The sequence below is a fragment of the Wyeomyia smithii genome, chromosome 1, assembly GCF_029784165.1.
Source record: "Wyeomyia smithii strain HCP4-BCI-WySm-NY-G18 chromosome 1, ASM2978416v1, whole genome shotgun sequence".
Taxonomy (NCBI): Eukaryota; Metazoa; Arthropoda; class Insecta; order Diptera; family Culicidae; genus Wyeomyia; species Wyeomyia smithii.
The window spans coordinates 154,613,759-154,685,847 of record NC_073694.1 but is presented as its reverse complement, the minus strand read 5'-3'; the positions used below and the strand labels follow the sequence as shown (position 1 = coordinate 154,685,847).

Genomic DNA, 72,089 nt, shown 5'->3' with positions numbered 1-72,089 from the left:
AGATTATGTTGATCCCAATTGGCCCTTCTTTCTAGCACCTTCCAAGTATAACTTTCGGCAAGTAATGCTGATTGAACATTTGAAGGTGCTTTTGAACTCGGATTTGGAGTCATAACTCCATTCTCCTGATAGCGTTGAATCCAGCTGCGGATAGTTGATAGCTGCGGATAGTGCTATGATGTTTTCCGTAATTTTCGCGTATTGTATTTTGGACATACCCAGAAAGTAGAAAGCATAACGCGTGGCATTTTGTATCAGAGAAGGGGAGGCATGCAGGTCCAACACTTCCTGCTTAGTTCGATGCATCTAGTATTAAATACTCAATTTACGAGTAGCTTGGTAGTGATTTCACTACATTTGTTTACACTCGGGAAGTATTCTGACGTTTATTCATCTTTCAACTATTGACGGGCGCACAACTAGGTGCATGACTCTGCTGCGCGCAACCTTTTTGATGGTCTGCGGAATTTATTAAAGAACCGCAATTACTCCACCTCCAGAATATTCTTAAACTGGTTGCGTATTCGCTATTATGGATTGGATTCTCAGCAGAAATATAAATGTTTATTTACTTAGAAAGCACATCTCAAATGGCTGGAATGTTATATATACCATCTTATCTATGTTTAGGACTACTTCAAAATTAATTATGATCAAGCCGGTTGTGCAGTCGGAGCTAGATTGAAGTACCTAAATTGACATGGTTGTTGGTAACCAGTTATCGACAAATCTGAAAATATACCGCTTATAAGACATATTTAGTTGGTAAGAGTGGAACCCCCTAGTCACGGGCGATAGTACATAGCCTTACACAGTCCACTAAGAGATCCCCAACGGAGTGAAATTAAAACGATATTCGAAGAAACAATGCGATAGACTATCATTCCGGAGGAGCTAATGCTGTCATTATTTTCATATGCCGCGGACAAAGTTTCGCACAGACAAGATTGATGTATATACAATGGCATATTGCTTTACCCATCACTGGGGCTAGCGCAAATAATTATGATTCGATAATGAGCCCTGGGGAAACCTTCAAACATAAATACCGTTCTTGAATATTTATTTGCCTTCTCGTCTCACAATTGTCGCTACTCACAAACAGAAAAAAAAAGTTTCCCGAAAATAAAAAAATGTCAAATATTATTCAAATTACGTCAAATAAGAACTTTTAGTCTCGCATTCTCGTTGATCGACCCTGCGAGAGCGGGTGCGGCTCATGTGTAGAACAAAAGTTAGAGGTTTGTCCTGGTAAGTTGGGCAAAAAATAAATTTCCAATTCCGAGAAAAGGACGGCAGCTCCCTGCGAGGATGAGCAGAATAAAAATTGCAAAAGTTTTCTATCCCCTCACCCCGGCATGTGCCCGCGCGACTGCATGTGGGAGCACGGCGCGGAAAACGAAAGCCGTTCCTGCATATTTATACTTGTTTAAATGTTGTGTAACCTTCACCATCGCGCACCCCACAAAGGCTCCAGTTGCCAGAGTGACGTGACGATCTAAAGGATCGGAAATGGGGTAGGAGCCGTTTCCACCCGACGGTTGCTAATTTCGGGTTTCTTGATTTTTTTTTCGCACAACCGTTGCTGGGAGTTTTTCACAGTTTTACGAACAGCAGCCTAGCGCTTCGCCTACCCGGAGGTTTTTTTTTCTGCAAACAAAATTCTTTTCGGATTTAATCTACTTAGAAAGTTCCCTTTCTTGGATAAGGAAGAGAAAGGAAAACTGGTTCGAAAATGATACTTTGAAAATGTTACAACGTGTAACGACGTTCGTTGAGGTTAATGAAAAAAATGATTATCCTTTACCGATGTATACCAACGAGAAGCGACGATAAGCTGCTTTATTTTTGAAACAAAAAAGAAGCTTAAATGTGCCTTTATGGGCTGGGTTGGGACGATACACAGGTAACACACTGGGGATGGTCGCCTCGTGTTTGCAAACCTTAACATTATAACAGGATCGATGAACAGAATGCCAACAACGATGATTATCTGTATTGTGTGATCCAAACAAGTGGCTCACGGGGAGTGTGGATAAGTCAATCAATTACACAAAAGTGATTCTGTTCAATGATGAATTAACATAGTTTGCTCATTTTATTAGATACGTGAGATTGGTTATGTAGCCGGATTCCTAATTGGTTAAAAAAGTGAGTGTAAAGTGAGCGATGCACAAAAATTGTTTTGACGTACGTCACCTTCAAACAAATTCTATCTCGCAAGAACATTCTCATATACATCAATCTACGTTCCACTATTTTACGAACAGTTGAGATCAGAACAAAACCTTGCCAAATATACCCAAAAGGTCAAGCTCAATCTACATCTCATGATGTTTCGGCCGGGAACAAATTACACAGACGATGCAGCTTGGAAGAAAATAAGAAAAAACAAGCATTGATAATTTTCTGCTCTCATGCCATTTCATCCGCTAAACTTCTCCGCCCTATTCAAATTATCCCGTGTTGCATTCATCCCGCCAAATGTGCGCGCCAGCTGATAGCGTTCATTATGAAACATTAAGCATTATCTAGTCGGGTGGCGAAATAGACACTTCGCTGAGGCTCGTGGTTCATCACTTCGCTCCCCTCGTACCGCTGGGTTGGTTGCTCGAACCGAATTTCGACAATCGACCGAGGGTAATGACTAGCATGGGCTATGGTCGTAAACACCGATTTCTTACCACTGATTCTGTCTGCTGCTGCTGCGGATGCTGCTAGTGATCTCGACAAAGAAACAAAGTGGAGAATGGTTTTCGGAGCTGGGCAGGAGTGGGAGGACAAAACAATTTCCTTTCAGTCTCGGAGCACCGGGGGAGACATTTTCGACTGGTTGGTGAAGCGAAACCTGTTGTGAGGGGAAAAATTAAATCAAATTCACCTACCAGATCAAATGGTACCGAAACCTGTACAGTAAGTCAGGGATGATATTTGCACTTAATTCTGAAATATTTTTAACCACTTTTAGTTTTGGAAAGAATAAAATAAGCCTTGGTGCTACATTCCGATTCGGAACTGGACCTTCTGTTTATTATACACAGACTTCGCAGCCAACTGTTTAGTGTACAGGACAACTGCGCTACGATCCTACTGACACCAACAGTCTATCCCGAGCCTAGACTCGAACCTACGACGACTGGCTTGTTAGGTCAGCATCGTACTTTGAGACCTGCTAGAAGGTCACTTTGATGAAAGAATATTGAACAAAATAAAACTGCTGCCTCAATCCTGGGAGATAATTTTCATTAGTTATTTTCAATCAATAAAAATTTTTATAGGAATTTACTGCACGAGCTACATCCAATAAATAAATAGTTCAAATTTCAACTACTTTCTCACGCATTCGTTCGTTTTCGCAAGCCGATTCTTATGAACGGCTCGTGAGCCTGTTACACTCCGTAGAACCGTCTGTAACCGAAATGGTCAAAGCGAAAAGCAGAACGTTTTAAGCAATTTTTCATTGTTATTGATTCAGTAATATTTTTATATGACCAGATTCATAAAAATAAATCGTTAAGGTAATATTTTCATTGATCTAGTCAGTATTCAAACGATTGGTATTGTTTGCTGAATATCAGTAGTGGGGGGCCCGGGGCAGATAATTTAGTGGGGCCCTCTTTCCTGAAAAATTTAGAGGTAGAAAAATACAAAATTTTGAAAGGTGACGAGCAAAAAAACGTCTCCGCTCTGTCGGATGGCGTGCTTGGTGATCGCCATTTAATGTCAAAGCTATTTCTCTCATGCCAAAGAACTAAAGCATGGGTTTATTTTTGGTTTCCGCCACTTACCCTTTTTTCACGCTGAATTCTCGACTACTTTGTGATAAGGCCGTATGTCTAAACGTAAATAAAACGAATGAGAGTTACATCCCTTGTACTCCACAAGCGTAAATCATCTCTCACTCGTTTTGTTCACGTTTAGATATACGACCTTATCACAAAGTAGTCGAGAATTCTACGATACATCGGTCTCGTGACAAAACAAGTCTCTCTTAAAATAAAACTGATCAGAGGGATACACAAATGAAACCTCTTTAGAGAATTATTATTGAAGATACAAAGCAGAAAGAACGATGCGAGCAGTAAGCATAGAAGAAAGAGTAAAAGCATTAACGTTTGCAGTAAAAAAATGGACTTTTTTCAGATGGTGATGAAAAAAAAACTAAGACAGATAATTGATTTGGATCAATTTCCCATTAATGGTAATTATGTTGTCTTATTTGCGAAAAAATTCTACGCCCTTGCGAGCAGCCTTCCGGCAGTTAACTGGAATATTCGCCATGGTGGACGAAAACATGCGTGTAGGCATGTTTTTAAGCTCTTTCTTCGTTTTTTTATTAATTCCTTCTCCGTTTTTGCGACAAAATTGTGGAATAGATCCTGCACTTATGGTATTTTTTGATGAACGACGCAACTTCTGGAAGGCAGTTCGTACTATAAATTTCCCTGTTCACGGCCAGCCCGCAGCGAAAGAAGAGCGGCTTTGACATCCCCTTCTCGCTGATAGTAAGCCACAGCAGCACCTCCTTGGGGAACTTGGTATGTGAAATAAATTTCACCTCGGAGCTCACGTCCTTCGTGGAGAAGGGAAATATGAAGTACCCTGCCAGTCGTTTCCATCCAGTGTGAGATAGGTCTCGTCGTCCATCAACACTGCCACGTCGCGATTCGCCGGGAAAATCGATTTGACCATCTTATTCAACTTCTGTCGCTGCGTCATTGCCTGCAGCTCCGAGACCAGTGGACGGGATTGCCACTTCCTGTCCATGTTCTCCAGATACTTTTTCACTGTTTTACCGCATGCACTAACCTCCAGGCCAAGTGCGCGCAGCGATGTAGCCACTTTTCCCTCGGTCTTTCTCTTCAGCATCCTTTGAAGCTTTTTGTCGCTCAGGATCGTTGGCCGTCCGGAACCGGGCTATCTTTCGGTGCTCTGATCGTTGTCCAATAGTGTCAAGATGTTGTAGATGTCGGAACGGGCATACCCGGCGTCCACAAAGTGCCGTACGATGTCCGTTTTTGACGCGGCTGGGTACCGTTCTGTGAACGCGCACACTTCTGAAGGGAGTAGCTTCACTTTTTTCGCCATCACAGTTAGAGTTGGACCGATAGAGCTGTCAATTTTTGAAGTCGAATCTTCTCTCAGGAAGTTCGGCTACATAGGGATGTGAAATGAAAATCTAAAACCGAAAAAAGTGAAAAATATGTCCAATTTCAAATGATTGTAAATCGGTTAGTATTCGATAGATTTCCTTCGTTCTTGCAGCAATAGATTGGAAAATCTTCTAAAACTCTTCCCAAAAGAAGATAATTGTAATTTTATTATTCACACTATTGTACTATTGAAAATAGTCAAGCCTTGTCAAAACGAAAAATTCGGCCTCTGATTGGTCGTTATATGATAGCTTCCCAAGCACGGTCGACAGAATCATGTACCTTGCAATTTAAAACATGCTATTTGGCCTATATAAGAGCCTGTTTCAGCCGAAGTCGCTCATAATAGTTCTTGACAGCGACAACAGCGATCGTCCTCCCTTAGCAGCAACACTAGCAGTGCAGTGAATACCAGCGATGGCGGAAAGCGGCCACAGCTGTGGCGTAGCAATGGATAGCGCACTAGATTTCAGCAACGATAGCAGCTCTGCCAGCTGATGCAGGGACAGTGGATACCAATGGCAGCGTATAGCGGCCACAACTGTGGCATGGCTATGGATAGCGAACTAGTTGCAGTGGATCTCCACATCGATAGCGGCTGATGCAGTGAGGCACTTTAGTGAAATGCAATCTCTGTGCGATAGTGGGCAGTAGTAAATGCATTCAATGAAAAGTTGACTCATGTTGACAACACGTGAGCCGTCTAGTTTTGAGTGTTATATCAGCGTTTCATAGTTTACTTTATCACAAGGAATACTTTATTCGCCCTGTCAGTGATAACGCAAAGATGTGATCGGCATCTTATCCGATACTAAAATGAACAACAAATTGTCCTTTTCAGGATGAAATGAAAACTTGATTGAAGAGTTAAGGTGAAACCTCATTGAATCCTCAAATGGCCGACTTCGAGTCACCACTTCGAATTTTCGAAAGCACAAGACTCGGAAATAGTTAATGCGTTCCCTGTCAAAATGCCATTTTATGTTTGCTGTGGTGAAGCAAACATAAAATAGAATTTCCATAGGGAACGCAATCGGAAATACTCACCGAGTCTTGTGCTCATGAAAATTCGAAGTGGTGACTCGAAGTCGGCCATTTTTGGACTCAATGAGGTTTCACCTTAATATTTTCTAATGTGTTAATTCACATTATTAAATTTGTAAAAGTTATAAATTTTACTTCATCTCCGTGTCTCATAACGTACTGAATTATCTTTTCTTTCAGTCACAACATCCGAAGAAAAATCATCTCAAAATTTAAAAACTGTCAAGCCCCAATCATGACAAACAAGTTACTATATTATTGAAAATGGTCAATCCTTGTTGAATCGCAAAATTCGATTGATCTGATTGGTCAACGTTTATTTACTAGAAAAAATGACTGACGCGCAAGCAGCCGGGTTATCTTTCTTGTAGAAGTATTCTACTTCAACCTTGCGGCCGTGGCTTTGCACACACCCTTCATGTTATTTTTTTTCTTGCTAACTCATGGGTTACTATGATTGATGATGCATGACTAGTTTCGTCAGTGCAATGGAAGGTAAACCCATGAAAAATCGGCAATTTTTGTTTATTTTTTTCACCGCAAACGTTTTAACGACAAGGATAGCAAATAAATAGTATATTCGAAAGCCAATACTTATGCGAACTGTTGATTTGGCCTGTGCTGTAGACAGCCTGCTGATCGTATGCGGCTGTCATCTATGATGTTGGACTCGCACTCCTTTTTTTCTGCTTTTTCTTAGGCCAATGCCATGATAAACATGAAGCATCGTTTTTTTCATATTTCCTATTGCTGATATTATTCCCCAATGAAAAAAACGTGTTTCGCGCTGCAAACGACTTTACTCTCGTGAATTATAATCATCTGATAGCCCGCTCGGATTTGTGCCAAAGGATAGCGTCTGTAAAGCGCGACAGCTTGGAGGAATCAACATTTATAAGGAGATGAAAAATAATAGCCCGTTTGGCGTTGCATCCAAATATTTCAACATGTGTGCTGTCGTCAACTGCTGTCGGACCGTGTACCGAACGTGTGGGGAGCACGGAGAGTTGTGCAATGAATGGAAGCCGGATTAGTTTGAACTTTGTTGCCACGAAAACACAGTCACTTTCAAAAGCCTGTACGGGACTAACGCCATTGGTAGTGACTGGCGACTTCAACGCTTGGCCTGTTGAGTGAGGAAGCTGCTGTACGAACCAGAAGGACCAGATATAGTTGGAAGCTTTGGCAAAGCTCAACTTGGATATGGCCAACGTTGGAACAAAATGTACGTAAAGGGTGTTACGGTCAAAAATTGGTTAACTTCAATTTCTCATATTATTTCTATAGCGTATAAAAAAACCTGAACACTTTTCATTTTAAAGATGCGCGTTTAGTATCGCGCCTTATTTTCGATTTTGACATTTGCTTTTTAGTTGTGAAAATGGCGTCGAAGCAAAACAATTCAAACTACTCGCACACCAAGCTGGTGAAATTTTTGAATATGGACAAATCAATCGCCACTAACGTAATAAGAGTGTTTGGAGGATGTTTGCCAGGAACACAGAATCGGGGGGATATCGAAATCTGACCGTCTCAAAAACGACGAAAAGAGTGGCCAGCAGTTTCAAGCGAAATCCCAATCTTTTCCTCCGAGATGTCGCAAGGAAGCTGAGAATGCCGTTTACAACTGTGAACGGAGATGAAAAAAATACCGGCCTGTCGATTTACAAAAAGGTGGTAACTCCAAATCGTGAGGATAAGTAAAACAAGTCCGCCAGACAACGATTGCGAAAGCTGTACATGAAGATGCAAAGCTTCATTACGAGATGATGTAACTTAGGTCAAGGCAGAACTTGAATAGCCCTCTGGACAGGAATATTATGAAGCAACTGAAAAATAAAGATGGGTGAGATTTTCAAACACATTGAGCTGTCGAATTTGCAAAAAAATCGTCTTGTGTTCCTGTGGTTTGAAGAGCAACATATTCATCGCGGAAGGGTCCGTCAACTAAAAAATTTATGTGCAGGAGTGGCTAAAAAAACGTCTGTTACCTTTTCTGAAGCAACACAGTTGTTCCGTTCTGCTTTGGCCGGATTTGGCACCTTACCAGTACGGCAAATGCCACGGAGTGGAATACCTCGAACAATGTCCAGGTGGTGACAAAGGACATGAACCCTCCCAGCGTATCAGAGCTCCGCCCTAGAGAAAAGTACTGGGCTATCATTAGGCGAATCCTCAAGAAGACACGAAAGCCAGTTGTCAGCGAAATGCAGTTCGAGGCTAACTGGCGTTCTGTGGCGAATAAAGTGAACAAGAATGCGACGCTCTTCGTCTTATGGTGCGCTAACTCCAATTTCCTGGAGTGCATCCAGTCTTCGATCTTGCGTATAGAGAGCGCGGCTGTCAATCCGACCTCCTTGATCGATTCGCCGTAGACTTTTAGCGTTATGTTGTCTGCAAAACCGACGATCACAACTTCTACTTGAGTTTCAACACCCCGTGGTACATGACATTCCACAACACCGGGCCCAGGATACAACCTAGCGGAACTTATGCGCTAATTGGGACGCACTTCTGATCCTCCTCCGTGTTGTAAACAAGTACTCGATTCTGGAATTAATGTTTCAGAATCTTGTACAGCGACATCGGTACATGGATGTTCCTGAGGCAAGCGCAAGCGTGAAGATTGCTCATTGGCGTATGCTCCTTCTCTTGCGCTGGAGTGCTACCTCCGCCGTCTTGGTGACAGGTAGGATAGCATCCAGCGTGGACCTGCCCTTCCGGAAACCGACCTGATTACTTTCCAGACCGTTCAGACCCTCCGAGTAGCGCTAGAGGTCTACAACGAGTAATTCAAAAAGGTCAAGTTAATGGCTGCGCACTGTATACGCAAGGTCGAAGATTGGATGCCCTTCAGAAAACTGGAGCTAGCGCACCATAAAGCGGAGGTCACTGTTGTGAATAGTTGTAGCAACAGGTGGTCAGAGTCGGAGACTGCACCATCACCTCAAAGCGATTTTAGAAGCTCATGGGGATTATTTTAGGTACTAACATGCTCTTGTGCCTGAGGGTTACAAGTGCGTATCGCACAGTGTCATACGCCGCAATCTGCGTCTTGTCCGGCATGATGCATACCAGCATCGTCATGAAGGAGGACAGAGAATGCTTGGACCAACATGACACAAGAGGCATACGAGGTATCATCCTTGATATCCCGAAGGAGGAGTCCAATTTCACGAAGGGTAAAAGAGAACAAATATTTTTCAATTGAAAGTGACGGTTGACAGCGTCGCATTATCACCTCACGATTGTCAGTTAAAATGACTTTGGCAGGCTCTGATTCTGAAGCATATGTGGTATGCTCCACTGCACCAGGATTTCACGGAAGGCTTGTATTCCTCGGGTGCTGACGTATTGTGCGGGATCTAGTTCGGGGTTCCGAATCCGGGGTTCGAACGTATTCTTGCCGTTGAGTTGAATGTAGGCGGGAGGGAATGAAACTAAACTGGGGCATGGATGGATTTTAGGAAGACGTATATAAGGGACATGTAGGGTCAAAGCTCGTCAAGACATCACGAACAGGATCAGCTGAGCGTGTACCTCCGGCCTTAAGGGAAGCTACTAATTCAAACCTGGCGTCACGGTGTGCAAGGCATGACCGAACAACGTGCTCTATACCGTGATAATCTTTACCATAGGCACAGATACCGCTTTCGCAAATCCAATAGGACGGATATGCGCGCCAAATCTATAGTGATTGGACATAAGCCGAGACATCACGCAAACCCTTGAACCACGAGTTCGTCGATACATTGGGGATAATGGAATGTAATCACCCTTCCAGTTCCCCTCTGGTCTAAGAATTTTGGCAACTGATGATCTCTCTTCTGACGTATGAGTGCAAAAATTCATTAAAAGCAATTGGTCTTTCACAGTTTGTTGCGCTCACCTTAGTCAAAAGCGCTTTCTCATTGCCCGGTATCGAGCAGTAAGGAGGAACCCAAGCTTAGGTAATTTGAAACTATTTCTCGGGTAAAGCACTCAGATGTTCCCGTATTATCGTAAAAAAAAAGAAAATCCCGATAATAAATTATGAAGGTTATGGATATTGTTTTTTGCTTAAAATAAAACGGTGTTGAAGCCACAAATAGTTGACTTCGAGCCAACACTTCGAATTTTCAAGGACACAACACTCGGTAAAGTTAATGCGTAACCTGTGAAAACACTATTTTATGTCTGCTGTCGTGAAACGAAAATAAAATAGCGTTCTCACAGAGAACCCATTACCTATTTCCGAGTTTTGTGTTTTTGGAAACTAGAAATGGTGGCTCGAAGATGGCCATTTGAGGCTTCAACGCCGTTTCACCTTAAGGGTTTTGTGCGTGTTTTGAATTTTTTTGTGCTCAGTGTTGGAGATCTGGTAGCATGTCAATCTTCATTTACTGTCAATCCATTGGCAATACTATATTGATTTCAATTTTAAACAAAGCGGTCCATTGTCTCTTTGATTGATAGGGCCTGAAGCCATTTTCTGTGGAATTGAAATAATAATAAGAATTCGAGTCCGGCAAAAGTTCATCCCAGCAGACGGCTCGAAGAAGTCCAACAGTTTACGTTGGTGTGGGTCTTTCATTGAAATAAATAAAATGCATTCTCGACCCCCCAAGAAAGCGGTAAATTACATTTGAAATCGGATATTAATCATCCGACAAAAGTGTCCCATTCGTGCAGTAATGAGAAAGATAGTTGCCGCCGGCTTTCTTATGACTGAGCACCGCTTTTGTGATGCATCGAAATAAAGAAGGCAAGTGTTGAAATTTCATATTCGCCATAACTCAGCTGATGCTCGTTGCTGCTTCGAGCGCCATCTGGACTGTAGTGCGTGCAGGTGACATTATTGTTGTCGGTTTTAATGGTTTGAGGAATATTGCGATTAATCTTATTAGCTGCGGGGTAGATTGTAGTTAGGCTGATACAAATTTTGAATAGCTTTTATGTCCACGGTTATCAAAGTTAGCTAAGGGGAGGGCAAACAATAAAGACCACTGAGAAGGAAAAAAAAAAGGAAAAGGAATGATTTCATGCTAATTGACCATTGATAGTTATGTTGTGCTTTTCTTCGCCTAAAACAATACAATTGACATGCTGGGTGAATGTTCTCATGGAGTAAAAATTGTCACGGAGCAAAAATTTGCATTGAAGTTTAAAAAAACATATAATAGAATTATATTATAAGTAAGGATCACGACACAGGATATTCTACGAAGTTCAATAAATATTATAAAACCCATCATTTTTCGAGATTAAATACAAACTACTATTGAATTATTGTGCTGACTTTTTAGCTAAATTTTTTTTTCTGTTAAACCGTTGTTAATCACCACTTATAAATCATAAATTGTAAGCTATCTGAATTTCTTAGATATTTTTTTTCGCAAATAAAATTAATGTCATCAGGTATATAATACGTTTTACTTCGGAGTAGTTGGAAAGATGTGGTTGTAATTACTTTTTCTTTGTTAAACGTCGCATCATAAAAATAAAGACGAGCTTAAGAATGTTATATGGAGATAAAAGAATTTTTCTCAGTGCAAAGAAGTAAAGTTGCTCAAATTACCGGTGTCATTCATAAAGTCGCACTGAAATCTAAGAGAGCACATAAGTTCGCGTGGAATGCCTCAGTTGAAAAATACGTGCGTATACATCAGCTTCAACCCTGCATTTGATTTGACTAGTAACAGATTGTGGAAAGTAAAAAAAAACACACTACTTCCAACCCGTCGAAGTTACCTGTTCAACAATCCAAACCGGATCCCAGCCAATATATCACTATCACCCTGGCTGCTCCATCGTATGCCACTATGGTGACGGCCCTGTAACAAAAGCCACCAGATGGCAGACCGGCAGGCTTCGATATGGTTCCTTTCATTGCCATCTGGAAGCCTTCGGCGTCGGCTGAATAGGCAGATAAGGACGTTCCGCACATACCGCTACCGCAAACAGACAATTGCGTTTCTAAAATTGAAGTACGATCCTGTCTCTCGACTGCATTGTGGCCACCTAAGATGCTTCTACTGGGAATCTCACAGGATACGAAAAACATTCATCTCCACAGTTACTGTACCAAGCGTTTGGTTGGTAGAATCTATCTACCTGGCTCAGATTTCAATCGATGAAGACTTTTGCTTCCGAAGAGATTGGGCCCTGCATAGGAAGCCGGTATCGGAGAGGGAAGGTTTGAATTTATGGTTTGCCATTTTGTGGAAGCTAATTTCCAGCCGTAGCTTCTCTGGGGCATACTGGAAAGCAATAAATGTAGGTGATGAAATATATCGTTTGAACCCCCGGTAACAGAATCAGGAGAAAGTGCATTTCCCTATTGCGATGAAGCTCCGGGCTCTTCTCAAATGACAAAATCAATAAATGTGAAACTTTACTATCTACGGCGCGTTGGGAGGAGGAAAAGGTTACAGCGTTTCGTCGCCTTTGAAACCTCCGGCAAGCATTGAATCCGTCGCAGATTAAATGCAACGATAGCAAGAATTTTATGCTTCCCCGTCTTGACGTCAACCTCCAGCAGCCCAGCGGCTGCTGATGGAATGGATCATAAAGTGAAGAGCCTGCTGGGCCCGTCGCAGGGCTCCGGACCTGGTTGAATCTATGCCGATGTTCGGTTCTGTCTTTTCTTTCGGCGTGCTTAGGAAAATTGTTCGAACCAAGCTGCAATCGAAGAATTTCTCAATCGAAACATTCCATTTGCTGTTGCCTACCAGTTCTGGATGCGGCCAATCGCTTCTCCCGGGAGGGGCTGTCTATCCTGTTATCGAAGTAGAATAATAAATTAATTATTCTGTTCGTTTGTTGGCTCGAAATTGTCGTCGCAGTGTGCTGAATATTTTTGCTATGCAATAAAATAAAATCAGCTTGGTTTCAAAGTATAAACACAGACCGGAAATTCTTTGTTACTTTCGTTCTATCCTTCGCTCAATTCGTGACTCCAGGGTACACTAGACTTAATAAATTTATGAACGAAACATATTGGTGATCGAGCATGGATATTTTCAATCGCTCGAAATATTTGATGCAAATGTATTCTTTAATTGAACCAATTGGACACGTAGCTTACAATCATTCTCACTCGCATGCAAGTTTTCCATAGAAACGCTGATGATTGTTTTTGACGTAGAATTACGTCTTACGGCAACATATATAGGGATGGACGTCACGAAAGTCACGAAAGTTGTCCACTTTCAAACAAATAAAATTCAGCCAGTTTCCAGTTTTGGAAACACACAAACGGAGATGTTGGCAATCAAAGTCTGTCGGCCGTCAAATATTCAGCGTGAAAACAGCTTTTCACTGTGTTAACAGAAGAAAGCCTTATTTTGACTTCATCTCTATGTTTCAGCACGACCTGTATTAACTTTTCCTTCTGCAATATGCTACACAGCAGCGTAATTGACTGTTGCGTAGCTGAGTGGGGCATCTTTTTTTTGTTATCTGCCTCCAAAGACAAAGATAATCCAGCCATGAAAATTGTTAAGCTTTAAACATGCAAACACTACTTTTGAGTATAGTCCTGCTTTGTTGAACACTTATTTATATTAAATAGTTGTTTAATGTTCGCTTTCCCTAACACAGTCGGCAGAATATTATACCTTGTTAACCAGGAATGCACGCTTTGGACTATATAAGAGCCTAATTCCACTCAAACCACTAAATAAGTAGCAGCAGTAGCGACAGCGGATACAAGTAGCGGATAGTAGCAGCGGTACCCAGTCAACCACAAATCGTATATCATTGTGAGAAAATTATCGCAAATATATCTTAACGAAGTCGAAATCGTATACCACGCTTATTATCATGCGCAGACATTCAGTTTAAATTGTGTATCATGATGGAATCTAACCGATTTACGATTGTAGGGTTTGAATTATAAGATAGTGTGAAACAAATCACTTTCAATCGGAATCTATCGTATATAAATACGAATATCAATTAATTGCATACCATTATTTCTCAGTACGTATATCGCCTCCAAAATAGTACACATATGCTGTTTTTGTGCATCAAATGCGAGTTTGTATGATACATATGAGTGCGGATATTGGAATCGGAACATTATTATACGTATGAAAATGTTGACTGGGAATATCCGATCACTGTTACAAGACGTTGATTTACTGCGAACTGGATCGTTCAATAGCAAGCAGAGCTGCAGCAGACGGCGATTTTGAATATTGCTGCCTTCCATAGCAATAGAGTAAACAGCACCTTCCACAGTGATAGGTTTTGGATCTCCCTTCTGTGTGCAAGGACCGTCGACATACACGCATGTCCCCAATTTTGTGGAAAATAAACAACAGGGTTAACATAAGAGAATATCGATCGTATTTCCAAACCTATTGCAAGAATTACATCGCTCTTGCGATCTGTCGTAATTCAACGTTAACCTTGCGGTCGTGTCTTCTAAACAGCCTCTTCAAAAATTTATTTCTGATTGTTCTGAAAACCATGAGTTGAGACAGAACGATTCAAACACGAGACAGACAGACAGACAGACAGACAGACAGACAGACAGACAGACAGACAGACAGACAGACAGACAGACAGACAGACAGACAGACAGACAGACAGACAGACAGACAGACAGACAGACAGACAGACAGACAGACAGACAGACAGACAGACAGACAGACAGACAGACAGACAGACAGACAGACAGACAGACAGACAGACAGACAGACAGACAGACAGACAGACAGACAGACAGACAGACAGACAGACAGACAGACAGACAGACAGACAGACAGACAGACAGACAGACAGACAGACAGACAGACAGACAGACAGACAGACAGACAGACAGACAGACAGACAGACAGACAGACAGACAGACAGACAGACAGACAGACAGACAGACAGACAGACAGACAGACAGACAGACAGACAGACAGACAGACAGACAGACAGACAGACAGACAGACAGACAGACAGACAGACAGACAGACAGACAGACAGACAGACAGACAGACAGACAGACAGACAGACAGACAGACAGACAGACAGACAGACAGACAGACAGACAGACAGACAGACAGACAGACAGACAGACAGACAGACAGACAGACAGACAGACAGACAGACAGACAGACAGACAGACAGACAGACAGACAGACAGACAGACAGACAGACAGACAGACAGACAGACAGACAGACAGACAGACAGACAGACAGACAGACAGACAGACAGACAGACAGACAGACAGACAGACAGACAGACAGACAGACAGACAGACAGACAGACAGACAGACAGACAGACAGACAGACAGACAGACAGACAGACAGACAGACAGACAGACAGACAGACAGACAGACAGACAGACAGACAGACAGACAGACAGACAGACAGACAGACAGACAGACAGACAGACAGACAGACAGACAGACAGACAGACAGACAGACAGACAGACAGACAGACAGACAGACAGACAGACAGACAGACAGACAGACAGACAGACAGACAGACAGACAGACAGACAGACAGACAGACAGACAGACAGACAGACAGACAGACAGACAGACAGACAGACAGACAGACAGACAGACAGACAGACAGACAGACAGACAGACAGACAGACAGACAGACAGACAGACAGACAGACAGACAGACAGACAGACAGACAGACAGACAGACAGACAGACAGACAGACAGACAGACAGACAGACAGACAGACAGACAGACAGACAGACAGACAGACAGACAGACAGACAGACAGACAGACAGACAGACAGACAGACAGACAGACAGACAGACAGACAGACAGACAGACAGACAGACAGACAGACAGACAGACAGACAGACAGACAGACAGACAGACAGACAGACAGACAGACAGACAGACAGACAGACAGACAGACAGACAGACAGACAGACAGACAGACAGACAGACAGACAGACAGACAGACAGACAGACAGACAGACAGACAGACAGACAGACAGACAGACAGACAGACAGACAGACAGACAGACAGACAGACAGACAGACAGACAGACAGACAGACAGACAGACAGACAGACAGACAGACAGACAGACAGACAGACAGACAGACAGACAGACAGACAGACAGACAGACAGACAGACAGACAGACAGACAGACAGACAGACAGACAGACAGACAGACAGACAGACAGACAGACAGACAGACAGACAGACAGACAGACAGACAGACAGACAGACAGACAGACAGACAGACAGACAGACAGACAGACAGACATATAATTATAATTTGTTCAGCAAAGTTGTAGATAGTGATTTTGTCCGTTTAGGAAAAAATATAAGAAAAAAAGTTTAAAGGCAGAGAGAAAAAATCTGAATTTTTTTCTACAAACGAAATTACACACTGTTAACTAAATAACTATTATTGACTAAACTTGTCGAATTAAAAAATAGAAAAAAATTAAATCTGGCAAAATGAATAACAGCATTTTTCCTAATTTTTCACATTGTACATTTTTTCTGAAAGCAAAAACATATTAACGAGAACTATGATTAAGACACTATATCGATCAAACAAACCGTACAGGCTCCAAGACTCTTTTCAAGGACATCTTAATCCCATAGTTTCAGCCAAATCAATTCAATAAAAAAAAATCATTGAGATTGGAACATATTTATCAAAAAAAATCACGACTGTCGCAGAGGCACTACCGGAGGCAAAGAACAGAACTTCAATTATTTCTTCTCTAGTAAATATGCGCAATCGATCTAAAATATGCTAAAATATAAGTTTTTTTGTCAGCTATGCAATTAAATCGCATCTTCACCGGCAGTTCATGTGGGAAAACAAATGTAATCAATGTGTTTTTCTTATTAGTGTTGAAATGTCACCATTTGTGGCAGAACACACAATATTAATTCTGAATAGATATTAGTACATAAATAAATCATTACAAACATTCCCCCTCTTAAAAAAAAATATTTGTGGGTATTCTCTTCCTCTTCCGCGTGTTATTCTAAATGTTTTTTACTATGTTCTGTAAGAAAGTTCACTCGACCGACAAACTTTTTTCTCCGTGTCTTTGCAGTGCTCAGTCTCAAGGATCTGAAAATTTTCGTTCCGGATGCGGTGATCATGGGTAACGCAGCCACGCTATCGTGTCAGTTCGAGTTGGAAAAAGTAAGTGCGACACGTCCGTTCCACGCTTGGTTTACCGTTCATGAAATACTTCAAATTGTCAACTTTCATTACGCAGGCCACACTCTACTCGGTACGGTGGTACTTTGAGAGCGAGGAGTTCTACCGGTACGTACCGAAGGAATCACCACCAGCAAGGACGTTTCCGGTGTCTGGAATTACCGTCGATGTAAGTATTAGCATGCACACTTTCTTCTCTAACTTTATCGACCAAGACAGATAGAGACGGTGGTTTACTTTAATCCTATATAAGGTTTATTGCCACGGTTGTTACTCGACGAGTAGCGAATTGATTTCCAATCCATTTCATCCACTGGTGCTGCCTCCGTGGTAAGCCTCCTGCATCATGTCGAGTGATTCAATTAATAAAGCAATTGAATAAACTGCCCTCAAATGACTGGCAAACTATTATTCTAGACCATAGAATGGTTACCGAACTGATGTTCAACCCGACGATAAGGGAAATAGAGCAGCAGCGAATGAAAGCAATAATAATAATAAACGATAAAAATAATCGCTCTCTGGGCACATAAATATAATTTTAATTGTCACGCCTGTCGTCTACCGTGCCGCTTTCGCATCGTGGTTACTCTCCCTCACTGCACTCTTCCCCTCAGCGTTAAGCACCGGACAGTTCAGCTGTTAGGGCAGAAGGCAATTATCAGAACTCATCTTCCCACCGGGGCTATAATAATCAAGTCTTGGTTCTGCTGGAGATTACCGTCACGATTACTGCTGCAGCCTGCTTCTGTCCTGCTCCACTAATTGTCATCCATCGTGGCAGTTCTGTCCTACTAGCAGGTAGCTTACATCCGGAAGAGGACGGCAAAGGACATTTAGCGAATCGGATTAACTCGGTTGTGATCTTCGTTATCAGATTGTTGTTATTCAAGACGCTTGTTGACTTGAAGCTAAGCGGGTAAATGATTTTTTTGAAGTAGAATACTTCTCTCAGGAAGTTCGGCTACATAGGGATGTGAAATGAAAATCTAAAACCGAAAAAAGTGAAAAATATGTCCAATTTCAAATGCTAATAAATCGGTTAGTATTCGATGGATTTCCTTCGTTCTTGCAGCAATAGATTGGAAAATCTTCTAAGATTCTTCCCAATATAAGATAATTGCAATTTTATTATTCACACTATTGTACTATTGAAAATAGTCAAGCCTTGTCAAAACGAAAAATTCGACCTCTGATTGGTCGTTATATGATTGCTTTCCAAGCACGGTCGACAGAATCATATACCTTGCAAGTGAAAACATACTATTTGGCCTATATAAGAGCCTGTTTCAGCCGAAGCCGCTCATAATAGTTCTAGACAGTGACAACAGCAGTCGTCCTTCCTTAGCAGCAGCACTAGCCCTGTGGTTGGTCAATACGTCTCAGGAGCAGCGCGGTTCTTCTCAGCGTGTGTCGCCAGACTGATATTATTCCCCCCGTGTTGGGGCAGCATGAAGATTGCCATCAGGAAATCCAATTTTGGAAATCAAAATGCCTTTTTCAAGGCAAATAAACAAGGTCATTGAAAGTTAATAATTTTTGACAACGCAAGCAAGATTTTGTGTTGGATCCTAGCAATTTAAATTTGTCGCACCCGTCTAATTTACTGAATGTGAAATAGCTTCCACAGTGCATGTTGTCCGTGTATCTTAATTCCTCCACTGTTAGGGCAGCTCAAAGGTTGTGATCAGCAACCCATTTTGAACCGCAAAATGCCTTTTTCAAGGCAAATAAACAAATAATTGAAGGTTAATAATTTTCTGGCGTCAACACAAGCAGGCATTCTGTGCGGGATGCAATCAAATTCTGTTGTAGTTGTCTAATTTTTACTTTATTTAGTAAACCCCCCACTGTAGGGGCAGCGCAAAGGCTGCGATCAGCATAACCGACTTTGAATAGCAAACTGCCCTGTTAGACCGGATTCACAAAAGCAGTTAGTTCGACTATGCAGAGCTAATATGAAGTCGATGCAATCAATCAGCATTAACAGAATTTCGTCGTCTCCCAGCTGCCAAGTTGCAACATGATGCAACACGCAACAGCGAGCAAACGAAATCGCTTGATGTTACAAACCGCAATAAGATACGGGTTAAAACCGTTGCGTGTGTGAGAGCACTGTCGGTGTTTATTCGCTGGATACTGAAATCAAATGCGAATTGTGGAATAATTCCTTTAAAGAACATTAGGAAATGGTAAAACTGAACAGAAAGGCGTGGCCTATTTCGTAGCGCCCTTCGGCTATAAAAGAGTGTTTCTGAGAAAACTAGCTACATTCATTAGTCGGAAGGTGAGCTGGATGGACCGTCCACAACGTTGACAGCAGTAACAGCAGATATCAGCACTCAGCAATAACAGACAATAGCAGCGTAGACAATGTGAAAACACCTTTCTATTGTGTTGGCCGTGCGCATTGAGCCTCTGCCAGGCTAAACGCGAAAAGCGGCGCGAACCGATTCGCCCGGCCGTAGGTTAATCGGCTATCGGCGTAAGACAGAGATGCAATCAGCGTCATATCTGATTTTAAATTAAACAACTAACTGTCCTTTTTAGGACAACGAAACAAATGAATTGAAGATTTAATATTTTCTTGCTCTGAGCTTTAACCAAAAGTTAACTATCTTAATTTGAAATCACATGTACATATCGCCAGTTGAATTCAATACTGGCACAACTCAAAATTTTGCAGTTTTGAGTTATTGATGGCAAACGATGCCAAATACCGTCTGCCGGGGTGAGATTAAGCCACGGGGGTGAGATTGAGCCAAAACGGGAAATGTTTGTATGTTAAATTACTTGAGATTTACAAAACCTAATACCTTAAATTCAATACTTTATGAAACAGGACATATTTATTCACAACTTAAAATGGAATATAGATAATATCAGTGAACTGTTTCGCTTAAAGAATGTTTCAAAGTACAGGGTGAAAAACATGCGCAAATAACGTTATCCAAAAATGTCCCAGGAAAACCAACCCGATCAAAAAATCACAAGAACTTACTGCTCAGTTGGTACGTTAGGATGTCGTCTCCAATGTGTTGAGGAAATATTATGCATTGAACCTGTGCCGGCTCAGAAAATAATGTTTTCCAAACTGTACACTCTTCGAGCCCTTTTGGGGTGAGATTGTGCCAAGCTATATTGAACGGCACAGTGTGTGGAATTCACATTCACGACAAAATTATATCAGTATACATCAAAACACTTGCATTGTTTACATAGGGTATGTTTTTTGTCAACACAGCATAAGGTATGTTGTCTAGCTATGGTATTCTTTGAAATAATGACTAAAAGCTTGAAAAGCTTACTGTTCTCAATTGTTATATAGAAATTTTCAATTATTGATATTACTTATGGAATGTAGCAAAATTTTGTACACCAATTCTATATAAACAGATGACTTTTAAGAAAAGAAGGAGGGTTGTGGGTACGTTTCCAGAGGTATTAAGATCTCCAATGGAATATACAGTTGTCAATGACACATAATAATTAAAACGAAAAGTCTTCTCAAACTTCATGTCCTAACGTTTCCCCTTTTTAGGCTACCTGGAGACGCCACTATGTGTATAGAGACTGTCTATAAGCCACGTTCTCATAACTAATTACTCTATGCATCAATTTGATCTAGCCATACATTTTTATATAATTCATATGGTGCATAGTTTCTGATCAACCCCCTAAAGCCCCTTAATAGTCCACGTTGTTTATGGTCGTCCCTATACTTACTGTTTTATCATGTTAGTCATGTGGATTATTCGTAAACACACTACTGTTCATTTAACAGGTATTAAATTCAACTTTTTGTTTTTGGCACAATCTCAACCCATAGAAGGGGTGAGATTGAGCGAAGTTCATGTATTTTTAGCAAAATTATAGTTTATTGTAACTCAACCATATTTGTTGTAGTTGATAACAAAACATTCTAGGATGCATTGGTGTATTTTGGATCGAATTCTTTGTTTAAATGTGTGCGTTAGAAGCTTAAGATCAAAAAAGCATCATTTTTTGGCACAATCTCACCCCGGATGACGGTACTATAAAGTTTCATCTCACAAAGACTTGTTTCAAAATTCACAATATTTCCAGATATATAAGTAGATGTGCCTTTATTGCACAAATCTAAAATACCCCTAAAAAGACCGAAAAATGAGGTTACAGTTCTTATAACTTGCTCATTACATGCACATGATATACCCAAACAAGTTCAATAAAAATGGGAAGTTTTATAGTGGGATTTTTCACGAAAATGAAAAAAGAAATTTTTGACGCAAATTTTCAAATGCGTTTTTTTCGAAACTCTGAATTTTGAGTTGTGCCAGTATTGAATTCAACTGACGATATACTCTGACTGTTGAAACTTGTTTGCGCCGCAAAGAGTTTGTACTTTTCCTGTTCAGTGAGGTCGTATTTATATGTGCAAACTGAAATTGAGTAGTACTTCAACTTCATTTGCACAGAATACTGCCAATGAGCGGTCAACATTTATTTACTAGGAAAAATGACTGACACGCAAGCAGCCGGGTTATCTCTCTTGTAAAAGTATTCTACTTCATCTTGCGGTCGTGGCTTTGCACACAACCCTCCTGTGATTTTTAGCAGGCGTAATTTGGTTGGCCACGTGTGAAAAAGTTCATCAACGATTAGGTGAACCTGTTTATTCATCTTCTGAGATGCAAGCAGAACCAATCGTGCTGTAGATTCAACACCTGCTCAAGTGCAATATAGTTCCACATTATTAAATGTGTAGGGACCAAGGTGTGCAGTATGAAATCAAAACGATCGTTTCTGCACCGTAAAGACGATTGTGGTTTGATGCCACAGAATATCAAAATCGAGCTTGACTGTAATCCAACAAAAGTGCAAATCGATAGTTCCTGCTGCCGTGAGACTCTCTACGTTCTGTGCAGTTCATGCTCAGCTTAAACATGTTCAACATTTCCCCCCGAGGTTACTAACTAAACCGAAAACATAAACACCGAACTGTAAACGAAATTCCGCCCGGCAACACCCGGGCGAACCATCCACATAATCTTAGAGCACAGTAGTGGCTGGTGAACTGCGAAGATCTCATATACGTTTGAGGGCCATATTGCACGGAAATTTTCGTCTCAAAGAGCAAAGTTTACCCCCAAGGCAACAAAGAAAATACAGCTCCACTGCTGATGCTGTGTGTGCTGTACAGTCTTTGTTCATGTTTGCGTTGTATTCTCCTTTGCAAGATTTCCACAATTGTTGGCAAAGTCGAAAATTACCGACTGAATGGAGATTACCACTAGTCAACTACTAATCATACTTTGAAGGATTTTCTTCAGTAAAGTTTTTCTGAGAATTTTACATTTCGAATAAAATGTACAAAGTTTTGAAGTATCTAAATGCAGCATTGCTTCGAACGAATTTCTCCGTATTGGTAAATGATCCTAATGCTGGTTTCGGCTTTGATCACCGTGAGATGACTGTGATGTAACTTGTTATTGTACAGTTGAGCGAGTCACAATATTCAGCTGCTGCCTAGGGCCGATTATAGTGAGGTCAATATTTTAACACGTCGGCGAACAATGGGAAGAATTAGTCGCTGCAAGTGCTGCAAGTTTTGTCCAATGTTGAGCCGGTGAAGCGTCATTGTGCGTTTACAGGGACCATACCCATTCGAAATCACAATGTGCTGCTGTGGAAAAAAGGCATTCCGTATAGGCTCTAGCGCTAGGAATGCCGCTTTCAGAGAGGTACAAAAAAGGAGAAAAACAAAAAATCTCTTACATCCTCTCACTCAGCAAGGCACCAGCGGTACCTATCAGTGAACTTCCCCGGGCTTGTAACAGGTATGGTGAAATGCCTTTTCCACATACGATGCAAATTTATTGCTTGTGCAGTACTGTTAGTTACCGTTTGTGCCTCAGCAGTGGGGTACTGCAGCTCTGGAAGACTATACCGTATAAGACAGTACTGCGTTCGACCCACAAAATACTACCCGGCCAGAAGCCGACATGACCTCATAACGCTACTCGCTACAAATCTAGAAAAGGATGTTCTTTTGTTCCTGGCTCCCCGTAGCCTCGGATCGTGGAAAGGAACGGGCACCAGCGATGTGGGTAAGCACCCAGCGCAATCCCATGCAGAAGGGAGATCAACAATGCTGGGAAACGGTTACGGCATATTTTAGTGCTAAAATATTAGAAAGTGTTTTTTTAATTAACTTCCGCTCTGCCGATGTGACATACGACGCGAGTGGGTGACCGATAATTTCGAGTTAGTTAGTGGTGCACAGTTGCGCAAGCCAATTAAAAGTTCGTGTGCTATGTTAGAGTCAACGTAGCGAATAATATGTTTTAAAGCTATTATTTTTTTCAACCGTCTGGTGCAGTTTTTTCTAGTATATATACACTACCCGCTGTAAGCTTCAAATCGTTTCATTTAATATTGCAATACCCCGTCGAATATTGCAGATCCCCGATAAAGTGAAGCATCACCTAAAATAAGTCGATATCGTACATTTACGACGACCTAAAAAGTTGCGGTCTTCGGCAAACTTTTTCAGATTTCAGAAGGTCAAGTACTTCGGAATGGGGCTGAATATGCTTAGGTGGACTTCACCAAAGCACTGATGAAGGTTCCATGTTGGTGCCGAAATACATATTTACATACAGTGAAAAGCGATAAGTGAAAGTGATGGAATTAAAAAGTGGTGTCAATTGAAATTGCAACCAAATTGTCCGTAACCTGAACCTGAAAAACCTGAAGACCGCAATTTCCTAAGTGGTTGATTCACGAGATAAATTCCGTTCAAAATACTTAAAACTTTTTACACATCAGTGCCATATAGCGGCTATTTTCATGTATTTTAACCTTCATTGAACCCTTGTGTGGAAAACCACACAAATGAATTTTGTTTTGATTTTTTTTCGAAAACTTCTCGATCGATTTTGACGAAACTTCTTGACAATTCCTAAACCATCAATCTTACACAAAATACATTTTCTCCAATGGAAAAATATTTTTGGTTGATGAGATATTTAAAAACTTACGTTGTCCACACATACAACATCGAATTTATTTTGGACAAGAAACAACTCAATTTTGCCCCAAACATATTTTTTTCATTGAGTGCTTTCATACCTGAAGCTATAGGTACCAATTAATCCTGTTTCAAAAATCGAATAAGGTGTGTATGTGTGCGGAAGTATGTGTATGTGTGTTTATTTTCATTCTTACGACCAATATATCTCCATTTTCTCAGCAACGGCTGAACCGATTCGATTGTTCTTAGTCGCGTTTGAAAGAGCTTAAAGTCTAGTTAGTTGATGGAAAATGTCGTTTTGATCCGAAGGTTCATTCAAAAATGACGTAACAAAAGGTGATCAATTTACATGGGAACTGATAAACTAATTGATTTTTTTTCAACGGTTTGACTGATTTTAGAAATGTATAAAGGTGCATTCTTGTAACTCGCATCAAAATCAAATCAATCAAAAGGCTACGTGGGACATGTGTAAAAGTATGTGTTTATTTGTTTCATCCCAGTGTGAGAATTTTCACACATATGGGTTACGAATACGCTAATGCTAAATATACCTATTTAGTGTTTGCACAGCCTGGTTGAGCAGTGTTCAACATTTACACAGTTTTATGTCTACTACAAGACAAGTATACTCGCACTTTTAGGTATATTGAAATACATTTAGAATGGATCTCCCGAGATGGTCTAACAAGCCAGTCGCCGTGGGTTCGAGTCTCGGCTCGGGAGAAACTGTTAGTGTTAGTAGGATCGTAGCGCTAGCCCCGCAATTGAGATAAGTGACTTTTCACCTACGCATACTAATGAACGTGTAAACTCATGTAAAGTTGCTTTTGTTTCCTCCAAAATGTAAAGCATCGCATCTCGTTGCTCCGACTTTTTATCACTTTTTACCATTTTTGGTCGATAATGTTAGGCAGCTTCCCCCGATTCATGATCACGAATGAAAAATTCATTCAGAAACGAGTTTAGAACTTATAATAAGTATTCAAATGAATATTCGTCCAGCTGCCAAAAACATAGCATAGCAAACAAAAAGGCGATTTGTAAATACTTTCCTCAACTAGGTGCACTAATACATTCGTACGTAAAAAGGTCTATTGTCCTTTACACTAAACATTTGACTGCGAAGTCTGTGTATAATGAACGAATCGGAATGTAGCACCAAGGCTTTGCTTACTTTGCTTAGCATAGATTTCAGAATATTCTTACGAACATTCCTAGCACCAAATTGCTTCATTTGGTCAAACCGATGTTAGGATTTTTTGTTGTTCAATTGCTATCATAGCATGTTTAATTGGTCTCATATCATGTAAACACGTTTTGTTTTGTAACTTTTGCATGAACCATCGGATCAAACAAATGTCTGATGATGACCTAATGGCCTTCAAGCACTTCCAATTGCAGCCAAGGAAATCAAATCAATACATCCATTGCTGAGATAATCCAAATGTATTTTTCAAGATTGTTTTTGTACACTACGCATAATATCATTCAATTGGTTACCTCCAAACTACTGCAATGTACTAGGCGTTTCCACAAGTTTTGTTTTGTTTTTATTTTTCAACGTACCTTTGGAAATTATCATTTAATTTTAAGTATATTTTTAAATATAAATCTACCCTCAAATCCGAACAAAAGCATCTAGCACCAAAAGGACTCAAATCAGTCAAATCGCAAAAAGAAAAAATCGGTTAGTTTATAAGTTCCTATATAAGCTGACCACATTTCGTTACGTCATTTCTGAATGAACCGTCGGATCAAAACGATATTTTTTGTCAAATAACTAGACTTTTAGCTCTTTCAAACGCGACTAAGAACAATCGAATCGGTTCAGCCGATGCTGAGAAAATCGAGATATAATGGTCGTGAGAATGAAAATATACACACATACACATACTTCCGCACACATATATACCTCATTCGATTTTCGAAACAGGATTATTTGGTACCTAAAGCTTCAAGTATGTATGCACTAAATGAAAAAAATAAGTTTGGGGCAAAATTAAGTTGTTTCTTGTCCAAAACAAATTAAAATGTTGTATGTGTGGAAAACCACACACCAGGGTAAACAACGTAAGTATTTTTTAGGATGCAATGAAGGTTAAGAGATTACGTTTATTTCAATAACTTAAAAAAGCAAGAACTTAATCAAACGCTTTTTGTGTAGTTGTTAAGCAAGTGATAGGAGAATATATTAACTTCTTGAATTCTAATTTTGAGCATAACTAAATGTTTTGTTATTTTTCACGATAGAAACTAGTTTATTTTTTTTTCTGTGGGTGCGAGAAACAAAAACAAAACAAAGAACGAAAAATTTCATAAAGATTGGACATGTGGTTCAAAAGTTATGAAAAGAAACGTGTTCTTGAGACTATTTGATCTCACTCATGTTCCACAGAGATGGCTGAGCTGATTTTCATAAAATCAGTGTCATATGAAAGGTCTTGATACCTCACAAGACCCTGTTGATTATTTTTGCAAACGGATTATTACTTTGCCTGTTATGTTCAAAAATGTGAATTCCAGCTATGAAAAGAAACATATTCCGAAGACAACATAAACTCACTCACTCACCGATTTCCACAGAATTGGTGTCAAATGAAAGGTCTAGCTGCCTCATAACACCCTATTGAATTTTGCTGTAATCGGACTGTAACTTCGTCTGTAATGTATCGAAATGTGAAAATCACGAAACTTTATTATCTTGGAAACTACACAACCGATTTGAACAATATTGATATCAGATGAACGGGCTAGTTAAGGGTTAACTGATGATTTATGATTGAACACGTGGTTTCAAAGTTTGGCTGCCTTGTACCTTCCTTTTTCATTTGATTATAATCGAACTTAAGCAACCGTTATGAATTAAATTGTTAAAACAACGAAAGTCTATTATCACAAAGATTACACGACTCATTTGAACATAACTAGTGTCATACGAACGATTCATCTCTCAAACTTAAAAATAACAAACTTCATAACAATTTGATGGGTGGGTCAAAAGTTTTGGAACGAAAATAAATTCAAAGACTTTTTAAATCTATACCTGAGCAATTCTGCAAACTAGGCCACTAGGTGCACAAGGTCTTTCAAATTTGATATAAATGCACATAGTTATTAGAAATAGAGAAAAAATGATAATGCCATTTTTGTTTGATCGAATTTGTTGACCCCTTGGTCACCAAGGGGCGAAACAGTTTTCAGAAAAGTTGAAATTTTAGCAATTCTTGATGTATTATTTGAGCTATATCTCTAGAATTCGTAATGTAAAGTACTACAAGTAGCACTTTTCTGTAAAGAGGAATGATAGGGCTTTCATTTGAAGTAATCAGAAATTAGGCCGCCATCTCGAATTTGGCCGCCATCTTGGATTATATCAGAAAAATGCAATTTTGACCATGTTCGCAACTACCGATTTTCGATCTGAGACCAGCATTGGAAAGCTGAGAAAAAATGCTATAAGATGCAAGAAAAAAAATTGGTGAGCATCAGTGTTAACCCATCAATTGAAGCTATTTTCCAAGTTGAGTTTCAAAATATTCATCGTGCATCGCGCGATCAACGTAGTAACTTGTCTACTGAGACCAAGTGGATGCACATGTGATACTAACAATGCGATAGGTTTTTCAATACTGAGCAGTTCAACAAAAAATATCCCAGTTTTGGCCCAGAAGCTCGAAAAATGCTATTATGGGAAGGTATTGATGATTACAAATATTTTCAGGGCCAAAACGGTTTGTTTGATCGGTATGACGTCTTTCATAAAGTTGTAGTTAGTATTTTTGTCTCTCCGAAAATATACACACTTTGAAATGATTTTTTTTATTGAAGGTCTTTCAAATTTGATATAAATGCACATAGTTATTAGAAATAGAGAAAAAATGATAATGCCATTTTTGTTTGATCGAATTTGTTGACCCCTTGGTCACCAAGGGGCGAAACAGTTTTCAGAAAAGTTGTAATTTTAGCAATTCTTGATGTATTATTTGAGCTATATCTCTAGAATTCGTAATGTAAAGTACTACAAGTAGCACTTTTCTGTAAAGAGGAATGTATCGCATTGTTAGTATCACACATGCTAGTTTTGTGCTCATTATTCTCACTTAACTTAAAAAAAACAGTAGTGGCGTACTAGTTGTAGCATCAATCGATTATGATATATGGACATATATGGACATAACATGTGCATCCTCTTGGTCTCAGTAGACAGGTTACTACGTTGATCGCGCGATGCACGATGAATATTTTGAAACTTAACTTGGAAATAGCTTCAATTGATGGGTTAACACTGATGCTCACCAATTTTTTTTCTTGCATCTTATAGCATTTTTTCTCAGCTTTCCAATTCTGGTCTCAGATCGAAAATCGGTAGTTACGAACACGGTCGAAATTGCATTTTTCTGATATAATCCAAGATGGCGGCCAAATTCAAGATGGCGGCCTAAGTTCTGATCTCTTCAAATGGAAGCCCTATCATTCTTCTTTACAGAAAAGTGCTAGTACTTTACATTACGAATTCTAGAGATATAGCTCGAATAATACATCAAGAATTGCTAAAATTTCAACTTTTCTGAAAACTGTTTCGCCCCTTGGTGACCAAGGGGTCAACAAATTCGATCAAACAAAAATGGCATTATCATTTTTTCTCTATTTCTAATAACTATGTGCATTTATATCAAATTCGAAAGACCTTGTGCACCTAGTGGCCTAGTTTCAGCGAGAATTGCTCTGCTCTATATGGCCTCAACATGATTTAAATGTGGTAACGTACTATTTGAACGTTCCTGTTATCGCTCGTGATTAAATTGTTCGAAATTAAGAGTCATTTCTTTTATTTCGCTATTTCTTAAGCACTAACATTACGTCAAATTTTAAATTTCATACTTCAATTACAACATCAATATTTTAGAACCCAGTTTGGTTGTGAAAGGCTGAGTCCGACCGCTAGGTGGATTAATTTAGGTTTTTATTTATGGTACTTAAAAGAACCTGATTTGATCTGAATGAAGTTTCTAGCAAATAAGTGTCAATCATTCATCGGTAATATAGACTGTTCCGAAAATTATAAATACATCTTCTTTCTTGAATAAAACAAAAAATACAGGATTTTTCGGGTCATTTTATTCTGAAATATAGATAATAAGTGTTTTCTTTCCAGTTTCAATTCAAGTTGGGATTATTATTCGTAGGATACGCGAGTTCTCTTACTTTTATTTTAACACTACTCATAAGCTTTTGCACAGTGTGTTCTCCGACCATTTTTACCACTTCAAGCCAATCTTTTTTAAATTTTTCAACATTGTCCGCTGGTTTGACATATTTCCTCAGCTTTGCCTTGGTCAAAGCCCAAAAAGTTTCAATAGGGCGAATTTCAGGGCAGTTTGGAGGATTCATCTCCTTTGGGACACATTTGACATTATTTGTTTTATACCACCTTAGTGCATCCTTAGAGTAATGGCAGGAAGCAAGATCGGGCCAAAAGATTGGAGGATTGTTATGCTGCCTAACCATGGGTAACAACCTTTTCTGCAAACACTCTTTCACGTAAATTTTACCAATCATTATATCATTCGTAATGAATGGACGAGATATTTTCCCACATTCACAAATGGCCTGCCAAACCATTACCTTCTCGCCAAATTTTTCCGGTGTAAATGGCTTTCACTGGTCCAGGGACATCCTTTCCCTACGGTGATGTATAAAATTGCGGTCCTGGAAGAGTCTTATAGTCCAGTTTTATGTAGGTTTCGTCATCCATGATAACACACCCCATTTTTTTGGTCAGAAGTTTGTCATAAAGCTTCCGAGTTCTCGGTTTCACAGATTCAGCTTATTTGGATTTCGTTTTGGCTACTTCTGTTTCCGACGGGTCTGCAGACCCATTCTTCCCTTGGCACGCTTAACGTTACTCGCCGAGGTTCCAAGCTTTCTCGCCACATCTCGTACTGATACTGAAGGATGCCGCTTGTAGTATTCCTTAACCTTTCTGTTTATTGTGGGATCAACAGGCCCGGGTTTTCTACCACGTCTTGGGGCATCAGTAAATGTGCACTCTTCACAATACTTCCGCAATGCGGTTTGAACTGCTCCGACACTTATACCACAGATAACAGACATCCAAGCTAATTTTGCTTCATGTGTCAAAAGATGCAACGGTTTTTTAGCATGTCGCAATACGCAGCATGGTGGCGCTAAGAACACTTAGTGGTCAATGATTCGATAAAATCGATAGTTTTCCAGCTCTTATCGATATTATTGCAATAAGAAGCGTTGCCGTTTTTTAATGTAGAAATTTTGAGCAGTCGTAATTTGTACATAATCGACAATTTTGTTCAATCCCAGTTTATGTTTGCGATAAATTTGTTTGTTTTAGTGTTGCTATGAAAAAAAATACACAAACCTCACAAAAACAGTGTTGTATCGTTGCAAAAACAGCGACTCTACTATTTGTGAGAACTTTCATACGTCTGGCAGCTTTGACTATAATCCAGCGCTGCCATCACTAAAGTGGTTCAAGTCGCAAGTTGCAGAAAGATGACGTTAGCATTCCAACGAGTAAGAATTTGAAATCTTACACACGATTTCTGGAGTTTTTGTTCTAGCTTGGATATCTTTTATCTGTGCTTATACCTTCTTCTCTGGCTAATTTTCTTATAGAAAGACCACTCACGGTGCCCCATTTGTGCACAATTCGCTTTTTTTGCTCGGGAGAGAGGCCACGCATTTTCAAAATTTCGCACTAAATGTTAGAAAAAATGACAGCATCTGTTTCTTTTGGATGTAAACAACAGGACGCAGTCAACGTTTGGTTGAATACTGCACGTTATTTGAAATGACGGTTGATCGTAAGCAGGGTAGGGAAATGTACTAGTACGCTACAGTATTCACACGACAGTAGCAAGATTTTTGTAATTACCACTGCGGAATGGAACACTACGCGACAGTAGCCATAACCGAAGTTTCATACGATCTGCTTTATCTCTTGCTTTTTGTCACGAATTCAATATGAACAACAATTCTCTCGCTCACTTCTCTTTATATTGTAGTCATTGTATAGACAATCTCTGGCTCGTGGGTTATTGACTGTAGCTGTCTGTGCTATTTATTGCATTTATTACGAATTGAAGTGGAATTAATTTACTTAGCATCGATTTTCATTTGGGTCCGAGGACGTTAATTGAGCTTGTAAGATTCATGCTTTTATTGTCCTGCTTTTGCTTAAATATGCCAAATTTGGATGAGACTCTCGCTGAAGCGAACTATTTTCGAATAAAAAAAAAAAAGTTAACATTCAAATCTTCTGATGTACACGATTGAAGATATTTTTCGGTAGTACACATATAGAAATTATTTATTTTCCATCTTATTACTGTACTAAACTGTCGCATGATTGCTAATTATTGTCATTCGCACAATGTGACAGTCGAGATATCTAAGCGGCTCACACGATTCTCTCAAATAGAGAAGCGTACAGTTGAACGATGCTGTCGCAGTCTGCAAGAGAGGCAACAGTACTTTTCGATACGGTGTCATGCAAAAATGTCAACTGTTCGACATACTGATCGTAAGTGTATTCATAATTATCGGAACGGTCTATATTTTTTCCTCGCTGCTGTGAAGTTGAATTTTTCAACCGTGTCTTTTAGGCGTTTTAATACATTCATTAAAGTGTTAGTGAATAAAAGATAAATAATAAACCTTCGATAAACATTCTCTATAGCTACCCACACTCGTGATATAGCAATCCATACATACGAACGAATAAGAAATTTAATTCGATAGCGCGCGCTTTTAAAAGCGACTAATATTTGCCACCATCCGCTTTTTGCTGCTTGAAAAAGAACCGCCAACAAACCGGTCAACAAACAAATGAGAAATTCAAGTCGATGGCATGCGCTAGAAGTGACCAATATTCGTCATCACCACCTTTCTGCTGCTTCAGAAAGAACCGCGCTTTGCCGGCCAACGCACGAATGAGAAATTCAATTCGATGGCGTGCGTATGGTACCGGCACAGTTTTGGAATGAAAATGATGGGGTGAAATTTTCGAATGGTACCTTTTATATCAAGGTTTCGTCAGTGAGTTGGAAAGAGGGAGGAGTTGAGAAGAATAGGGAATGGCAAGAGAAGTAAAACAAAAACACCATAATCGTTTCGTTCTTACGTATATCTTACGTTCGCAAATCGTTTACAAAATCAGATCGATTGTATCCATTAGTGTCGGCTGTGCTTGGGAAGTTGCTCGGTATAATTATGTTATTTATCAATTTTTCAATAGTGTATCTCAAACAATGGGTTGTTTTTGTTACATAAATTTAGCCGTAAAAGAATTTCTGATATGGTAACACCAAAACCTCGATATTCTGAAAAGAAATGATTGATATATTAGCGATCAAAACCTGACCACTTCTTTTCTGGTTGAATTACAAGATTTTCAAATTCAGGCGCCTAACTTCGATATAGACGTTAGTCCAACGTCAAAATTCTTCTTCGCATATGGCCAAAACTTAACTACTGCAGAGTTATTCTTTTTATCTATTTTCGGTTTGCCTTTAACGAGATCTAGTACAAGAGGTACTGTAGCTAGCTTAATCCTGTTAATCTTCCTTTAGAAAACTGAGGAAATTTTGTAATCAATAGTGTCTTAAAAACATCGAGTTAGAGAGAATTAGAAGCACTTAGGAAGGAACAAATATGAAATCAAATGTTTTTTGAAAACTAAACTGCAATTTTCTCTCTGAAATGTGTGATAAACATGAGTTCCGTTGTTAACCAAATTAAACATTAAAGTTTACTCTTCAAGTTGTTCTTTGACAACAAGCATCTAACTCTTTCAGTTTGGCTACTATTTCACTTTAAAAACAAAAAGCTGCGCCTTCATTTAGTGTAGTAAGAATCACAATTCTCTGCTTCACTGTCACATCTGTTCAACTGAAGAACCAAAAGCGAGGCAAAATCTCTTTATTTTAAGTATCGACATCTAGCGGTGGAGAGCATGCATTTTACACTCGAAATTTCATTACGCTTATATTCCATTCATTCAACAAAAGGACTGTATGAGCTCTCGCCGCTTTTTCATCGAGAGAATCCTTTGTTCTCCCCGGTACTGCTATAGCGAGGGTGCCTTTTCATGATAAACGTACAGTACCACCCGCATACGTGCAACGGTTTTTATGTAGATATATTTTTAATGAATTTCATTGTTGCCCAAGTTGAAAACTGAATATCTTGACTAACGACAATCAATTTTTACATTGTACCTAATGAAGTAAGCAGTGCTTGTACAGCGCGTCTGATATGCATTTCTAGCAATGTAAGGTATAAAAAACGGTACGAGAAATAAATATTGTCGTTGATCGAGAAATTCGGTTTCCAAGTCCAACGAAAATATTCAACTAACAGGTTAAAATAGTTATAGCAGTCGTGAGGTGTACGATCCAAGAAAATTTGTTAGACAATGTTTGTATGGTTGAAAGATTTTTAGTTTAATTTGTTTCATTGACGTTGATTGTAAATTGTTACTGAATTTCCACTTTAAGGATCTCTTGAATGCGACCCTGTCTTAACTTGATTTTGATAGATTCAACTATTCAAGATCACCTTTTTGCCTGGTCATTGAAGCAAAAAAAAATAGTTTTTGGTACATGTTCAAACTATTGGAGCGAACTGTTTGAACGATGCACTGTAAAATCAATGTTGGATGGAACAGCAAAAAATGAATGCGAAAGCTTGGGCACTGATTTGCTGCAGAGTTTTGTTCGAAGTTGCATATCTGTTCTGTGTGTCTACTCTTGACGTCAATCATGCCGTGCTTGAATGTGAATGGTTCATTGTGCGCGGAAGTTTGACCTCGCAACTTCTTAGTAATTTCCATTGCTGAACAACAAAGCAATAACGATAACTAATAATGGTCTGCCTAACATATCTTCCTCTCTTGCAGGGTTCCCAGTCCGATGCAACCTCGGTAACACTCCGTGGGGTAACACGGGACCTAACCGGACAGTTTCAGTGCGAGGTATCCGAGGATGCACCACTCTTCCATACCGACATCCGACAAGCTCGAATGCAGGTTGTTGAGCTGCCCAAGCAGGATCCGCAGATGCAGCTTGATAAAACGCACATCACAACGCTGGATAACTTTCGGGCCGTTTGCACGGTAGGAACCTCCTTTCCACCGGCCAACATCACCTGGTACATCAATGCTAAGAAGGTAGGTGCTTAATTGTAACATCATCCGTGCAACTTTGTACTATCGTAAACCAACTTCTGTTACCTTATGTTCTGTCACAGATCCACCGTTCGCCGTACCAACGAATCACGTACCGCTCGTACGAAGGCACCCCGACGTTTTCCTCGTTGGAGATGTTTCCTCACAGTCAGGTCCTGCAGGACATTTACCAAAGCATGCCCCCGTTCCAGACCAGCCTGACAGTGATGTGTGAAATAACGATCCTGCACATCTACACCAAAAGCGCACAGCAGATGATTATCGTTAGCGATCTGGTGACAACCATTTCACCCGCTTTGCTCGGCCTAGACGGTTCGAACAACCGAAGAAAAGCAAACGGTGATCCCGATAATTCAGCTCTTACCGGTGCCGGGGCACGGTTGCCAGCCACTGGTCCACTGGGATGCTTCCTGGCAACACTGACGGTAGCATTACTGTTGCAAATGCAACGCTGGTGACCGATTCAGGTGACTTTGTAAATACTTTAAACCAATGACTGTTGCACACTTTCACACACCTTACTACAAATTGATCCGAAAATGAATGAATTACAACAGGTACTCATATGGAAACCTAAGAATACTTATATCTATAAAAAAAGCATTAAGCGAATGGGACTGTTGAAATGTGCATGTAACATAAATGTATTTGAGCTTTTTACACTAACCATACTCTAGAGCGTATTCTCCAATTGCTTCAACCTCCTTGATAGAACAGAACTGGAATACTGACACTCTTACGGGAGCGGCAGTGGACAACATAAATAACAAGAGCAGTGAAAATAATCAATTATGCTTCAAAACAATAAGCAAAACATTCGAATAGAAGGGTAAAAATCAGCATAGACAAATGTTTTTACACAACACAAAAGAGTAGCGTAAGTAACCAGGAGACAACACAAACAAACAATACTGTTTAGAAGCAAAGAATACCGTTGTTTAATGTCCCGACTGCGTGCTCAAATTGTTTACTCAAAACTTACAAGCGGTGTAAATGATTTCAAGTTTAGGTAACGGTTCTGGAGGAACCATAAACTTGCTAGGAATAAAATGCAACCTTTAGTCTTAGTGAAGGGCAGATAGCAATTAAACACACATGATGTTAGGTTGACGTAAAGCAGATTTACCTACAGGCTATTTGCGGTATCTATTAGGAAAGAGGAAACCAGCTATTATCTTGTTTTAACAGGTGTATTATAGTTATGGTAGATTTCAGCCGCACGCTGGGATTTTCGATAAAAAGGGGGCGAACCGGTTCCATTAAAAGGACACCGTAAAACTAGTTACACAATCACAGTCGTGCTGAAGATGGGCACGAAATGCAGCCGATTTGATCAGATAATAAATAAATTAATAGCAAAACGGATGGCGTTGTAACGGAAAGGAAAAAACGTAATCTTGAAAGTACTTACGAAAAATTAACAGAATGTGGAAAATCATAATTCAAAAGGGCTATATGTTACAAACGTTTTTTTTGTGCAATATATTGTCTATACATTATATTCAGTTCCTTTTCAAATGCCGCAAAAATAAAAATAAAAACAAAAAAACGGTTCAGTTAACTTCTTGTGGACAGCAAAAGAGTAAAAATGCCCCAACGTACGTACTAGATGAATCTTCGTTAGTGGAAGTGGACTCCTAAGTGGGTGAAGATAATAATATAAAATTGATTAGTAGTAACATAAGACGAGTCGTGAATAGTTATGTTTCTTTTTATAAATACAAAAGAGATGCAAAAATATGACAACTAAGCGAGTAAAACACGTTTAAAAATTGTATAACTAAAGTAAATTAATAAACAAAAAACGCATTGACACAGTCAGACATTGTGAAGCCGATTGGAGAGGAAATATATAAATTTAAACCGTGAATAAAGGAAACTGTTTTGTTCAAACAAAAAAAAAATGGAATGGAAAATAAACTTATTAATAAGACGTGCGTGAGTTTTACTGAGACAGAATGATGATGTTCCCTGGGTTTGCGGAATTTTACTGGAAACGCTTTATTTACAGTTTGTTTGCTCTTCGCTTTTTGGGTATATTTCAGCAGTTTCGACATTGTCCGAGAAATAACATAAAAAATAGAAGGTCGTGGTGAAGACATTAGAGTGTTATCATTGTAGCAAAAAAGTTATTGTTATTGATCACTTTCAAATACAGGTAATGCAACAAACAGCCTTATGTCAGTGTTGCTGATTATCGCTTCATTACACTCAAATACGTTGTTTGCGACCAGAAGTACTCATTACAGTGGCAACAGAGCATGCACTCATAAATGGAACGACCGTGTTGATTGTCCCGTGCCATGGTGAGCGACTTACGTATGAGAAGTTTGTTTTCTCTTCGCACCATTTTCGCATCGGACCCGATCACATCAATAGGAGTGGAAGACAAAGGTTTTTTCGTTTTTTTTTGTTCATCTATAATTTATTTGACACGGCACAAATACAATTTAATGTTTCACGGCGCCAATTATATCTGGTAGCTTACTTTCTAAAGTATCTTAATAACTAAAAGCAAATTTTTTATCCTCGCTGCCGACTACGAGCTGAAACTAAATGTAACTTAAAGCTATAATATTTTGCATTAAAAGCACTGGTTTACTGTATGATGGTTTTCATTGCCATAGGTAAGCACATGTTCCGCTGCTGGGCCAAGATATTACGTCTCCCAAGGGCCTTGAGAGTATCGTGCGGGTCTGATTGCTGTTTCCGGATACGGGGTCTTAACGTGTTCTTGTCGTTAGGCTGGATGCAGGCGGAAGGGGGTAGGACTAAACTGGGGCGTGGATGGATTTCAGGAAAACGTATATAAGGGACATGTAGGATAGGTCACGGCTCGCCAAGACATCACGAACAGGAACAGCCGACTGCCTACCTTCGGCCTGCAGGGAAGCTATTAATTTAGACCACTCTGGCGTCACGGTGTACAGGGCATGACCAAACAACGTGCTCTATGTCGTGATAACCTTCACCACAGGCATGATACCACTTTCCCCGAGCCCAACACGACGGAGATGCGCGTCAAATCTATAGTGATTGGACATAAGCCGGGACATCACGCAAATGAAATCCCGACCTACATCCAACCCCTTGAACCACGAGTTCGTCGACACCTTGGGGATTATGGAATGTAACCACCTTCCCAGTTCCCCTCTGGTCCAAGCCTTCGTATTCTGACGTACAAATGAGAAAAATTCATTAAAGGCAATTGGTCTTTCATAAATTCCACCGTTTGTTGCGCCCACCTTAGCCAAAGAGTCCGCTTTCTCATTGCCCGGTATCGAGCAGTGAGAAGGGACCCACGCTAAGGTAATCTGATACGATTTTTCGGATAAAGCACTCAGATGTTCCCGTATTTTCTTCAGGAAATACGGAGAGTGCTTAACATCTTTCATCGATCGGAGAGCCTCAAAGGAACTGAGACTGTCCGTAAAGATGAAATAATGGTCCGTGGGCATTTTTTCGATAATCCCTAGGGTGTACTGAATTGCAGCCAATTCTGCGACGTAAACAGAAGCAGGATTATCAAGCTTATGGGAGACGGTTAAATTGTTATTGAAAATACCGAAGCCAGTGGACCCATCAAGAAGTGATCCGTCAGTGTAGAACATATTGTCGCAGTTGATGTTTCGATATTTATTGGAAAAAATTTTGGGGATCTGCTGCACGCGTAAATGATCCGGGATTCCATGAGTTTCTTCTATCATAGATGTATCGAAAAACACAGTAGAATCAGAAGTGTTTGACAAGTCGACACGATTTGGAATATTCGAAGAAGGGTTAATATTATGGTACATTTGATTGAAATACAATGTCATAAGACGGGTTTGCGAATTAAGTTCGATTAACCTTTCAAAATTTTTAATCTCAGGACGGTTCAAGACCTCACATTTGATAAGAATGCGAGAAGACAGGCTCCAAAAGTGGTTTTTCAATGGTAGTACTCCAGCTAAGACCTCCAAACTCATCGTATGGGTCGACTGCATGCAACCCAAGGCGATACGCAAACAACGATATTGTATTCGCTCCAGTTTGATCAAATGTGTGTTTGCTGCGGAGCGGAAGCAGAAACACCCGTACTCAATGACAGACAATATCGTTGTTTGGTAAAGCCTTATAAGGTCTCCTGGGTGGGCTCCCCACCATTGTCCGGTTATTGTACGAAGAAAATTCACTCTTTGTTGACATTTTTTCATCAGATACCTCACGTGACAACCCCAGGTGCCTTTAGAGTCGAACCAGACACCAAGATATTTGTGTACCAAAACCTGAGAAATCGTTTTACCCATTAATTGTGTTTATAGCTGAGCAGGTTCATGCTTCCTAGAAAAAACTACTATCTCAGTCTTCTCCGGAGAGAATTCGATACCTAGCTGTAAAGCCCAAGCAGACAAATTGTCCAAGGTATCTTGCAATGGTCCTTGCAAATCGGCAGCTTTGGCTCCTGTAACAGAGATTACACTGTCGTCTGCAAGTTGTCTTATCGTGCATGAATTTGACAGACATTCGTCGATGTCATTTACATAAAAGTTGTAAAGAAGGGGGCTTAAACATGAGCCCTGGGGAAGACCCATGTAGCTAACGCGAAAAGTTGCCAAATCGCCGTGCGTAAAATGCTTTTCGGACAGCAAATTTTGCAAAAAATTGTTCAAAATTGGAGAAAATCCTTGTCGGTGGAGTTTACCCGAAAGAATGTCAATAGAAACGGAATCAAAAGCCCCCTTAATGTCCAAGAACGCAGACGCTATTTGTTCTTTGCGAGCATACGCCAGCTGAATATCTGTTGAAAGCAACGCAAGACAATCATTCGTCCCTTTGGGACGGCGGAAGCCAAATTGAGTATCTGATAGTAGACCATTTGATTCGACCCAGTGGTCTAAACGACGGAGTATCATTTTTTCCATCAATTTCCGGATACAGGATAGCATTGCAATCGGCCTATAAGAGTTGTGATCAGAAGCTGGTTTCCCTGGTTTTTGGATGGCGATCACCTTCACTTGCCTCCAATCCTGCGGTACAATGTTTTGCTCCAGGAACTTATTGAACAAGTTCAACAAGCGCCTCTTGGCATTGCCTGGTAGATTCTTCAACAAGTTGAATTTGATTCTATCTAACCCAGGTGCGTTATTGTTACAGGACAGGAGGGCCACTGAAAATTCTGCCATCGTAAAAGGTGATTCTATCGCGTGTGACCCGGAGACGTATCGCGAACAAAGTTTTGCGCAGGAACAGAGTCCGGACATACTTTCCTGGCAAAATCAAATATCCACCGACTTGAAGACTCCTGCTTTCGTTGACCGTTACGTGATTCCGCATTCTTCGGGCTGTGTTCCAAAGAGTGCTCATGGATGTCTCCCTCGACGTCTCGTTCACGAACCGACGCCAATATCCGCGTTTCTTTGCTTTAGCCAGGCTATTAAGCTTGGTATTAAGCTCCGAATACCGTATATAGTCGTCGGGTATACCTCCCTTCTGGAAGGCCAAAAACGCGTCGGATCTTTGCGTGTAGACATCGGAGAACTCTTTGTCCCACCACGGAGTTGGAGGCCGCTCTTTGATCGTCACGCCGGGATATTTTTTCGTTTGGGCTTGCAACGCGGCGTCGAGGATTAAGCCCGCGAGGAGGTTGTATTCTTCAAGCGGTGGGTGATGTTGAATCGACTCGACCGCTTTTGAAATCATTTCCTCGTATAACTTCCAATCGACATTCCGTGTGAGGTCATACGGAATGTCAATTGGTCGCATGCGAGTTGAACCGTTAGTAATTGAAATAAGAATAGGCAGATGGTCGCTACCGTGAGGATCAAGGATTACCTTCCATGTGCAATCCAACCGTAGCGACGTCGAACATAAGGATAGCTCCAAAGCGCTTGGGCGCGCTGGAGGTTTCGGGATACGTGTCATTTCACCGTTGTTCAAAATAGTCATGTCGAAGTCATCGCAAAGGTTATATATTAAAGAGGAGCGGTTATCATTGTAGGGGGAACCCCAAGCCACACCATGAGAGTAGAAGTCTCCCAAAATCAAACGTGGCGAGGGAAGAAGTTCTATTAAATCAAAGAGCAACCGTTGCCCAACCTGTGCTCTGGGAGGAATATATATTGAGGTAATACAAAGCTCTTTACCTTGTATTGTCATTTGACATGCGACAACTTCGATGCCTGGAATCGAGGGGAGGTTAATACGATAGAAAGAATAGCACTTTTTAATCCCTAAAAGTACTCCTCCATATGGGGTGTCTTGATCAAGGTGAATAATATTAAAATCATGGAAGTTGAGATCAATATTTGAAGTAAGCCAAGTTTCACAAAGGGAAAATGCATCGCATTTGTTTCTATTCATTAGAACTTTAAATGAATCCATTTTTGGTAAAATACTTCTACAATTCCACTGTAAGACAGAGATAGAATCCTTCGTATACGCAGATGAATTAGGCGTCGAAGGATACAATCGCTGCCATGAGGGGCCATTGGGCAGTCAACTGCTTCAAAAATGATCTAACTGTTGGGAGGAATGCTGTAAGAAAAATTTTTATTGGATCGGGTACATTGAAAGTTTCAAAAATCCAGTCCACAATGTCAGAAAATTTCACTAATCCAGAGTTTGTTTCATCAACTGGGAGTGGAAAAGGAACAACTGGGGTTTAAGATGTTCCTGGCAGTGCTGGGAACTCCTTCTGGGACTTAAAATTTGCAAGCCCAGGAGGAGTTTGCTTCGGTTTTTCCGCAGCACTGTTTGGTTTGTTTGTAACTTTCATTTCACTTTGGGAAACCTTAGGACCTTTTCGGGGAAGTTTAGGAGAGGAAATATTTTTCCTTTTTCTAGACGCCCCAGGATTGGCATAAGTTGTTCCCGCTGGTGAATCGTCAGAATCGGTTTCATCAGAGGACAACAGATCAAAGGGGTTCGATGTTATGGTAGAAGTGGTCACGGTCTTCTTCAGCATCTCAGTGTAAGATCGCTTTGAACGCTCCTTAAGTGACCGCTTGATTTTATCTCTGCGCTGCATGTACACCGGGCATGTGGAGAGCTCATGCTGATTTTCCCCGCAGTGAATACATTTTTCAGCATTTACACTGCAAGAATCGTCCGCATGAGTTTCTCCACACAGACGAACCCGATCGATCGAGACGTGGCTAGGGAGAGCAGATCCGGCAAACGTAACACGAAACGAGTCTGACGGAGTGTACACTTTTGTGCCATTGACAAGAGACACAGACCGCAATTGCTTGCAATCTATGATCTTTACTTTTACGTCGTGACACAAAGCATTTTTGAAGCAGCCAAAACCGCTTGCCAAGATACACTCGACCGACAGACTCGAATCGGTTATGACACCGTCGATCTCCACGTCTCGTGCGGGTATATAAACGCGATACTCGCGTGTGAAAAGCTCGGAGCGAGCAATAGCGTTGGCCTGTTCCAGGTCGCTGACCACGACACGGAGCTTGTTGGGTCTGACCTTGGAGATTTCGGTCACGGCCTTGTACCCCTCCGTCAGGTCTTTCGAAATCTGCAGGATGTTTAACGGTTTCGATTTCGGTCCTGCTTTTGGCCGAAAGAAAACAGTAAAGCTGCCCTGAGATCCGTCCGGGTACAGCCTGGGGCGAGGGGGGACTGGAGATTTAACAGAGGAAGGGTTGGCAGGAGGGACAGGGTCGGAGGGGCTCGGGGATGGTGGCACGGGAGACGAGGGATCTACATCCATCGCGCTAAATCTAGCGCACTAGCGCCGACAGAACACGTTCCTCTTTACTTCTCCTTTCAGCAGGGTTCGTTGTCCGAACGGTCGAAGCTGCAGCCGTTACAGCCAGCAGCACCAGTACTGCAGCTCCAAACAGCCACCAGCAGCGAGCCGGGTGTGTGATCACTCAGCACAGCGACACAACTCGCTGTCAACTGTTGGCTTCTTCTTTTTCCTCCTTTGTGTTGAGATTCTCGTCCACTGCTGTAGCACAAATCACTTAGCAGCCAAATCGGCTTACGCACCAGCAAACAGCCACGATGCGAAACAGTTGCACAAAGGCGCGCGACCTTGAACCTTCACTCGACCAGGCAAACAATGCCAACACTTGCTCGCGCGTCTTTTGTTTTATATTCTATCGGAGCGATCACCAAACACATCCGATACTGATGCGTGTTCGGCACAGAATGTAGTCTTTGCTTTGTTAGAGACCGAATATACCTCTGCATCTCTGCAAAGACCACGGAAGGGAGCATTTGTTAGTGGGGTGAGTTTTCGACAAGGATTCACCTTGATAAGTATCATGCACCACGATTCAATTGGATTAATGTAACAATACAAATATGATCATATAAAATACTCTAAGGAGTGAAAGGGGCTTGCAAACAAGATCTCGGTTGATTGCACGGTCCTCGGATATTAATGCACGGTCCAACTATCATCCAGCATTGTATTCTGCCTATTGGTATGATGTCAGAAGATGTTCAAGAGACACGGAATGAATCCATCAGAAATTATCGCGAATTTCACTCAAGAAAATTCAACCGCCTAGTGAACATCTAAGATGTTTTTAAATGCCTTTTACTCACATATGATCCGATAATTTCTCTGTGTTACAGAACAAAAGACCATTTATTCGATGATCTTCCAAGCGAAGTTCAAAATTTTACAGTAGATGGAACATTAAGTTTAAAAATAAAATTTTGATTAAAAAACTAATGCTTGGATTTTGAATCTGTTTTTTTAAATGTATGGAGCAATGAACAAATCAGTTTTGAACAATGATGCCTTTAGTGTTATTGATTAGTATTTTCTGAAAGAGTATCCTAACAAAAAATCGTTTCCTAAGACTTAAATAGTTCATTTTAAATATTGAACCTAATGTTTTTTGACCAACAAGTTCATATTAAATTCTCTTTAACATCTCCGAAGACATTTAGTATAATATTAGAAACAAAATAGTACTTTTTTTTAGAATTTTTCAAAATTACTCACAGTAAAATTAAAAGCTCCAAGGAGTTTAGAGCTGAAATTTTGTCTCCATACACCTATTTAAATATTCTTTCAACCCTAAGAGTTTCAAGTTGGGCTTTCGTGCGCTAATATAGATATGACATTTAAAAAAATCATCGAAATTCTCGATTTTTTCATTTCTCTCAAAAACTACAGGCCATAGTCATCATATTTCTGCGGCAAAGTTCAATTATTATTTGTAGTGGAACTAGACTACTGCGTCCATTATTTAGAGCTATTGTAGTATATCCCCATTACTATACGTACCATGTACACCCATCTACATTGTAAAACCATTGGCATAACAACGTCAAAAAAAAAAAAACAAATTAAAAACTGTCTGAAATACACTAGAAATATTTAGCTCGTAACAAGAACATTGTAAACACTATAAATAATAACTGTAATGAAATATTTATGTAGTCTACACTTGCTTGACGAAATAAATAAACAATAAAAAATAAAAAAATAACATCCAAACAAGCAATGAAATCAACAATATTTTCTGAAACATAATATTTCTGTCCTTTGGTAAGCTACGAGTTTTGAAAGTTTGCCGATTTTTTTAAAAGCATTTTTGTTGTTTAAACGTGTAAGCAATGTTTGCAAATAAACTCTTTTCGGCAGACCTCCTACGTAATTATTACTCGGGTATCAAAAAAACTGTCGTTTGGTAACAGTTCCGAACTATACACTTCATCACGGTTGAGTCTTGATTTTCGTTTCACAAAATAGTGAGGTACGAAATTGTAAAATTATTGTAACTCTGCGCAAGTCTACGTAAATATAAAAAAATTCAAAAATCTGAAGAAACTGACTCGAAAAATCTGTGTATTGCATACAAATTTGCACATTTAGTATTCGTGATGTTCGAGTCATACTCGGGTTACAGCAGGAAAATAGTTACACGCTATCAAAAAACGACGAATGTGCGTGTCATCTATTTCGATAGTTTTTTAGTGTAGTATTCGTTTCTCCCTCCCAGGTCTTGATTTGCACTGTGACCAGGAATACATATTGTGCATAAAAGTGTCAACACTTTACGTGAACTTTTGGTCAACCTGAAAGACAAAGTTCCACAAGACGAACACGCTGGAATTTACAAAATACCGTGCAAAGACTGCGACGCGGTATATATCGGGCAAACGCGAAGAAAAATTAAGTGCGGCTCAAAGAGCATAGAAGAGCAGTTGAAACGAACAAAACTAGTGAATCCAGTGTAGCAACACATACAGTGATTAAGCAACACGAGATAGACTGGGATAACGCGGGTCTGATTAAAAGCATCAGTAAAATTGGTCTCCTCAATGCCTGGGAGTCAATGTACATTGCGACATCTAAACAACCATTGATGAACGATGACGATGCGCCGATCAACTCATTTCTCTTCACCTTGACAACGGGGAGAAAATATTCTCCAGCTCACTCTCTTCGACGCGTGCGATACAACGTACGAGAATTTTAACCAGTTGGACATGGGATCTCGTCCTGTCGATGGGCAATGTGTAGCCCGAAACCGGTAGACGAAAGGTAATTTTAATATTATCCTTTTATATCTGTAAGAGCAATAAGTGTCTTGTCTAATCACTCGTCGTGTTCCGTCTGTGTTCGCGATTATTGTCATCCTGAACTCGACCAATGTTCTCTAAATGATACTTATTCGGGCAGTGCCCAGTTATTAGTCCTGTGTAAGTACAGAGCCCCTTTGTTGAGCTCTAGGAGCTTTTTAGTAATTTTCCCGTTTGGCGTAATTACCCTTTTCGATTGGTGACATCCTCTGACAGCCCTCCAGTTGGCTGTCACCCGTTGCTCTTCCCAGTATTTAAGTTCCATTTTTATAGTGCAATTTGAGATACCGCAAAAGGGTTCCGGACCAACAAATTGCGAGTTGGAGCCCTGTTTGGCCAGTTCGTCTGCTTTTTCGTTGCCGTCTATGCCGCTGTGCCCGGGAACCCAGTACAAATTGACAGAGTTCATACGACACAGCCTCCGCAGTGAGAGAACGCACTCCCACACTATTTTTGACGTACACTTGTGAGCACAAAGAGCCTTTAGTGCCGCTTGACTATCAGAGAAAATGCAAATATTCGCATGTTTGTAGTTTCTCTTCAGACAAACGTTGACACATTCGATTATAGCGTAAATCTCCGCTTGGAATACAGTGTGCCTGGTTTTTAGTGTAAAACAGTTTCCCACAGTTTTTTTTTCAGAATAACATATTTCATCGGTGTAGCAAAGAGATGTGATCAACATCATATCCGATTTTGAATTGAACAATACATTTTCTTTTTCAGGACAAAATAAATAAATTATACTTTTTCTTTGTTTTGCGCTAGAAATGCAATAAAATGTTAATTTATGCAGCATGCCAAAGTTGCTGATTATCACAATCATTCATGATTCATCATCGTCGCTGCTCACTAGTGATTTGGTACTAAAGCTGCAGGCTATCGCATCATCAAGCACGAATAACAGTGCTCAATGAACTGTTTGGGTATATTCTATTCTTTACTTCTTCTCCTGCAATTGTATCTCACTCAGTTACCACATTCGGCCACCCGAGAAAAAGTTACCCATCAGCAATTCGACTCACAGCAGAACGAAATGAACGAATCTAACGAAGCGAACGAAGCGTCGGGAAAAACCAATAACGTTTGTAAAGGACATAAGAAAAAAAAAACGTTGATTTTGGTCAGAATAGATGCGTACAAACCCAAACTCACAAAAAAGACCCAAAGAATATGACTGGTGCGAATGCTACGAATGGTGCGAACGATGAAATGAAGTGAATAATCCGAATGATCTAAGTGACGAGATTACAACGAAAAAACCTTTCATTCTGTGCCGAACACGGATCAGTATCGGATGTGTTTGGTGATCGCTCCGATAGAATATAAAACAAAAGACGCGCGAGCAAGTGTTGGCATTGTTTGCCTGGTCGAGTGAAGGTTCAAGGTCGCCCGCCTTTGTGCAACTGTTTCGCATCGTGGCTGTTTGCTGGTGCGTAAGCCGATTTGGCTGCTAAGTGATTTGTGCTACAGCAGTGGACGAGAATCTCAACGCAAAAGAGGAAAAAGAAGAAGCCAACAGTTGACAGCGAGTTGTGTCGCTGTGCTGAGTGATCACACACCCGGCTCGCTGCTGGTGGCTGTTTGGAGCTGCAGTATTGGTGCTGCTGGCTGTAACGGCTGCAGCTTCGACCGTTCGGACAACGAACCCTGCTGAAAGGAGAAGTAAAGAGGAACGTGTTCTGTCGGCGCTAGTGCGCTAGATTTAGCGCGATGGATGTAGATCCCTCGCCACCCGTGCCACCATCCCCGAACCCCTCCGACCGTTAAACACCGAAGTCGAAACCGTTAAACATCCTGCAGATTTCGAAACACCTGACGGAGGGGTACAAGGCCGTGACCGAAATCTCCAAGGTCAGACCCAACAAGCTCCGTGTCGTGGTCAGCGACCTGGAACAGGTCAATGCTATTGCTCGCTCCGAGCTTTTCACACGCGAGTATCGCGTTTATATACCCGCACGAGACGTGGAGATCGACTGTGTCATAACCGATTCGAGTCTGTCGGTCGAGTGTATCTTGGCAAGCGGTTTTGGCTGCTTCAAAAATGCTTTGTGTCACGACGTAAAAGTAAAGATCATAGATTGCAAGCAATTGCGGTCTGTGTCTCTTGTCAACGGCACAAAAGTGTACACTCCGTCAGACTCGTTTCGTGTTACGTTTGCCGGATCCGCTCTCCCTAGCCACGTCTCGATCGATCGGGTTCGTCTGCCTGTGCGATTGTATGTACCCCGTGTTATGAATTGCACCAATTGCAAGCAGCTAGGCCACACAGCCGCCTACTGCTGCAATAAGGCACGATGTAGCAAGTGTGGAGAAACTCATGCGGACGATTCTTGCAGTGTAAATGCTGAAAAATGTATTCACTGCGGGGAAAATTAGCATGAGCTCTCCACATGCCCGGTGTACATGCAGCGCAGAGATAAAATCAAGCGGTCACTTAAGGAGCGTTCAAAGCGATCTTACGCTGAGATGCTGAAGAAGACCGTGACCACTTCTACCATAACATCGAACCCCTTTGATCTGTTGTCCTCTGATGAAACCGATTCTGACGATTCACCAGCGAGAACAACTTATGCCAATCCTGGGGAGTCTAGAAAGAGGAAAAATATTTCCTCTCCTAAACTTCCCCGAAAAGGTCCTAAGATTTCCCAAAGTGAAATGAAAGTTACAAACAAACCAAACAGTGCTGCGGAAAAAACCGAAGCAAACTCCTCCTGGGCTTGCAAATTTAAAGTCCCAGAAGGAGTTCCCAGCACTGCCAGGAACATCTAAAACCCCAGTTGTCCCTTTGCACTCCCAGTTGATGAAACAAACTCTGGATTATTGAAATTTTCTGACATTGTGGACTGGTTTTATGAAACTTTCAATGTACCCGATCCAATTAAAATTTTTCTTGCAGCATTCCTCCCAACAGTTAGATCATTTTTGAAGCAGTTGACTGCCCAATGGCCCCTTCTTGCAGCGATTGTATCCTTCGATGCCTAATTCATCTGCGTATACGAAGGATTCTATCTCTGTCTTACAGTGGAATTGTAGAAGTATTTTACCAAAAATGGATTCATTTAAAGTTTTAATAAATAGAAACAAATGCGATGCATTTTCCCTTTGTTAAACTTGGCTTACTTCAAATATTGATCTCAACTTCCATGATTTTTATATTATTCGCCATGATCGAGACACCCCATATGGAGGAGTACTTTTAGGGATTGAAAAGTGCTATTCTTTCTATCGTATTAACCTCCCCTCGATTCCAGGCATCGAAGTTGTCGCATGTCAAATGACAATACAAGGTAAAGAGCTTTGTATTACCTCAATATATATTCCTCCCAGAGCACAGGTTGGGCAACGGTTGCTCTTTGATTTAATAGAACTTCTTCCCTCGCCACGTTTGATTTTGGGAGACTTCAACTCTCATGGTGTGGCTTGGGGTTCCCCCTACAATGATAACCGCTCCTCTTTAATCTATAACCTTTGCGATGACTTCGACATGACTATTTTGAACAACGGTGAAATGACACGTATCCCGAAACCTCCAGCGCGCCCAAGCGCTTTGGAGCTATCCTTATGTTCGACGTCGCTACGGTTGGATTGCACATGGAAGGTAATCCTTGATCCTCACGGTAGCGACCATCTGCCTATTCTTATTTCAATCACTAACGGTTCAACTCGCATGCGACCAATTGACATTCCGTATGACCTCACACGGAATGTCGATTGGAAGTTATACGAGGAAATGATTTCAAAAGCGGTCGAGTCGATTCAACATCACCCACCACTTGAAGAATACAACCTCCTCGCGGGCTTAATCCTCGACGCCGCGTTGCAAGCCCAAACGAAGAAATATCCCGGCGTAACGATCAAAGAGCGGCCGGCCTCCAACCTCGTGGTGGGACAAAGAGTGCTCCGATGTCTACACGCAAAGATCCGACGCGTTTTTGGCCTTCCAGAAGGGAGGTATACCCGACGACTATATACGGTATTCGGAGCTTAATACCAAGCTTAAAAGCCTGGCTAAAGCAAAGAAACGCGGATATTGGCGTCGGTTCGTGAACGAGACGTCGAGGGAGACATCCATGAGCACTCTTTGGAACACAGCCCGAAGAATGCGGAATCGCGTAACGGTCAACGAAAGCGAGGAGTCTTCAAGTCGGTGGATATTTGATTTTGCCAGGAAAGTATGTCCGGACTCTGTTCCTGCGCAAAATTTGTTCGCGATACGTCTCCGGGTCACGACGCGATAGAATCACCTTTTACGATGGCAGAATTTTCGGTTGCCCTCCTGTCCTGTAACAATAACGCACCTGGGTTAGATAGAATCAAATTCAACTTGTTTAAGAATCTACCCGGCAATGCCAAGAGGCGCTTGTTGAACTTGTTCAATAAGTTCCTGGAGCAAAACATTGTACCGCAGGATTGGAGGCAAGTGAAGGTGATCGCCATCCAAAAACCAGGGAAACCAGCTTCTGTTCACAACTCTTATAGGCCGATTGCAATGCTATCCTGTATCCGGAAATTGATGGAGAAAATGATACTCCGTCGTTTAGACCACTGGGTCGAATCAAATGGTCTACCATCAGATACTCAATTTGGCTTCCGCCGTCCCAAAGGGACGAATGATTGTCTTGCGTTGCTTTCAACAGATATTCAGCTGGCGTATGCTCGCAAAGAACAAATGGCGTCTGCGTTCTTGGACATTAAGGGGGCTTTTGATTCCGTTTCTATTGACATTCTTTCGGGTAAACTTCACCGACAAGGATTTTCTCCAATTTTGAACAATTTTTTGCACAATTTGCTGTCCAAAAAGCACATGCATTTTACGCACGGCGATTTGGCAACTTTTCGCATTAGCTACATGGGTCTTCCCCAGGGCTCATGTTTAAGCCCCCTTCTGGCAAATTCATGCACGATAAGACAACTTGCAGACGACAGTGTAATCTCTGTTACAGGAGCCAAAGCTGCCGATTTGCAAGGACCATTGCAAGATACCTTAGACAATTTGTCTACTTGGGCTTTACAGCTAGGTATCGAATTCTCTCCGGAGAAGACTGAGATAGTAGTTTTTTCTAGGAAGCATGAACCTGCTCAGCTTCAAACACAATTAATGGGTAAAACGATTTCCCAGGTTTTGGTACACAAATATCTTGGTGTCTGGTTCGACTCTAAAGGCACCTGGGGTTGTCACGTTAGGAATCTGATGAAAAAATGACAACAAAGAGTGAATTTTCTTCGTACAATAACCGGACAATGGTGGGGAGCCCACCCAGGAGACCTTATAAGGCTTTACCAAACAACGATATTGTCTGTCATTGAGTACGGGTGTTTCTGCTTCCGCTCCGCAGCAAACACACATTTGATCAAACTGGAGCGAATACAATATCGTTGTTTGCGTATCGCCTTGGGTTGCATGCAGTCGACCCATACGATGAGTTTGGAGGTCTTAGCTGGAGTACTACCATTGAAAAACCGCTTCTGGAGCCTGTCTTCTCGCATTCTTATCAAATGTGAGGTCTTGAACCGTCCTGTGATTGAAAATTTTGAAAGGTTAATCGAACTTAATTCTCAAACCCGTTTTATGACATTGTATTTCAATCACATGTCCCATAATATTAACCCTTCTTCGAATATTCCAAATCGTGTCGACTTATCAAATACTTCTGATTCTACTGTGTTTTTCGATACATCCATGATAGAAGAAACTCGTGGAATCCCGGATCATTCACGCGTGCAGCAGATCCCCAAAATTTTTTCCAATAAATATCGAAACATCAACTGCGACAATATGTTCTACACTGACGGATCACTTCTTGATGGGTCCACTGGCTTCGGTATTTTCAATAACAATTTAACCGTCTCCCATAAGCTTGATAATCCTGCTTCTGTTTACGTCGCAGAATTGGCTGCAATTCAGTACACCCTAGGGATTATCGAAAAAATGCCCACGGACCACTATTTCATCTTCACGGACAGTCTCAGTTCCATTGAGGCTCTCCGATCGATGAAAGATGTTAAGCACTCTCCGTATTTCCTGGGGAAAATACGGAAACATCTGAGTGCTTTATCCGAAAAATCGTATCAGATTACCTTAGCGTGGGTCCCTTCTCACTGCTCGATACCGGGCAATGAGAAAGCGGACTCTTTGGCTAAGGTGGGCGCAACAAACGGTGGAATTTATGAAAGACCAATTGCCTTTAATGAATTTTTCTCATTTGTACGTCAGAATACGATCATCAGTTGGCAAAATGCTTGGACCAGAGGGGAACTGGGAAGGTGGTTACATTCCATAATCCTCAAGGTGTCGACGAACCCGTGGTTCAAGGGGTTGGATGTAGGTCGGGATTTCATTTGCGTGATGTCCCGGCTTATGTCCAATCACTATAGATTTGACGCGCATCTCCGTCGTGTTGGGCTCGGGGAAAGTGGTATCTGTGCCTGTGGTGAAGGTTATCACGACATAGAGCACGTTGTTTGGTCATGCCTTGTACACCGTGACGCCAGGTCTAAATTAATAGCTTCCCTGCAGGCCGAAGGTGGGCAGTAGGCTGTTCCTGTTCGTGATGTCTTGGCGAGCCGTGACCTATCCTACATGTCCCTTATATACGTTTTCCTGAAATTCATCCACGCCCCAGTTTAGTCCTACCCCCGTCCGCCTGCATCCAGCCTAACGACAAGAACACGTTAAGACCCCGTATCCGGAAACAGCAATCAGACCCGCACGATACTCTCAAGGCCCGAGTGAGACAACCCAATATGCCAGTCCGTAATGTCTTGGCCCAGCAGCGGAACATGTGCTTACCTATGGCAATGAAAACCATCATACAGTAAACCAGTGCTTTTAATGCAAAATATTATAGCTTTAAGTTACATTTAGTTTCAGCTCGTAGTCGGCAGCGAGGATAAAAAATTTGCTTTTAGTTATTAAGATACTTTAGAAAGTAAGCTACCAGATATAATTGGCGCCGTTAAACATTAAATTGTATTTGTGCCGTGACAAATAAATTATAGATGAACATAAAAAAAAGCAAAGACTTCATTCTAACATTTCTCTCTTATTGTAGGATCCGTGCGGCACCGGCACAACACGAAATTAATAATTCCAACAAAAACGGGATTGAAAAAACTGATAAACGAGTTTGTTTCAGAAAAAATACGTTCGTTCCAGAAAAAAATACACCGTCAGGAAAAAGAAATTTCCTACAAAAACTTTAAATTATAAATAGAATATCTCAAAAAGTCCACTTCCTTTAGATATATTTTTTTTTTCACAAAAACTATGATGCTTGTTCTAATAATGGTAGAATAAAAACTAAAAAGTTATGAATTTTTTAAAGTTACAATGTTTTTTATGATTTTTTTAACAGTGTAATAATTTTTGGACCAATCAAACAGATGGTTGAAATATTTTTTATCATTAACAGACACTGCTGCTACAATAGATTTAATTTTTGGTCGCGGTAGCTAAAACCCAACAAAAAAAAAAAAGAAAAAAAAACAGACACTGGGCGCAGGAGGTGATAATTTATATCAGCACAAAATCCGGGACAACAAGTTTCGGGATTATCCATCCTTCCAACCTTGTTACGCTATTCGGACAGTTGTTCACAGGCAAGAAACCACAAGCTCCTTGTTTTTGAATCGTATCCAAAGCAGGTCAACTTCCATTACCGAAACAAGCTGTTCCTGCGTTTGATATTGATTTCCATCGAGCGTTTGACATGGATTCTTCTCCAAGGCAGCGTCTTCAAAGATTTTTGGGTTTCTTTCACGTGGACAGTAGTCCACATTACCGCCTTTAAAAAGACGTTGTTCCACCTAGATGCTGCTCTATATTACTCCAAAATATTCCATTTTTTTCTATCTTTCGATGCGCTTTAGCCGCTGTTTTCTTTAAATGAGGTGTGAAAAGTAACACTTTCCGCAAATGACGATTATTTGGCACAAAATCAGACATTTTACCTCAACTAAAAGTATACGACGTCAAACTACATCTCTTAAGTATCAAAGCGGTTTGTTTACCGTATGTCTGTGATGAATCAATATGTCAACATCGACAAGCACTTATAGAACAACTTGCATCTAATACACTCTCTGTAAATTTTAAAATAAAAGAGTAGTTCTACTTCTGTTAGCTGATTAAGGCTCGAAAATTAAATTTCATCTTCAGATCAATATATTGAACTATTTATCGTGAAAATGTGTGCATATGCGTCATGGTCCAAAAGATACAAAATCTTATTTCGAAACGCTGAAGTGGAAAGTAGCCTGTCATATTCACCATTTATCTCTCCTTCTGATTTTTATTTGTTCCGGGCCATGGAACATTGATTGTCAATGCAACACTTCGATAATTGATTGACGAAATAAATAATTTAGAAAATAATAAAAATTTGATTGATTCATTCAAATCCAAAAGTAAAGACCGCTTTTAACTTGCTATACACGCTTCGCCAGAAAGATGGTCGAAAATAACGAAAACGATGGACAATACCTACAGTTTCTGGCCTCAAATATTTATTTTATACTAAGTTGTTGACAAAAGGAAGATATGGCCTTTCTGCTATCGTCGAGAAAGGAAGCAACTGAATATCGCTCCGTATTATTTTGCTCGCTCGAACAAACAATACCGCTTTGTCTGCAACGGTACGCGTAACGCTTGTGCTTTCGGTATCGGTTGTGTTTAAACAATAGCCGACTAGCAACCGGAATATATTGCTTGCGCCGCTGGGCGCCGGCTACCCAGCTAGCGACGGTCTTCAGCCTGCTGTTGGAATAACAGTAAATTGTGCCGCGTGTGCACCGGTTGTGGAGGAGAGCAGCTAAAAAGATAAGCAGTTTTTTTCTTGTTTTTTTTTTCTACTATATTGGTGATTGGGGCTCTGCGTGCTTGATTTGTGCGTTCAGCATGGACGTCGAAGATGGCCAGACCGATTGCGAGGGCGAAAATTCGCTCGTTCCCCAGCCTGATCCTTCCGGATACAAGGCACCGAGAGTCGCTAGAGGAGCATCTCAGGAGCTCTGATGTGTCTGATTCTGACGATTCAGTTGGGAAAACTTTTTTTGCCTAACCTGGGAAGTCTAGGAAGAGAAAGAACCTCTCTTCCCCCAAACTTCCCCGGAAAGGACAAAGGAGATCCTCACCTGAAGTGACAGATACATTAAAGCAAAGAAGTGCTGTTGAAAACCCGAAGCAAACTCCAACGGGATTGGCTAAACTGAATTCTCACAAGGAGTTTCCAGCGCTTCCATCTTAAAACCCAACTGTTCCTTCTTTTTCGTCCAAGATTCAGTCAGAATCTGGACTACTGAAATTTTCAGATATTGTGGACTGGATTTTGGAAAATTTCAACTGAACTGATCCCCTTAAAAGTCTTCTGCTGGCATTCTTACCTACAGTTAAAACGTTTCTGAAGCAGTTGACTGCTAAATGGCCCCTCCTTGTAGCGATCGTATCCTTCGATGACTAATTCATCGGCTCAGACGAAAGATTCTATCATTGTGTTACAGTGGAATTGTAGAAGTATCATCCCCAAAATTGATTCAATCATAGTTTTGATCAATAAATACAAATGCGATGTATTTTCCCTCTGCGAAACTTGGCTCACTTCAAATATAGACGTTAACTTCCATGATTTTAACATTATTCGCCTTGATCGAGATACCCCTTACGAAGGAGTAGTTCTAGGGATTTAGAAGTGCTATTCTTTCTATCGTATTAACCTTCCCTCGACTCCAGGCATCGAAGCTGTCGCATGTCAAATGACAATACAAGGTAAAGAGCTTTGTATTGCCTCAATATATATTCCTCCCAGAGCACACGTTGGGCAACGGCTGCTCTTTGATGTTATAGAACTCCTTCCCTCACCACGGTTAATTTTGGGAGATTTTTACTCCCATGGTGTGGCTTGGGGCTCCCCTTCTAATGATAATCGCTCAGCTTTGATCTATAATCTCTGAGACGACTTCGATATGACAATTTTAAACAATGGGGATATGACACGTGTACCAAAACCTCCAGCGCAACCAAGCGCTTTAGATTTATCTATATGTTCGACATCGCTACGGTTGGATTGCACATGGAAGGTAATTCTCGATCCCCACGGTAGCGATCATTTGCCTATCCTAATCTCAATATCCAACGGATTGAATCACGTACAATCGATAAACACTCCGTATGACCTCACACGGAATATAGATTGGAAGTTATTCGAGGAAAAGATCTCACGAGCTGTCGAGTCGATTCAAGATATTCCACCACTTGAAGAATATAACCTCTTCGCGGGCTTGGTTCTCGACGCCGCGTTGCAAGCCCAAATGAAAAAATATCCCGGCGCAAAGATCAAAAGACGGCTTCCCACCCCAAGGTGGGACAAAGAGTGTTCCGATGTCTACGCGAAAAAATCTGACGCGTTTAAGGCCTTTCGGGATGAAGGCAAACTCGACGATTTCAAACGATATTTGGAGCTTGAGAACAAGTTTAAAAGCTTGGTCCGAGCAAAGAAACGCGGTTATTGGCGTCGGTTCTTGAACGAAATTTCGAGAGAGACATCTATGAGCACTCTTTGGAGTACAGCTTGGAGAATGCGAAATCGTAATATAGTCAACGAAAGCGAAGAGTCTTCAAGTCGGTGGTCGGTGGATACTCCGTCGTTTAGACCATTGGGTCGAATCAAATGGTTTACTATCAGATACTCAATTTGGCTTCCGCCGTGCCAAAGGGACGAACGATTGTTTTGACTTGCTTTCAACAGAAATTCAGCTAGCGTATGCCAGTAAAGAACAAATGGCATCTGTGTTCTTGGATAATAAGAGGGCTTTTGATTCCGTTTCTATTGACATCCTTTCGGGAAAACTTCACCGGCAAAGATTTTCCCCGATTTTGAACAATTTTTTGCACAACTTGTTGTCTGAAAAGCACATGCATTTTACGCATGGCGATTTGGCAACTTTCCGCATTAGCCACATGGGTCTTCCCCAGGGCTCATGTTTAAGCCCACTTCTTTACAATTTTTATGTGAATGACAACGATAATTGTCTGGCAAATTCATGCACGATAAGACAACTTGCAGATGACAGTGTGGTTTCTATCACAGGTACCAGAGCTGCCGATCTGCAAGGACCGCTGCAGGATACCTTAGACAATTTGTCTGCTTGGGCTCTACAGCTAGGCATCGAATTCTCTCCGGAGAAAACTGAGATAGTAGTTTTTTCTAGAAAGCGCGAGCCAGCTCAGCTCCGCTTACAGATGATGGGTGAAACGATCTCTCAGGTTTTGGTGTATAAATATCTCGGCGCCTGGTTCGACTCGAAAGGCACCTGGGGCTATCATATTAGGTATCTGATAAAAAAATGCCAACAAAGAGAAAATTTTCTCCGGACGATAACTGGATCATGGTGGGGAGCCCATCTAGGAGATATGATCAGGCTTTACCAAACAACGATACTATCGGTGCTTGAGTACGGGTGTTTTTGCTTCCGCGCCGCTGCAAACACCCATTTAACCAAGCTGGAACGATTGCAGTATCGTTGTCTACGCATCGCCTTAGGTTGCATGCATTCGACCCATACTATGAGTTTGGAAATTTTGACGGGCGTTCTCCCATTAAAAGACCGCTTCTGGGATCTGACTACTCGTATTCTCATCAAATGTGAGGTTTTGAACCCATGGTAATTGAAAATTTCGATAGGCTTGTTGAACTCCATTCTCAAACCCGTTTCATGACTGTGTATTTTAATCACATGTCCCAAGGCATAAATCCTTCCTCACACATTTCCAATCGTGTCAACTTGATAGATTCTTCTAATTCTACTGTCTTTTTCGATACATCCATGATGGAAGAAACTCGTGGAATCCCGGATCATTTACGCGTGCAGCAGATCCCTAAAATATTTTTTGGTAAATATAAAAATATCAACTGCGACAATGCGTTTTATACTGATGGATCACTTATCAACGGGTCCACTGGCTTCGGTATCTTCAATAACAATTTAACCGTCTCCTATAAGCTTGATAATCCTGCTTCTGTTTACGTTGCAGAATTGGCTGCAATTCAGTATACCCTAGGGATTATTGAAAAAATGCCCACGGACCATTAATTCATCTTTACGGATAGCCTCAGTTCTATTCAGGCTCTCCGATCGATGAAAAATTCAAAGCACTCTCCGTATTTCCTGGGGAAAAAACGGGAACATTTGAGTGCTTTATCCGAAAAATCTTCTCAGATTACCTTAGTGTGGGTCCCTTCTCATTGTTCCATTCCGGGCAATGAGAAAGCGGACACTTTGGCTAAGGTGGGCGCAACAAACGGTGATATTTACGATAGACCAATTGCCTACAATGAGTTTTTGCAATTTTCACGTCAGAGTACGCTTGTCAACTGGCAGACCTCGTGGGATAAGGGAGAATTGGGAAGGTGGCTACACAGCATCATCCCCAAGGTATCTACCAAACCTTGGTTTCGGGGGTTGGATGTAGGACGAGACTTCATTCGCGTGATGTCTCGGATTATGTCCAACCACTACGGGTTAGACGCACACTTACTGCGTTTTGGGCTCACTAGTAGTAATCATTGCGTTTGTGGATTGGGGTATCATGACATTGATCACGTAGTTTGGGTGTGTGTTGAATTCTGTGGCGCCAGATCCCTACTTTTGGACTCCCTCAGGGCCCGAGGAATACAACCCTATGTCCCAGTTTGTGATATCCTGGCTCAGCAGAACATAACATACATGGTGCTGATTTATTGTTACTTGAAAAGCATCATAGTGCCCATCTAAAAATACCAGCAATTTTAATCACCAATTAAAAAAACCATGCTAGTTTTAGTTCTAGATTTAGTTAAAGCTCGTAGTCGGCAGCGAGGATAAAAAATTTGTCTTTAGTTTTTAAGATACTCTAGAAGTAAGATTTAATTGGCTCCGTTAAACATTATATGTATTGTGCAGTGTCAAATAAACGTCTTGTAAAAAAAAAACCTAAATTAATCCACCTAGCGGTCAAACCCAGCCTTTCTCATTTAAACTTATATCAAATTGTTATTAAGTTTGTTATTTGTAAGCTTGAGAGATGACTCGTTCGTATGACACTAATTATGTTCAAATAAGTCGTGTAATCTTTGAGATAATAGAACTTCGTTGTTTTATTAACAATTTAATACATAACGGTTGCTTAGTTCGATTATAATCAAATGAAATGGGAACGTATAGGGCAGCCAAACTTTGAAACCACGTGTTCAATCATAATTCATCATTTAACCCTTAACTAGCCCGTTCATCTGATAATACTATTGATCAAATCGGTGAGATAATGAAGTTGCGTGATTTTCACAATTCGGTACATTACAGAAGTTAGAGTTCGATTAAAATCGGTTAAAATAAAATCGGTTCATCCATCTCTGTGAAAAGTGAGTGAGTTTATGTATTCTTCGGAATATGTTTCTTTTCATAGCTAGATTTCACATTTCTAAACATAACAGGCAAAGTAATAGTCCGATTGCAAAAAAATCAATAGGGTCTTATGGGGTAACTTGACCTTTCATATAACACTGATTTTGTGGAAAATGGTCCAGCCATCTCTGAGAAACATGAGTGAAATTAAACAGTCTTCAGAAGACGTTTCTTTTCATAACTTTTGAACCACATATTCAATCTATGTAAAATTCAAAAGTTAAGGGTTTTTAAGATAGCCCGTTCATTTGATACCAATTTTATTGAAATCGGTTGTGTGGTTTTTGAGATATGGATGTTTCTTGATTTTTACATTTTTAAACATAACCTCTAAAATAAAAATCCAATTACAATGAAATATAATAGGGTCTTATGGGGCAACTAGAACTTTCATTTGCATATAATTTCATTAAAATCGGTCCAGCCATCTCTGGGAAAAGTGAGTGAAAATAAAAATCTGCACATACACACACACACACACACACACACACACACACACATACAGAAATGCTCAGCTCGTCGAACTGAGTCGAGTAATATATGCCATTCGGCCCTTTGAAGCACTTTCATATCTTCGGTTTTGCAAGTGATTGCTATACCTTTCTAGGAGAAAGGCAAAAAGTAAAAAAAAATATTAATTGGGAGTAAAATATTCGTGCTGAAGAAATAGCGAAATAAAAGAAGTGACTTTGAATTTCGTACACTTCAATCACGAGCAATACCGGGAACGTACGAATAGCACAATACCAAATTTAAATTTTGTTGAGGCCATATGTTTTGATCAAAGCAGTTACAGTTTTAAATAGTCTTTGAATTTCGTTTCTTTTCATAACTTTTGAACCACATATCAAATTGCTATGGAATTTCTTACTTGTGAGTTTGAGAGACAACCCGTTCAAATGACACTAGATATGTTCAAATAAGTCGTGTGATCTTTGAGATAATAGACTTTCGTTGTTTTCATAATTTTGTATTAAATTAAATAACGGTTGGAATATAAATACGATTATAGTCAAATAAAATGGGAACCTATAGGAAAGCCAAACTTTTCATTTGACACTAAAATTGTCGAATTTAGTCCAGTCATTTTCGGGAAAACGAGTGAATTTGAAAAGTCACCGGAACATGTTTCTTTTTACAATTTCTGAACCACGTGTTTAATCACTATAAAATTCATCAATTAACCCTTAACTAGCCCGTTCATTTGATACCAATATTGTTCAAATCGGTTGTGTACTTTCTGAGATAATGAAGTTTCGTGATTTTCATATTTTGATACATTACAGACAAAGTAACAGACTGATTACATTGAAATTCAATAGGGTGTTATGAGGCAGCTAGACTTTTCATTTGACACTAATTTCGAGGAAATCGGTTCAGCCATCTCTGAGAAAAGTGAGTGAGTTTAAGTAGTCTTCGGAATATGTTTCTTTTCAAAACTGGATTTCACATTTTTAAACATAACAGGCGAAGTAATAGTCCAATTGCAAAATAAATCAATAGGATCTTATGGCGAAGTTAGACCTTTCAAATGACACTGATTTTGTGGAAATCGGTTCAGCCATCTCTGAGAAACATGAGTGAGATTAAACACTCCCCAGAACACGTTTCTTTAAATAACTTCTGAACCACACGTTAAATCTTCATTAAACTCAAAAATTAAGGGTTTTTAAAGTAGTTCGTTCATTTAAAACTAATTTCGTTAAAATCTGTTGAGTAGTTTCTGAGATATTTATGTTTCGTGATTTTTCATTTCTGAACATAACCTCTAAACTAAAAATCCGATTGCAATGAAATTCAATAGAGTCTTATGGGGCAACTAGACCTCTCATTTGCAGTTTCATGAAGATCGGTCCAGCCATCTCTGAGAAAATCGAGTGAGATTGGGAGAGCGTTACACACACACATACACACACACACACATACGCACACACACACATACAGAAAATGCTCAGCGCGTCAAACTAAGTCGATTGATATACGAGATTCGACCAGCACTTTTATACCATTGGTTTTTCCAGTGATTGCTATGCCTTTCTAGGAGAAAGGCAAAAAGGAAGATATGGCACAAATGTTATAAATTCATCATGAAAAAATAATTCTGATGATATGAAAATTCACCGTTACTCTTCTTCGTAACTAAGATTGCACAGTGGTTCAATTCTATATTATTAAACTCATATATGTGTGTGAAGAACAGTTATGAAATATTCATTGTATGCCGTATGCAATCGTCTTTACTAAAATTTGAACCTCGTACTTAGCGTTATCGATACTTAGGCGATTTTCGGATGTAATTTGTAGAAAATTAAGACAATAACATCAGATAACATATTTATGCATTTACATCTACCGTTACACACGATCTCGAGAAATTTAAACTAGAGAAAGGATTCCTCGATGTTCACCCACCATTAAAGCCTTCACCACATTTAAACTACCACCGCGTTAACTTCCGTTTCACTCTTGTGGTAGATCATCGTCTCGTAGTACTTCATGTTCGGTGTGAACCAGACGCTCTCGTCGATCTTGCGCTCGAACGGATAGCCGAACGGTAGCTGGTCAATATAGCGGGCACCGGAACCGACTCCGCAGGATAGCACCGGATCGTACCCAGTGAAGCGTTCGACCTTTGGTGCCGTATAGGGGGCTACCATGAAGAAGAACTGGAACGGCATGCCTCCCTTTTTACCCTTCGGAAGCATCATTCGGGCTGGGAATCCGCAATGCGCTTCGGACATATCCAGTGGGAACTTACCCTGTCCCTGGTAGGCAAGCATAACCTGCTTGTACAGCTCAAAGTAGGTCGTTCGATCCTTGACGAACCAGCTAAAGTCCTGTGAGTTGCGAGTTATCAAATTCTTGCCAGGAACCAGATCAACTAGGAAGTGTTCTAGCTCGAAGAAATTTTCGCGGTTCTCGTTAACTCCGTAAACGTTTCCGTACTGGTCATGTTTGGGCCCGACGAACACTACTACAACTGCTTTCTGGGCCTTATCGGAGACAACATTCAGATTGAAAGTGAACGGTAGATGGTTCAGTCGTGGAACACGAGCATAGATAACGAAGTCTTCACCCTGATAATGAGCCATCTTGCCAAATTTCTTCATGTCGGTTGTCTTCATGGTGGTGGTGTCAAATACTTCCACGTCCACGGCATTGGTTATGTCAGCATCGAACTTATCGAAATACGTCACCAACTTGTCCATTTCTACAGATTCGATCTTGACACCAGGGAAGAGCAGCTGTTCCTTAGTGTAAGGTGGAAGTTGGTCGCGCCAGCGGTAGTAGAATCTGATTATGCGCTTGTACAGCTGATAGAACACTGGATCGCGCATAGTGGTTTCAAACTTTTCCAGAACGGATGGGATGAAACGATACTCGTTGAACATCTTGAAGGAACCCCCCAGGAAGAACTTCGCTATTATTTCCAGGTAGCCGTAATAGCGACTGTTGACGCTGTCACCGTTGGTTTGGATGAGATTACCGAGATATTCGATGCCCGATGGGGTAGTGATGTTGACGTATCCGCCATCGGGAAGCATGACATATCCTTGATCGATAGCTTCCATGATGCGATGTTCGTAGTCCTCGATTTCTTCCAGCAGGTAACTCTTTTCGTTCGTTGCCGTAAAGTAGTTGTCACGTACCGGGAAAGGAACCCCGTTGTAGTACCGCAGATACGGGTAATAACCGGTTGTGATTGGTTTGTGCCAGGTTAATGGAGGAATTACCCCAAGATCGTTGGACAAGCGCTCCAGATAGTAGCGAGCAAGGAATTGCTGATGCTGGTACAGATAGAATTCTCCTCGGCGATCTTTATAGAGTCCAAACTCCTTGCCTCCCATCCAGAAGGGATAGTCTGCATGGAAATAGTAATAGTACGAGTTTAGTCCGATATCTTCGGTGAAATAGGCAACTCGTTGATCCGGGCCTGTATGTACGTAATAGTTGGTGTAGTTGCTCGGAATCACGACAGTGTAGACATCGTTGATCTTCTTCATCTTGTAAAAACCTTGCATCTTGTAGCGTTGAGCTTTGCTGACAACCATATCGTTGAAGAAATAGAATGGATAGATTTCATACGGAGCGGGCAGTACGATTCCTTGCATATCTGGCCGATGAAGGACAGCAACGGTCACTGCATACACGAACATACCTTCGTTCACATGGAAACGGGCCCAGCACATGGTTTTGTAGAAAGTGTCCCAATCCTTCGCATAGTAGAACAAATGGAACAGTGCGATCACTTCCTCCCGGTGGAATTCGTTGTGAATGGAGAAAATCTCCTCCATCGGTAACATTCCATGTTTATAGATTTTCACAAATTCCGTCACGGCTTTCACGTTGGTATAGTGGTCAATGTTCTGCTCAACATCGTACTTTTTGGAATCTTCCCACAGACTCGTATGCAGTTCCGGTTGATGGATATGCTGGAATATCTCCAACATCGCCTTCTGTTTCACGAGAAACGTTTTATCACCATATTTCACATCTTTGGTCATGTAGTTGCCATTTGCGAGTGCAAACACGCAAATAACGGTCACTGCCAGTATCGATCGCATCGCGCCGTTCGCCAAACACACTACTTGTGATGGCCTCCGGCTTACCGAGGCGGGTTTTTATAGTCAACACCTGCTGACCTGGTGGTAAATGATAATTTGTATAACCTCTGACCGACGCTTATCAATACTGTGGCTGACCACAGAGAGGGTACCCTGGTTATCGCCGGTCCAAAAATAATGTGCAATAATGTTGCAGACGCATTATCATATTGGTAGTTTTCGGTTACTGTTGCTCTCGAGCCATGTTTGGCGTTTTTATGAGCCCCGCGTATCACGCTGTGCCAGCTCAACAGATGCCGTAACATGACTTCTAAAAAAAATTATATTTTTGGCTGTTAGCACATTATCTCGAGGGTGAAAACAACTCGGGCAGCATAGGCAAACCGGCCAGAGCACAGTCTTATCAACCTGTCGACAACTCTCAAAGCTGTTTACTTTTAACGTCACACACTGGATTCCCTGCCGCCAGAGAAGTGCAAAAACTGTTCCAACATAGGAGAAAAGCATTTAGGAACCACGATGTTGAGGCTCAGATAAGCTTGTTGTGTGCGGCTTTTGTTGTCTCAACATGCTTGTCCTTCCCATATACTAGTTTGGGGCTGGATGCGTCTCACACAAGAGAAGTGTAGAATGATATCCTAAACAACAGCAGCAGCAGCAGCACACATCTAAGATAAAATTGAATACTCTTTCATAATTACATTTGACATCACTATCGCGATGGAACCAACCGGAGCGTACCACGGCAGCCAAGTGCGCCCGGATGAAAAGTTGTGTTATACTGCAACACAACCACTGCCAAGCCCGGACGTCCGGATCGGAAGGACGGAACTGTATGTGGAAAATTTATTAGCAACAAGTAACGCAGCTTGATGTTGTTGCCCTCTGCCCGAAGTGCTGTCCACGGGGTGGCATACATATAATTCAGTTTTATATTACAATTTGTCAGAGGCGGAGTGTGCCTCGCATGTGTCAATTAGGGGGGACTCTAAATTGACGGTTGAAGCTGCTTGATTTTATACTGCAAGGTTTATACTTTCTTTTGAGTGCTTGAAGATTTGATGTCTTAATAAATACCTACTTAAACTTAAATACAGCCATACTGTCAATATAGTTTTAAAGGTCGCAGTAATTTCAGTTGAGAGTGCTCAATATTTAATTATTTTTTCTTCAATATTTTCAAAGCGTTATCTAGTTTTTCAACTATTTTTACTTGGCTAAGTTATTGCATCAAACAGAAAAATGACAGAACTTTTAAAAAAATATTGATTTGTTGAAAACAAATGAAATGTTCTTCGAACCGAAGTAGGTATAACTTCTTCAACTTGATACCAACTCAATATGCCAAATACCATTTGTAATATCGATAAAAATTGGTGTTCAAGTTCCTTGTGGTGGAAGAGCATTGCATGCAATTAAAGACGATGATTCTTTTGATAGACTTTTCCCATGCAGCCATAAAAATTCACTTCTATAGGAGCAGTCTATCCTCCTATTCGAAAAAGTAATAATTTATAACATATTTGACGCGATATTTTTTAATGCATCGTATCATAAGTGAACCAGAGTGAATTATGAATGGAGGAGAGTAGAAGGATCTGATTATGAGTGCTCAAACGCTTAACTAATATATTTAAATTTATTGACTTTCAATCATAATATACAGAAATTCGTGTTTACTAATGCTTGTTTTGTAAAAATACAGACATGATCTAGGGTCTAGCACTTTAATTTCCGTGAAAAATATATCAATAAAATTACACGATATTGGTTATCGTTTATCAGTCCATTGACATCCTTCCAACGATAATGTAACATCAATGAGCTATGATACAGATGAAAGGGTGCCTAAAAATGCAACGATAAACACTTTTTAATATTGATTATTGGAAATATTTCGCAATATATCAATAGTGTCTTGTCCCTAGCACAAAATGGTTATTTGAGCCGAGTACACAATCGTGCGCTTCAGGAGGCAGACGCCAAATGACAATATGTGCACTTTTTTGACTAAATTTCAAAGTATTATTGTTTTTGTTTTGATTTTACCAGTGATTTACAATATAAGTGTTTTGCATAGTAGAGCATGTCATCTTTGGTTTACTGTTTGAATTTTGGTTGTGTTGCTCGTCTTAAACGAGAATTTGAATTTGATCTCAGAAATCTCGTTTTATAATTGGATGTTTTTAGCAAATATATCTACTTAAACTATTATGTACAACCTTGAATCTGTAGGTAGCTCACGGATAATCGCGTACACGGAAGTAGAGCACCTCCCTCCATATTTGACGCAGTACAGGAACAGTACAGTTCAAGAGCAGCTAGTTTTCCAATAAATATTATTGCAATTTGTAAAAAGGCCGACATAGGAAATTGTAAATGCTCTTATGACTGTACGTTAATTTTTGAGCAATTCTCGCTGAAACCAGGCCACTAGGTGCACAAGGTCTTTCGAATTTGATATAAATGCACATATTAGTTAGGAATAAAGAAAAAAATGATTATGCCATTTTTGTTTGATTGAATTTGTTGACACCTCGGACACCAAGGGGTGAAGCAGTTTCTAGAAAAGTGGAAAATTTAACAATTCTTGATGTATTATTTGAGCTATATCTCTGAAATTCGTTATGGAACCTACTACAAGTAGCACTATTCTGTAAAGTGGAATGATAGGGCTTGCATTTGGAGTAATCAGAATTTTGGCCGCCATCTTGAATTTGGCCACCATCTTAGATTATATCAGAAAAATGCAATTTGGACCATGATTTTCGATCTGATACCAGCATTGGAAAGCTGAGAAAAAATGCTATAACATACAAGAAAAAAATTAGGTCAGCATCAGTGTTAACCTACCAATTGAACGAATTTTCCGAACGAAGTTTCAAAATATCCAATGCATTCCGTGCAATCAACGTAGTAGCTATATGCTGAGACCAAGTGGATGCGCGTGTTATAACCCTACTATAACAATATGTATCGTTATCAATTAATTATGCAACTAATACGCCCATACTAATGGCCTGGTTTCAGCGAGAATTGCTCATTTGTCAAATATGGTAACGAGTTAGATAACGGTTTTAATTTTTTTGTCTCAATGATGTGTGACCTGGAGTGTCCATTTCCCGATGATTTTCAGCTTTCCAGGATTCAGGAAATGAAAATTTGTTATCCGGGAAAATCACGGGATTCCGGGAAGTAAAAAAAAATTGCGATGGAGAGCAAAACAACGGCAAATTTTTATTTTTATTACATAGCAAAAGATTCGAATCCATAAAAAATTTTAAAACCAATTAAAAAACAATCGATTTTCGAATAATTTGACAAAACGCATTAGTTTGGCTAGTAGATTTTTTCAAAATATAACTTAAAGAACATAAGAGTGTTCAGCCTCTCTTCAGTTAGAGCGTTTCATGCTGCAAATGCCAATTTCGAAAACTTTAGGGAGCTTCGCATCCGCAAGGTTACAGAGTCCGCTTTGACAAGTGGGTGGTCATGGGTTCGAATCTTAGTGGAATCAGGACCATTCAATGTCATCGAACTCTAGTATGGGTTTGATTTCAGGCTTCCCATTAACCCTCCCTTCACGTTGAGTTCTACAAAACCTTGACAAATACCTCTTGATGAAAATAAATCCCTCTCACAATAAAATTGGTCAGACGGCCATTCAGTTGAAACCTCTCCAGGGAATTGTAATTGGCGACAATATTGGCCGGAGGCAGCGAGGCTCGGAATAGTAAGTGTAAAAAGAACAGGCATACACACAAGCACGAATTATAAGAAATACATGTCACTTACTCTCAATAGTGATAATGTTAATAAAAAAAGTGCGGAATACAGCAAACACACGGGCGATATCATTAAAGATTTATGTTTCTGGTCGCAGTAATGAGTCCATGCAGAAAAAAAAAAGTAGAAAAAAAACGCTTACTTTCTGTGGAGCTCATTTTTATGAACATTGGGTTTTGTAACAATGTTTGGAGATTGTTGCTTTTCCTGAACTCGAACTTTTTTTTTACCTTCTTGGTGAGCTATAACCATATGAAGAATCCAATCTGATTCTTTCAATTCATCCACAAATTACGTAAGGAATTTTTCTCGGAATTTTGATCCCCATTTGTGTACTCGGCAAAATTTCATGAAATCGGTAACTCTACAACTTTGCCAATGACAAAAATTGTATATCTCGTGAAATAAAAAAGCAAGTTTTGTTAACTTTAATACTAGCTTAATAAGCAATTAAATTAAAATGTCAGATAATTCTAGCTAGTATTCTGCACAACTCTTCCGAAGACACTAAACCTCTAAAATGTAAGGAAAAGTGAGAAAAGATTATTGACCGTCTTTTTTTCAAAACGGCCCCACTGTGCAATGTGGAGAGAATAATTGGTAAGTGGACATTCAGGCACAGCTTGGCGGTTCTGCAAATCACGGGGTAGAGGGCTATAATGACCCCCGGGTTGTTCAAGGCGGTCATGCAGAAATGCCTTGATGACTGCCTCTTCCCGGACGTGTGGAAGCGCCATAGGCTGGTGCTGTTGCCGAAGGTCGGGAAACCACCAGTAGACCAATCGGCATACAGACCTCTGCCTGCTGGACATGGCGGGCAAGGTGCTTGAGAGAGTAATCCTCAATAGTCTGGTGAAATATACAGAAGGTGAGAACGATCTATCAAGCAACCAGTTCGGTTTACGAAAAGGTAGGTCCACGGTGGATGCAATTCTCTCCGTCACCAGAACGGCTTGGGTTGCAATCCAACGTAAAAGGAGGAGCATTCGTTATTGCGTGATCGTCACGCTCGACGTGAAGAACGCGTTTAACAGTGCCAGCTGGGACTCCATAGCCTTAGTGCTACAGAGCCTCAGAGTGCCGACGCCGTTGTACAAGATTCTGGGTAACTACTTTCAGAATCGAGTGCTAGTGTACAACACAAACGAGGGTCAGAAAAGCGTTCTAGTTACCGCACGTGTGTCGCAAGGTTCCATCCTGGGTCCGATACTGTGGAATGCCATGTATGACGACGTGTTGAAACTAAAACTCCCTCCAGGGGTGGTGATTGTGAGCTTCGCCGACGATATAACTCTTGAGGTCTATGGCGAGGCAATTAGAGAGGTAGAGTTAAAGGCCACGCTATCCATACGCGTAGTGGAAGACTGGATGCACTCCAGGAAACTAAAGCTAGCGCACCATAAGACTGAGGTTATTGTTGTAAATAACAGAAAGTCGGAGCAGGAGGCATCGATCAGTGCTGGTGCATACACTATCGCCTCAAAACGCTTCTTGAAGCTTCTGGGGGTTATGATCGACGACAAACTCACGTTCGGGAGCCACGTCGGGAAACCATCGATGTGCCCCAGTTAGTTAGCAGTTAACTAACTGGCCTGTATAGGCAGCTCTGCTACCCGTAGAGGTAAGCGCAAAAAGCGCGACTGGCCCTCTCCCTGGAGTAATACTTAACGGCGGTCCCGGGGAGACCAAGGGCTTCAGCTGTCCAGCTTAAGGTTGCTCAGCATGGGTAAAAGCAGGGCTATAATGAGAACACTACAATAGCTGGTATAGTACTCATTCAGAGCATCCAGGTCTCCCTGTAGTCTGCGTCTCATAGATCGTCAGAGATCTAAATGTTCTGAATTGCTACGGCATTCAATTGAATGACTACAAATGTAAGTTCAAACAAGAGAAGACATTGATTCCTTTCTCTTCGGAAGGAGTTGCACCAACAGAGGAAAAACTTAGCTCGATTTTGCAGTTCAGAGCACTGCAAACTAAGGAAGAATTGTGGAGTTCCCTGGGACTGGTGACTTACGTGCTACGCTTCATTCCAAATTCAACCACTGTGAATTACACACTTAGCGGGTTACTGAAACGGGATACAAAATTCGACTGAAAATTGAAACACCAAAATTCATTCGATAAGCCAAAACGAATTATAGGATCTATCAACCACTTAGGGTACTATGATCCCAACGAAAGGACATTGCTGGTCACCGATGCGTCTGGCGTCGGCTTAGGTGCCGTGTTACATTAGTTCAGAAACGATCAGCCCAGAGTAATTGGTTATGCATCGAAAAGTCTCTCGGAAACCGAGAAGAAGCATCCTGCGATTGAGGAAGAAGCTCTCGGAATCGTTTGGAGTGTAGAACGATTCAGGATTTACCTTTTAGGGATACGTTTCGAGCTTGAGACTGCCCACCGACCTTTGAAGACTCTTTCTACGGCCACTTCCCGTCCTACGGCCAGAATTGAGTGCTGGATGCTACGCATTCAAGCATTCTTGTTCAGGGTAGTCTACCGTAAAGGATCAGCCAATTTGGCTGATGCCATTTCTAGGTTCGGGGCTTATATTCATGATACACAGTGAACTGATGAGTGCGAAGTTTTTGTCCGTCATATTCCGGCTTGGACAAACAAACAAACGAAGAAGATTTTGATCCCTAGACAGAAGCCATCATCCAAACAATCCAGGAGGCGGCTGCCGTTGACATTGGGGAAGTTGTTCAAGCCACAGCTCAAGACAAAGAGATGCAGAAGTTGAGAGAATCCATCGCCAATGACTCGTGGTACCGAGAGGATTTGACGCACTTCGCTCCATTTCGACATGAATATACTTATGCCAATTCTCTGATTTTGCGGGGATTGAAACATTAATGAAACGCCGCTTACGAGAAAGGTGCTGGTGGCCTGGTATCGACCAAGCTAGTATAAGTACTTGTGAAGCTTGCGAAGGGTTTTCGCTTGGCTCACCTTACTGCTTCTGATCTGCTTGATATAAGTCTCAGTTCTCACCCAGCTAGCTCTCTGTGGTGTATTCTCAAGGTCGGCAATCGACTATTGGGAGACTCATGCAACCCGACGACTTACCGTTAGCGAGACGGAACGACCAAGATACGATTAGTGAAGGATTACTGGCTCTTTAGGAAAAACTAGGAAATTATATGCTATAACTGTTTATTAACTATCATCGATGTAAAGCTAAACGACGAACGTTGGGGCCCACTGATGAACGACGCACAGAAGAAGAGCAGAGCGACATACCTTAAGGACACGCGTTCCGGTCGATGTCGATGGTTTTGAAGATTCGCACGGCTTACGCGGGATGCAAGAAGTAGCGTTTCACCCAGAAGATCCGCTGCAGCAGGGTTAATGGTCTCCGAGCCATGTGGACCGCCTCCAGGGAGGATGGAGGGAGTTAAGACACGGCTCCCGGTAATCGTCCTCTGGTCGATCCGCCACTCGTATATATGACACACTGGCTCGACCGTCAACTCTGCCTGATACTCATCACCACTTTTTCGACCTTCCACTATCAACTTTTTCAATTTGTATCACCTTTCATTTCGCTTCAAATTTTCGCTTATTTTAACTTTCTTCGATTGTCTTCTTTGATGGCTATTTTCACACTATCCCTTCTCGATCTTGTCATCGACCCCCCACCTCTCTCTCTCTCTTTTTCTCTTTTTCTCTGTCTCTCTCTGTCTCTCTCTCTGTCTCTCTCTCTCTCTCTGTCTCTCTCTCTGTCTCTCTCTCTGTTTCTCTCTCTTCGTCGCTCTCTATCTCTTTCTCTCTCACTCTCTCACTCTCTTCGTCGATCTCTCTCTCTCTCACTCTCTCTGTCCCTCTCTCTCTCTCTCTCTGTCTCTCTCTCTCTCTGTCTCTCTCTCTCTCTCTCTGTCTCTCTCTCGTCCTCTGTCTCAATCTCCTATCTCGATACCAGATACCAATTTTCCGTGCACTTGTGGTATAAAGCACCGTGCACAAGTGGTATAAACTTTTTTCTGGATCGTTTCAAGGGATGGGTAATTTTGGTGCAAACTTTTTGCCGTCTTTTATCGTTGCGGTCTTTCCGTTACAAATGTTTTTATAAATTTTGGGCTATTTCCGTTTGAGGCGTAATGCAAGTAATGCGTATAATTTAAAAGGTACCTATTATGCCTAATTCAGTTGATCTAGCCTCCGACTCCATATTTCTGTAAAAAGCAAACAAATCTGGGGTGGCATTGCGCATTTCGTTTCGAGTGATTTTTGTTCGTTTCGTCCACATTTGACATTGCCGATTTCGATTCGAGCTCGAAACGAGTAGATGGCGTATTATTGCAGTTGATCTTCGAGCAAAACTTGCATTACGTAATGGATTGATCGAGCATTTTTTAGCTCGAAAGTGATAAAAAATGGTCGATAAGTTGAACACGTTCGTTTGTACCTAAGTTTGTTGACTAAAACATAAATAATTTCACTGTACATCTGTGGAGCGGAACAACATTAATTTGGTTGGATCCACTAGTAGGTAGATTCAAAGTAGGGGCTAACTTTAACGGAGCAGGAATTGTACTAGTGCAGTTTGGAGGGAAATATTGTACTTAAAATAAGTTTGAGTGCTCCCCGCCTTATCTTGAAATGTTGACGAAACCATGAAAAAAAACATCTTTTGCATCCGAAAATAACTAACTTTGTTTCATTTAATGTAAGCCTAATACTCATATCTTATTGTTTACGTCTTTGTATATTCCTAAAACCATTTTCATCACTAGAAGAATCGTAGAAAAACATTCAAAGATTAATATTTTGTTTTAAGGACAAATCTTATTATAAACGTGAAAAATTCCAATCTCTAGGGGCAAGACACTATTGATATATGGCGGAATATTTCCATTAGGCGTCGGTGTGATGTTAATGTGTCAGATAAACGATAAATATCAAAATTTATCAACCGATATCGTATAATATGACCGAAATATTTTTCATGAAAATAAAGTTGTCCAGCCCCTAGACAAATCTGATATTTATTTTTGAGTCAATGTTTGCTCGAAATAAACTGCAATAAAATTGGGGTGTCGAAAATAATACGCCATATCAACTCCACCTCGAAACGAGTTTGATTTCTCTAGATTTGAGTTACTCGAAGCGAAATGCGCAATGTCACCCCTGGTATCTCTAACTCGCTTTCATCCGATTCAGATGGGA

General features: G+C 40.8%; 2 protein-coding genes across 5 annotated transcripts in view; one reads left to right on the top strand and one right to left on the bottom strand.

The window, feature by feature from the left end:
• Positions 1–36,514, top strand: part of LOC129718471 (uncharacterized) — a 391,795-nt gene extending 355,281 nt beyond the window's left edge. For all 4 annotated transcript variants that reach the window (XM_055669261.1, XM_055669258.1, XM_055669259.1 and 1 more), the window contains 4 exons: positions 17,229–17,320; positions 17,397–17,507; positions 34,294–34,563; positions 34,644–36,514. In XM_055669261.1, the coding sequence (XP_055525236.1) occupies positions 17,229–17,320; positions 17,397–17,507; positions 34,294–34,563; positions 34,644–35,039 (869 nt within the window). In that variant the 3' untranslated portion in view covers positions 35,040–36,514. The remainder of the gene's footprint in view (positions 1–17,228; positions 17,321–17,396; positions 17,508–34,293; positions 34,564–34,643) is intronic.
• A 24,374-nt stretch (positions 36,515–60,888) lies between these two features.
• LOC129721283 (hexamerin-1.1-like) lies at positions 60,889–63,177 on the bottom strand. Its single transcript, XM_055673681.1, has one exon. It carries the CDS (start codon positions 63,129–63,131, stop codon positions 60,999–61,001), a length of 2,133 nt encoding a protein of 710 aa, XP_055529656.1. The 5' UTR covers positions 63,132–63,177; the 3' UTR covers positions 60,889–60,998.
• Positions 63,178–72,089: the final 8,912 nt, after the last annotated feature.

What these genes read in the sequence shown, in the direction of transcription:
- LOC129721283 (XM_055673681.1), bottom strand. Translation starts at nt 63,131, where the DNA reads ATGCGATCGATACTGGCAGTGACCGTTATTTGCGTGTTTGCACTCGCA.